Genomic DNA, 72,089 nt, shown 5'->3' on the forward strand with positions numbered 1-72,089 from the left:
TCTCTCTCTCTCTCTCTCTCTCTCTCTCATCACTTTTTTGATTTACATTAATCAAATCAATACAAATTCATTTCTGAACACGACAAAGATAACACTTTCTGACAACAATAAATTTAGCCGGTTTCTTGCCCAGGCGTTTTTTGTCTCCTTAGCTTCATGTACGCTTCTTGCTTGATTTTGTTATCCGAACAAATGATGGTTGCTAAGCCGACTTCATTCAATAAGGTGTTTGGTTGGCTCATTAATATTCATGAACACAATATTTTAGGCGACAAAACATCGAGACCAAATTTACAATTATTAAAGACTAGCCGAGAATAACTAGAGTGTTATACAAACAACCAAAAGTGGTCATAGATGAGAAGACATGTATATCAATTTTCTCATTTCATAACCAACTTCTTTGGTCGTCGGCGACATGGATATTATAAGAAATTAAAGGGGGTATGTACGTAGTAAACTAAGGTGACCATATGCGACTAGTGGATATCAATTGTGCTTTATAAAACGCAAACTTATGTTGCCATCGGCGACCAGGTGTAGAAATCGGCGGACTATTTTAATAGCCAACTAATGTATGACCAGGCGTGGTGAGTTTTTGTGCTAATTTAATAGCCAACTATTACTGTACCCATAGCCGAGCTTTCGTAAAGACTGCTCACAGTGCTTGTTACTGTGCTAATTTTCACCATTTGTGGATATCGACCATGCTATTTAATTTAAAAATAGCCATTCGCAAGCAGACGTAGAGGAAATTCGAAATATTAAAAACGCAAACTGCTGTGACCATAAGGGAACAGCCGTGTAGGGCAACATTTCAACGGCCAACTGCTGCGTTCATAGAAAACCAACGATGAAATTCAATGGTTTTGTTTAATACGCTCTCTACTGTGACAATAGGCTAGCAGTCGTGGAGCTCACTGGTTTATTACATAAAAAAATCAATCTACTTTAGTCATAGGGAAGCTGGTGTAGAGAAACTGGTGATATTTTAAATCACAGGTAGTGTGCTCATAGGCGGCCAGGCGTGTAGATCAATTACGCTATTTAATAAGTCAACTTATTTTGCCAGTAGCAACATAGCGCGGCGATCAATGTTACAATTTTAATAGCCGGGTACTGACTATATAGGATTTAGATTTAAAAACTATGCAGCTATTCAAAACGCGATCTTGTGTAGCCATGTGTTACCCACCATGAAAGCTACTGTGTTATTAAACAGCAAGTCGCTGTGGACAGGACATTTATAATTTGTTTGCTATAACCACAGGTATGTTTAAGACTTACTTAACAAAGGTTTATGTATTACATTTTTCAGTTTAAAATAAACGATCATTTTTGTTTGTGGTTTTAAATTTGATTGTTCGTTTTCCACAATCAACATCTGTAATTAAACTTTTGGTGGTTTAAGGCCTACTTTAATTCCTATTGAATACATAGACACCTGTTATGGCAATACTTTGGACAAAATAACTATATCGTCAATGGTTTGATAACGAGTGAAAAATGCTGCTTTGATGTGTTGATCGTTTTGTATTTAAACATATTTGTATAGTGTAAATACTTTACTTAATAAAAAAAACTTATTCAAGTGGTTGTTTGATACATTCGATCATGGGTTACCCGTGGATTATGCTTTACAGTGCGCGTGAAAGGAATCATAAGAAAAGTAGAATGATGACGAGTGGTCTTGGAATCTGTAAGTAAAATAAATTTATTTTATGTAACAGCTGTAATGTGATGCTCTGTGTTGCAGTTAATGTTACAACTGTGAGAAGAATTGAGGCTATGAGTTGTAATTAAGTACAATTTACACTTGTAGATTGTAATAAACGTGTAAACGTGAAAAGAAAGCAGATAACATTTTCGTTTAGGAGTAATAAATTATGGTAATTCTATTACGGTATAAGTGACAGAAGCTCAAACTTTGGATTGCATATATTTACAATTTTCAAGTGTGTTGGTCTTCAGTAGAATTTCTGTTTTAATTATATCTATACTATGGGAAATACGTTGTTACTTATTCGATAGAGGTTAGTGGATCAAATTATATGGTACATACCTTATTAATTAATATTTATTGAAGATATATGTTTATTATGTATTTTGATTTTTTTTTGTTTGGTAAAAATACTATATTGTATTTGCATTAAATAATTTCAATATCGCATTTACATTATCTCCTGATGGTTTGCTTTTCCTAAAAAAGTTGGCTTTTTGTCAAAAAGTTTTCTACAAACGTGATTTAGTACGAGATTAGTTCATGATATTATTTTTGTAGATAGGACACACAGTTTCCTTTAATTTATACTTAATAAATACAAAGATAGGTTAAACAATCAGTAACAGTTAAACGAGCAAGTTTTCCGAATGATGTTCTACAACAGGCATTCGATAATTATCCGCGGTCTATATCACATTTCTGGAATCCCAATGAGAGGTGTATTTAGATATATGACTAATGGCTGTTGGAAAACCACCTCTTACGAGAACGGCTAGCTTACTTGTTTGTGGAAAAGAAACAGATATCGATAGATATAAATTACAAAATTAAAGCTCCTGTAGTGTTCACTCATGTTATAACAAATGTGTATATTGTATGTGTTACTAAAATAATTAAACTAAACCATGTTAGCTTACGAACATGTGCGCTTAATTAATAGCAATTAGATCTCCGAATCCATGTTTAAATATGTTTACGTGTAATCCTTTTTCATATAAATTGAAATATTAAATACTGGTCAAAAGAATAGTTTGAAAAAACTACATTACACATAATCAATTTGCCAATAAAGCGCATTATACTACTATTTTTATTTGAATCGAAGTTAAGTGTAATTATTTTGTAAAAGACAGGTATTAAATGTTGAAAACATCTTTCGAATATTGAGAAAGGGTCTACCTTTTTACTTTGTAAAAAAAGGGACGTCTCCCAATCAATTGATTATCCAGAGAGGCAGATACTTCCGCATTATTATCGCTCGTAACGAACGTTATTACCTATAGTGTATCCTAAAAAGATATAGAGGATGAATCGATTGCATTTGCTTTTGTCCCTGATATCATGTACCACCACAGAAAATAAATCAACTCTGTTGTACTACATCAGACTATCATTTGTTAAATTTCGAAGTTTATTGACATCAACTTGTAAATATGAGATTGTTAAAAAAATATAAATAAGTAAAGGAAGCTTTTACTTTACACAATACTATCAAAATACCACTCAAAACTATAAAACAGTCATTGATACCTGTCTAAAAATCAAAGCTTTATGCAATTTAATATTTCTTAGTTTTAAGTTGACTTTCCGATAATGATTTGGAGATGAAAGTTTCTCTTGACGTATTCATTGTAAAAAACGATCAGTAAAATTACCTTTTTTCAACTGTGTACCTATTTAAGATAATGAACATATGTATTAGTCTAAACAAACTGTCTGTTGCGTTCTGTTCTGGTTATATTGTATCATATGTTTATGTTGCAGCTGCTGTATGTTTGATCTTATGTTTGGGGAGGATACAAGCTAACAACTACTCTGATCCATATATTTGCTATGGGGACGTTTGTAACTCGTAAGTACCTTGTCGTCTTGCTTGCTCTGTTATAGTATGTTTAATTTCCGTTTACAGTAGTAAAGGTTATAAGGCAGTGTACTCAATGATGCACAGACAGAAACTTGCAAACACATTTAGTCATACTCGTAAAATTGTAGATGTATTTACAACGTGCGTACAATAGATAACCTACAACGCGTATGTTATATCATATGCAAAATTATTAATTTTTTTATTCGTCACTTAGAAAATTGATCTTCATTTTGCGCAAATAGCATTTCGTAGTTGACTTTCGGTGATTTGCATTAGTGTTAGAACTTGTATTCAAATATGGAGTATGTCTGTGTTGTTTTGTTTTTGGAGCGGGTATGTCCATTTTACGGTGTCCCTATAAGGAGTGCACCATCGATGCTGTCATTGCTGCTGTGATGCTTTAAAACATGCATCACACCCAATGCCTAACTTAAAAGGAATGTAAACAGTTGTTATTTTAATGCAATCTATTATATCTGTTTTAGTGAAAGCCCTGCCCAGTTCTGCGATGTAGTGTACATGCACTGTCGGCGTTGTGACGATATCAGAGGCGACTGTTTCACCCGCCATCAAACGTTCAACTGCACAGAATATTGTTATGGTACTGCGATAAAAAAAATCACATATTCGGGTGTAAATGAATTTATTAACACATACAATTTCGAAAACGTTCAATCGAAAATATCACATGAAGGCAATGTCGTTTTGTTAATTAGTTACGCGTTTGTGTAAGACTTTTCCATGCATTATAAATGAAAGTGCCCGATCATTATTAGCATGTTCTGAGCTTTACCACACAGAAATCCTAAATTACGCTTTAAGCTAGCCTACTAATAGGGGTATTCATGTATCAATATTAAAAACTAATGCTAATAAAGGTATTCACTACTTATAATACTTGTTTGTTCAACGTGTAATGTATATAGTACTTAACATCACATTTGAGTATGTCATTCACATGAATAAACTAAATAAACCATTTAGCAAAAAGGTATAAGTAAAATGACAACACTGCATCGTTTATCGTTTGATGTCATATCAAACGCGTTATAAAATAAGCGTATTATTTTGATTTCAGAAATTCGATATAAGGAAGAGGTCGAAAAACTTCGAGGTAAAGTCATTTTTAAGAAACTATTAAATATGCAAAACAAATGATCACATCAAAGCAAATATTCACAAATGAGATATTCACAAAAACAATTTACTATATTAAATTCAGTATTTTATATCAGAACAAATTACTCTTATTTATTCCAATATTTACTTCCGAAAATTGAACCGAGGGAGCGAAATACAATTTATTTGTTATTCCATTTTTTGCATAGTAATTTAGAGCGAACATGAAACTTTAAGGTTATAAAAAATTGTGTATTTTTTTCTTCTAAAACAAATAGCTGGATAAAACGTTATACGGCCAAACACAGCCAGCATGTTCCATTCATTCACTAAAATATAAACAAATAGCTTTCAGGAGGACTAATATGTTAATACCGTCATTTTAGTGCAGACCGTGCTTTAAGCTCATCTCAACAGCTTGAGCGTTTGGGATCACATTTTTTCCCTTGCATCATCCGTAACACTTTTATAAAATAAAACTCTATTCAACCTCAAAGGAAGATTTTCATAAAACGTAACAGAAACGATCCACGGATGACCATTTCTTACAATTTAAAATCATTCCGGCTGCATATGTAGCTTACGGGAGGTCATCATAGATGTTTACAATCAACGATACGGAAATCGTCTGCTCTGATTTCGCAAAGATATTAGTTTGAATATTCGGTATGAAGTATCGTATAGCGGAACTATACACAGTTGTTTCAAACCATGCACTCAAGATCATATTCAGCCCCTACTGTGTATTCCAATTTAGCCCTGGGGTCACATGATTTATTTAGAAACAGCAGAGTAACTATACAAACATTCTGCTCTACTACCACAAGCCTTTATAGCTATGTAATTTAGTATATAACATCTCATAGTCGTCCCTTCAAAATTTGTGCTTACCATGCCTAAGCGTAAACAATATAACCATTTGTTAACAGTAGGCAGATCTTCAGTTGCAGGATGCGAACTTCTTCCTCCTCCAAACAATGGACACCTTAATGAAAACAGAACACATGTGCCATTTAATTATACGTTAACATTCACATGCAACGATGGTTATGTACCTCTGTACATATATCCCGTTCGATGTGGCGAATTCGCAATTTGGATTGGACCTCCACCGAAATGTGAAAGTAAGTTAAGTTTAAAATGAGCGGATGATAGTACTTGTTCAATAAAGAGTCCGTATTAAAGTAAGGTATGCCCTTTAATTGATACATTCCCTTATGTTGTCATTATCAATAATATGGTCTAACAGTTTACTAATTCGCTGCTTCCTCTGCATTGCTTTATTCATTATCGTTGATAATGTCTCTGCACTGAAAAGAGAACGGGGTGTCGGTGCAAAGGAATAGCATATAAGAGATTCAATTGTGGGACTAAATAAAAGAATGATCATATTATTTGCCTCGATTTAAAACGATCATGTTAATAAATAATGAAGTAACATTTAATTACTTTCGTAGGTATACATGCAATTTGTTATAAAAACTTGTATATCAAAACTTGGATTTTCCATTAATTTGTTTCAGGTTCAACGACTGAGGCACTTACTGCATTGACAATCACTTGCGGTGTTTGTTTAGTTCTGTCTTTACTTGTTAATATATTTCTTCTGCAAAGTCAAATTCGTCGTTGGCGAAGGAATTTGAAGAAGAAACAAAAATCGTCTAAGGAAACTAAAAGACTATTAAATTCAAACAAAGGTGGTATGCATTAGCTTTGAACACTGTTTTATTTTCTAATACTTTAATTGAGATTAAGTATGAGGTTTTTATTACGAAAGTATTCTGTTTGAATTATCATTGTATGTAATTACTCTTTTCCTGAGATAATATTAAAATGGTTATGTTCATAAATATCTAAAATGGGTGTGTGTTCACATATTGTAAAGATATGCCTTAGGATTGCATTACTACTTTGAAAACCTAGTTTTGCATAATAAACAAGATAAGAGTTGATGAATCCGTATCTATCAACATTTTTATTTATTTGTCCTGTTTTAAAAGAGTAATGTCCTCATTACATTATTTTACAACTCAAAGCATTTAATTAAATCACTTCTGGCAATTTAACAAGTTTTAAATGAAAAAAGAACTTGAAAAAAAACAGCTGCTAGTACATCGGGTTTTGTTTATTTGTTCATTTATATTTTTAACTTCCGCTTTGACGATATTCTTCGGAAATACATTTATTCCCGCATACCCTTACATTGTTTGGACTCAATCTACTATAACTGTATGGCGGTATCGCTCAAACTCACAGAACCTTCATGTGAACATGAGTATATATGAAGGAATTCCGAGTTTTTGCAATCTATAATGTATTGCCCTTTCAAACGTGTCCTCGTAAACTAACTTGTATGGGTCCGAACATATATCTTGGGAGCAAACATTACGAAATAGAACATTATTGAGACACAAGCATGACACAAGAGTTTTGTTAAATGCTTCCATTCATATATGTTTATTTTCGATTTGTATTTTTTCCAAAACAGATGGCAAAATGCGCAACGGAACCGGTCCATCTGCAGTATGGCCCGTTCCTGCAGCCACCGCTCCACAAGAACAAGAACTTGATGACGTTATTTTCTTCGATTCAGACAACACTAACTTGAGTCAACCTCCAGACACAATCCAAAATGGCAATGGCAGTAGGCCCGCAGGATGCGATCAAACACCTAAACCAGATGCACAAATACGTTCCTGTAATGGTCTCACTGGGCATGCGGAGGAGGGAGTTGCGCACGATGACTCTTCATCGCGTTCATCGAGTGATGAGGACATCAACAATCCTGTCGCAATCGGCGGAACTACTGTGGGGAACATAATTAATAATATTACCAGTAAGTACAATTTTTCAAAGCTATATAACATGCATATACTTTGGTTTTTATGACGGATTGAGTAGACAATCCCTTAAATTGATAACTCCCGGAATACCACCCCTGAATATTTCCTGAAGCCGCCATTACGGTACAGAAGAACCAACTAGGGAAGAGAAACGATTTTATCGAATAATTTAAAAATTAAATAGTTAAATATGTTCTGTTTTCGATCTGATCATCAAATAATAGTTCGTTTTCATCGATTTAAAGAAAAAATTCTGTTTAGAGCACTATAATTCAGCAGGAATTAGGTCTTGATTGTATCCTACGTGTTATTTAAAGGTTAAGCGTGATATCTTATCTTAATAACGGTATATACACATTTGCAGACAAGTAATGTCACGGGCATACTCATAAACTCTTTTATCTAAACTTGGAACATCGCTTCCAATTGAGCAATTGCGTTCGTCCCCACACCACAGATGTTTTGTCAAGACCATAATCTTACTTAAACGGATAATCCGTTATTAATGAACAGAATTATCATGTTTCGTGATCGTGTTAATCTTTTTTTGTGTCGTAAATTTAAACTTTATTACGAAAATCGTATGAAGACATGTGTTGGAAATGTAGAGAACATCATTGGATCTATTAAAGTTTATTTAGGCTCCAGTTTTTTTCTACTTGAACTTTTTTTATCATAACTTTAGATTTTATTAAGAAATCAATTTAGTTAATATTGAGAACACAAACAAAGTGTATTTCAGGCTATGGACTCTTGTATTACCTATAAAACGTAATTAAAATGATATTTTAAACATAAAAAATAGAGTTATGGGCAACTGTTCAAGAATAAAAAAGATTGACATCTTATCCTGTTTTGCTATTGAATAGATCCGGTATTTGTTCATTTAAAACCACAAACTTCGATTTCGGCTAGAGATTTTTGTACAAGCTTAACAAGCTTTTGTACAAGACATAATAAAAACACTAAAGTTTTAGACTTAACTAAAAAGAAACATATACTTTTAATAATAAGAGTTGTGCTCTTCATAAAATCTAACAGAGTTCCGCTTATATACATTTACGGACCAGTGTAAGTTTAAGTAAAAAACTTCACTTTGTCTATAGATTTCGATTTTACCTTAAAAATGAAACCTAAAAACAGACAAATTAATAACGAAATAGAACATGTTTAAACAAACAAAGATAAGCAGAAGAAATAATTCAGGTTTATACATACGCAGATATCTATTTTTCAATAATATGGTCTACCTCGGCCTTAAATCTTTCCAATACTCAAAATGTTGTTTTCGGCGCTATTTCGCTAACAGCACACAGTTTACTTTAAAATTAAGATATTGATATAACCTTAATTATTATTCTTGAATAATTACATTGCATAAAGAAAAAACATATGAGAAGGCAAAACTGAAATATGTGTTAAACAAAGCCAACTCAGCATTAAGTATAACGTGTTGTCACTGATTATTCTTGCAGAGATAAATATTTTATAAATCTACCGTGTGTATTTCTTATTTAACTTCGATTGATTAACGCTGTTATACATATCGCATTCCTCGTGCTGGGTTATATTTTATTGTGTAGGACGACAACCATAGCATTGGATAAAGACTTAATATACTAACTATATGTTGTCTGCAGATACCAATGTCCATCTTCATGTAATTTCAACGCCGACACCCACTCCAGTAGGTCCTTTGACAGCAGCATGTCAACCACAGGAGCCGGAAAGTCCACAAACGGACAAACGACCTGTTGAAGAGACTGATATTTTAGGATCACAGCCCGGTGCTCCATCACAAACAGTCTGGGCTATTCCTCCAGAAAATGACGATACTACCCTGAAAAGCACCGAATAAAAGCTATTGTGTTGTTTTTTTAATCATGTATAACCCGATTTATGACTGACAATGACATTCTGCAAATTTAATCGTACGGAATGCTAATAAAAGTAAAAACACGTTATATCAAATATTGAAGCATTGAATAGTGATAGCAATTCATATAGTATTGTAAAGTATAAATGTACACTCAAAACATGTTACAACGGACACAATCATGTAAAGGATTCAGCTAAAGCTGGAGTAGGACCTTTACATGTTATAGCACAAAGCATTTATCGTTATAATCAACTGCATGCTGTGCATCTAAAGCTGTATTTTTCATCAGTATTACGTTTTATGTACACCTGCTTAGTCATGCTTATATTATGTTTATTATGAGTGCAATTGTGCACAATTATTGTATATATATCACAGTCGCGTATGCTCAAATATGATACATGTAATATCTGTTATACAATAGTAATAGAAAAATAATTATACATTGAAAAGGAAGGTTTGTGAACGCATTGCGACACATAAGTTGTATGTGGTTGATTGTTCGCGTTGTTCGTGACTTAAGTTATGATATTGTTATAAAAGTTGTAGAAATAACCGCTTAATGGAAATATGATTCTATAGTTAGTTGTCGAATACATTATTCGAATGAATGATTTGAATTTTGCTAAGTAACAGTGGGAACTTTCACTTTTATGTTGGAATTGAAATCTCTAATGCCTACTAATAAAGGATTTTTGCGTACTTGTAGTCGGTGTCTCTAAAGGGCAACCCCAAGTCTTAGGCTAGTATTCCATCTATCCGCATCCGTATCAGCATCCGTATCCGCATCCGTATGCGCAAAATCATAATACGGACGCTATATTCCATTTATCAGCATTATACGTCGAACGTATCGTTTTATTTGGGAAAACAAAATACATGGATAAAACTGAAAATTATAATTGAGATAATTATTATGAAGGACAAGCATGATTTAAAGTAAATATAAGGTACAAATCATCATTCTGTCCGTAAAATAATACAAATGGTAAATACCTGAAACATCTTCTAGTGACTTGGCTATGCTTTTCGAAACATTTGAAGTTAAATTAGAGTCCCGATATGCAGAACTGCGTAGGTTGTATAATTTTTGATAATTTTTTACGAATTCGATTAGTTTTTCAGTTGATTTTTGAGATGACAGCTTCCCTCATCGTGCTAAATGCAATCCGTATCTTGTCCGCATCCGTATTAGAATGCTCACTTGAGCATTATTTTGTGAATGGGCGCGTGCGAATATGCGGATGCGGATGAATGGAATAAGTGCAGTGAATTTAAACTTGTTCAATTTTTTTTGCGGATGCGAATATGCGGATGCGGAAACGGACAGATGGCATACTAGCCCTAGTTATCACTTTGATTTAGTACAATTTAAAGCATTCGTAATTTAATTTAGAATCATTCTGATTCATACATTTTATTTCATCTTATTGTGCCTCAGCCTTTGTTGTGAGAATTGTAGAGACCATTGGGCTACCAGTGCACGATCTTAACACATAAAAGTATCGCTCTTTTTGTTTTTAAGATAATGTGGACAATGTTCTGTTTCATCACATTTCATTGTAATCAACATAATTCAATGATTAGTAAATCATTGAATACACAATACAAATAATGCTACCACCAACACTAACTGTATTAGATAAGGGGTTAATAGAAGACCGAAACGGCTGCTGCAAATTGTCGGTTGTTCCTTTACAGTTATTTTAAGATTCTTTACAATTTACTTGCAAAACATTCAGAGTTGTTTTGTGCATTCCTTTTATAAATAATGCGTTCATATTGTATTTACTGAGAATTTTACACGCTATTATTTTCATTAGTTTGTGTTCCAATATATAGCCATTTAAAGCATACTACTATGTGCTTTCAACACAAATATCCAAGTCATGACATGTCAATCTTAAGATTCCACAAGTGTGGCCAAGAAAACAATGGTAAATGTCTGCGTAACATGTTCGTGAGGATAAGTTTTACAAAAGATCATTAAAACGCTCCTTTAAAAGGAGTGGCGCCATGCATTGTATGTTTTGTAAGGTATTTATTATAATTTCGTTTAATTGTAATAGAATTTTCCCTCATCTTCAGTATTGTTGAAAAAGTTTTGAAAACACAAACTACTCATAGAAGATTGAATTTATAGCGCTACACCATTTTACGATTTAATAGTGATAATGCCCAAATGAAATAGCTTAGTTCCGAATACCCTTTGAATTAAACGTTGTTTTAATGGAAACAATTTTATATACTCGATGATGTCAGTAATCAACAAGTATAATTTTTAGTTAATTGCTTATAATTAAATACTGCAAATATGATATCATTTCTGTTATAAGTGTAATGTACACAATGAAACAACTCATGCTTTTATCACGCAGAGGCATTGCAATTCACTTTTGGATTTATATCATTCACGGGAACCCACTTCTATAAAATTAGACTTGAGTGAATATGATCAGGTGAATACAGGTGCAGTTAACCGGTTGGGATCCTCGGCATGAATCGTGCGTGTTGTTACAGTTATTTATTACTGCTATAGTTATTTATTAATAGGCCATTGGGAATACACCTGTGGCAAATAGTATTATACTTACTTTTGTTTGCTGGGTTTTCCTTAAGATTTCTATTTCTGTTTGGGAAATCCGTTAAGAGCACGGAAATACTTTCCTTGTTAATTCCGATTTGTATTGCGTAACCGGGGATACTTAACTTGGATTATGTTGTTTAAATGTATGTTTTTTGTCACAAAACCAGCCAATAAAAAATTTGCAAATATGTCTAAATTTAAATAGATGAATATTGGAACCTGTGATAAAAGCTCATTTGCATAACAAAATGTACAACTTGTAAAGTTTGAAATTAGTTTTATTCTATATTAAATCTGTGTATAATGTATTTGCATAAACTTGTAAAATCGCATAAAATAAATGAAAGAAATATGAAACGAATCACAATAAACCTTGTATTTGGAACGATCGAAACGAACTGTAAACAGTTAGGTTCCTTCGGTTTCTCAATTCCCAACAGCAATATCTAAATCATACATGAACATATTAGCACGAGCATAAACAATATGAAATTGTTGTAAAGTGATAATTTGCAAACACAGTCTATATTCTGTTGTTTTTTCCCTAACCGTGGATATGTGCTAATAATGAAACATCTTCGTACATTTACGGAGTTTCAGTTATGTTCCGTATAATAACGACGGTAACAGGTTTGATCATATGCGTCGCTTTCACGATCGATCAACCATCTGGCAATCAGTTTCCAAAACCCTACAGTTGCTATGGTGACGTGTGTAATTCGTGAGTAAACGTCTTTGGTGTTTCGTTATATCCAGGATATCAATACATTATTGTAAATGTTTCTATTTGCCTTATAATAAAAATTGTTTAATGATGCACATTAACAATAAGTTTAATACTGAGTATGATAGAATAAAGAAGTATCGGGAAACCCGTAAAAACTTAGTTGGCGGGTCGGTTAAAATTAATATCGACATAGCTATATAATTAAATAAATATTTATTTAAAAAATCAAGATATTGTAGGAATTCTTCGGCAGAGTTTTGTGACGTTGTATATCGACTATGCCGTCGATGTGAGGATGTCAAGAATGATTGCTTTTCCAGAATGATGACGTACAACTGTACAGAGTTTTGTTATGGTATGATCTTTTTTATGAAAAAACTTCACGTACAGAATTCACGTACATTTTATTATCTTTTTGATAAAACGGATCTTTTTGCTTATACTATTGTTGAAAAATATATTTGCATTTTGAAATTGTTGTTTTAATACAAAATCGTTTATTGTTTTGCTCTTAAGTTTAAAGAGATTTGTATTCCATTTTAGAACGGCGATATTTGCTTGACACAGAACAACTTCGGGGTAAGAATAATAGAAAATTAAATAGTTCATAAAATGGTTTAGAACACATTTCTTTATGTTAGAAGTAAATGAACACGTAATGAAATATCTAACAATAATTAATGGTAATATTAAAATCAAATTAAAAATGGTACAACACAAAGAAGGCGTTATACGTTTCTTTTTCATATAATATATTATTACTATTATTGTTCACAACGATCATCATATAGAGATTGCCTATTCTGTATCTTTCTATTCTAGTAGATAACATTTTATTTGATATAACTCAACTGCACGATACGAGTCATTTGACAAGTCACTTAATTTATTCAACATGCACACACATGTTCGATGTTATGGTCCAAACATGTAAGAAATAAATGAGCCGTGCTCTGTGAATAGGGGGTTTAATGCATGTGCGTAAAGTGTCGTCCTAAGTTTGCATGTGCAGTCCAAGCATGTAAGAAAAAAATTAGCCGTGCTCTGTGAAAAGGGGGTTAAATGTATGTGCATAAAGTGTCGTTCTAGATTTGCATGTGCAGTCCGCACATGCTTATCAGGGACGACACTTTTCTCCAACGTGAGTTTTGCTAGGAAGAAACTTTCATAAGGGGAAAATGTCGTCCCTGATTAGCCTGTTCGGCACTTCACACACGTGCATTAAATCCCCTTTTCACAGAGCACGGCCCAAATATAATCGTAAAGAAATAAAAAAGTATACGCCAAGTTTCAATTATCCAAAATAAAAAGGTTATAGTCGTTCTTGGAAAATGTTCAAACTATGTTAAAGTTTGAATTCCTGCTCGATCAATAACTCTCGTCAAAACTTACTACTATTCGATAATACCGATAGGCTATCTTATCTATATCTAAAACTGTCTTGGTTTTCGCAAATAGACTGCTACACTTAACATTGTATACTGCGCATAAATGGAGTTCATAAGTATACAATTCAAAATCCAAACCATAATATGCTACAGGCTATGTGGCAAATAATGATACCGTATTATAAAACAGTGTCAGGATGCATGGTTCCCTCAGCTCCTGAACATGGAAGTTATGATGTAGACACGACCCACGTAGCATACCAAGCACCGTTAAAAGTCACGTGTGATAAAGGATATAGTCTTAAAAATGAAGATCAGTACACATGCAGCAATTTCTCCGTGTGGACTGGTTGTTTTCCTGTATGCGAAGGTGAGCAGTATTATATGAATGTTAAAAACGTACAGAAGAATTTTCTTAAACTATACGGTTGTTTGTCTTCCCAAAGATTCAAACATTCAAATTATTTTCAAGCAACATCATTTAGTACATGTATAGTATATTTTCATATTTTATTTTATAAAAGCATGGACCTAACATATCCAATTTTGAACAGAAGGAGTATGTCTTAACAAGTTATTTTCTAAAAGTGTTAATCCATCGACTGCCTTTTTTAAGTGAGTTCGAGAATGTGTGTGTCCCACATAGCGGGACCTTCACATTATTGAAATATTTTACAAGTGAAATATAACGTGTTTGATTACGTGTATTAGTTAAACAATGCCCGAACATGAAATATTTACGTCATTCACTGCTACTTAATATGCTTTTATTTAAGCTTCCGATAATTCGGTAGTGATACACGTTGTGTTAACGGTTATCCTGCTGATCGTCGTTGTCATGTGCGGGGTCGCAGTAATAATGTTCAGAAGAAGATGTAGCAGAAAAGCGGAACTTACGGGTCAGCAACAGGAGCAAGCGCAGACATTTGTTTCAAACTGAATGAGTGTTAAGCTACTTATTATTACATACTATAAGGTTAATAAATAATACTTAACGATATTATATGTATTGTTTTCGCAGACAATGTGATATGACTCAAATCCGTATCGATTTTTAATAACAAAAGAATTCTTTATCATAATTGTGCTCTTGTTATAGTATTTCGAAAAATGCTGGCCCATAAAGTGTGTATACAAAATGGACCTTTAATTTTATTCAAATTGTTAAAATATCGGTCCTCTATTTTCATTTTTATATCGCGGTCGAAAGCAAAGGCAAAATTAGCACCACACGCCAGGAAGTGTAATTTAATCTACAATTACCAAAAAGCATATGGTTACTTTTGTCATTCTGAATATTTGAAAAACCAATCAGACTGGGCGATCATCATGCGGAAAAGATACAAACTCGAAAATAAGGAAGTTTATTTTCAGTACGGTAAATAATGTCAAGTTGTTAATTATTATGTAAGAGACTGCTTCGCTTAAGGAGCAAGTATGCGCTTGCCTTTGTGTATTGATCATAATAGAAAATGTCTAAACCGATTTTATATAAATAATTAGCATAACTGCGAAAATTGTTATATACTGCTGAAAGGACAGGTTAACATTCGTAGAATTATTTGGTTAGAGAGGTGAAACATAGATTACATCAGTTGGAATTAAAGTTATTTACTTGATATTTTGTGATCGAACTTCTTTTTTCAATATTTTAACGCACTAATCGATTGTACATTTGGACAGAATCTTAAAAAAAATATTCCTCTATCACATACAATGTTTTTCATTCAATGCATAATCTGGAAAAGAAGTTCGCCATTAATTTGACGGTTTTTGCAAGGAAAGCATTAGAAAGGTTTAGGCGCTCCAGTGATAAATTGCATTAAATAAATGGACGGCATACAGGGGTAGTAAGAGAAATACGTGTTTGCCAATGTTACTTCTTAGATCATACGATCAACATTGTTGAGGATATATCACTATGCATTTTGGTTTTTGCCAAAGGTTTAAGCGAGGGAGAAAGACTACTAAATGGCCTTTAAATTAATGCGTAAACTCTTTACTTTCCAACCGAGTTTTAGAATGTGGCCGCGTATAATGTTAAACCTCTATTTGGAAACGAGACGGAAGTCAACAAAGTCGTATATACATATCGCCAAAATATACCAAAATGTTTGACAACGAATAGCTCCGATTACGACTCAATCAATGCGTTTGAAAAAAAACGACCTTGATGATGCTGTGTGGAAAATATCATCTGAAAATGTCAACTATTTATCGCGATACGCATGGTCCTGAACATCAAAGTGATCCGCTATGGGTAATGACCCGCTAATGGTAACTTGACTGTACAGTCAGTCAACCAGTTTAGAATAACCTGGCAAAAAAAAGTTAATTCACAAGTCCAGTCCGCAATAATTACTTTCGGGATTTAGTGTCAATGTGAGATGATGTAAAAATAAAGGGTAAAATTTATTGTGTATGATAACAGGTTAGGCCAGACGGCATATGCAGTTTTTTGTCAAAAATAGCCAATTAAAGTTCACCTTTTCGGAAAATTATTTAAAATCATTCAACTTACAGAATTAGTATTTCAAAACATTATCATGGCATTTGTTTTCAATCAGCAATTTTTGTATTTGAAAATAATAAAGCCTTCTATTTCCATATGCGCATTTCAAAACATAACTCATTTAATCAGTTCTGGTTAACTTTTTGTTGCATTTATCCCCCTGTAAGCATAATACAAAAGCTTTCTTACTAAAACTTTGTTACTTTATTCCTTTACCTAAGGTATACATTATACACTTATCATTTTGTTTTTATTGGGGCATTATGGAAAATTAAATACAAAATAATCGGAACTGCTGATTTTCCAGAGCTGATTGACAAACTGTACACCAATCCGAATAGACTGTATTTCGGTTTGGGGTATTTCTATCAGATTTATACCATAAAAGTATCACAAAGAAAATATATAAATATAACCTTATTTGCTGCAATAACCTCACACTTTTGACGAAGTCTGCGTTGTCTGCAAAACAACTTTGAAGTTTTCTTTCTATATCTTGGAATGCTGTTTCAAACGTACGTAATAATTCACTAACTTCATCCGCCGCCATCTTGATAGAAATGCGCCAGGAACAAATCACATGACGAAACGACGGGCGTTAATTGGTTAATAATTAATGTGCAGAGACAACCAAACACCTAAAAGTCTTAACCTATTTTTCAAAGTCTTAAACTGCGGTTCAAAGTCTTAAAGTGGGGTTAAGACGCGCGGAATGCACATTAATTATTTAACAGTTAACTATAGAGTTAAGAGACTTTGAACCCGAGTTCAAAGTGCCGTTTGCACATTTAATCCTTAAACCCGAGTTCAAGAGTTTGAACCGAAGTTCAAAGCGTGTCAAAAAATAGATACAAATCTCTTATCTACATATTCAGAGACAACCAATCAGCGGAGCTTAAACCACAATTAGCTATATATAGAAGGTAAATGCCGCGATTTCATTGGTTCTCTCTTAACTATAGAGTTAAGAGACTTCGAACTGCAGTTCAAACTCTTGAACTCGGGTTTAAGGATTTAATGTGCAAACGGCACATTGAACCCGGGTTCAATGTCTCTTAACTATATAGTTAACTGTTAAACCGTGGTTTAAGGAATTAATGTGCATTTCGCTTGCCATACGTAACAGTGATAAGGCGTTTCTTATACATTGAAAATGTATGGTATATTGTTATTTTTATACACATTTTCAATTATTATTTACATTTCATTTTAAGTAATAATGCTAATATATAACGAATCGATGTGAAACATGTTTATAAATGACACGTTTTAATTATTTTTACTAAGCTATGATGATCTACAAAATACTAAGATTTAGATGGTCCGACCTAAGTCAAATAAATTCCAATCATTGTCAAGTCGGCCGGATAGTCATACAACAGTCAAGCAACATGGCAAACCACATATGTGACATATTTAACCCTATTCAAGAGCGATTAAATGTTTACATGCAAGCTTGTCGAATTGTTTTAACCACAGTCAGGCAAAGTTAAAATATCATGTAATAACACTAATTATTCATAGTCGAAATTGATTCAGGATTTACATCTTTTAAGGTGGAATAGGTTAATGTTAGAGGGAAAAATGCTAAGCTACGTTACTTAATCTTAAGCTTAAAAGGGGGAAACAAGGTCAGTGCTGGTCTAAATAACATTCACTTATTGCTTTAGTTATGTCAGATGCATAATGGCACGGATATGCTAAATATTGTACAAAGTGCACACACTCACGGTCATGATTGACAGAAAAAACCATGTTGTTGTGAGGTTAACGTACAGAAGCTTTTGTCTCCGAAGAACACACCACTATGGCATTATGTTCTCTGAATTGGTTGCGTTATTAGGAATAACATCATATGTATCTATTAATGTAATATGTTTTATGTTAAAACATAATTTCGGAAGGCATGTTTAAAAAATATCCAGAGCATTACATTAGTTGTGCTCGTAGCGGTTCAATTGCAGATTTCCGACTCAAGTATAGCGTGTACGCTTTTTGTAACATTATTACCCATGAATAAAACGAATACTTAATAGGCATAAAGTTTATTTTAATTTAAAATAGAGAATTAAATAATGACTAAATAATAAAATAATAAATAATTAAATTATTGCGCTTGATTCTAAGACAGCATTACTTGCAGAGAAACATAAACATTACATTGCATTATTTTAATCACTATATAACTTAACATATTAACCACTCACTTTTTCTGTTGACACGGATTGGTAATACCTATGTATACGTGTAACAATTAACCAAAAAGGGGGCTATTGTGAAGATTGATATACATTTTAAAACGAAATGGTGATGAAATGCAATAATTTCTCTACATCAACTAGCTTTTAACCATCTTGTGAACGCCAATCAACGCACTCACGTAACCAACGCACGCACGCAAGCACTTTTCAACGTAAACAATACTAACATTTACGATATACGATACATTTATATGTTTACGCTTTTCATAACATGTTCACATTGCCCGAAGATACAGAATGTCAAGGTTTGGACAACGATAGGTGTTACTTAAGATTAACACAAAGTTTAACTATATTAGTTCACATGTAGACCTAACATATGTACAATATAATAGTTTTTATATATGGTTGCAATACATAAGCTCATTCAGAATTTGAAGTAAGTACACATATCTAATTACATGTAAACTATAGAAAGTTGCAATATAATAACCTAGTATTTAATAATACATGTATGTATTGATGAAATTGACCATGAAAAAAGAAAAAGGTGTTTTTTTGTTCTTTTGCATACAAAGATTAAACTATTAAGATTAACTGATGTTACATTGTGAACTTTAAAATTAATTCAATAATATTGATTTCATATTAATAAAAATAAAACGTGTTCTTTCTTTAGATTAAACTTTTATACACATTCTTTCAATGTTTGAAATGCTTTCAGTGATAATAATACAACAAACCTACTCATCACAGGTGGTTAGCGTGAAAATAATTAGTAAAAACATCATTTTGAATGAAAAATAATCAAATTATAACGAGAAAATAACTTCTCTGAAATGAAATCACAATCAAATCGATAAATTTAACCAGATATTAAAGGGGCCTTTTCACAGATTTTGGCATATTTTTAAGTTTGTCAGTAAATGCTTTATATTGATAAATGTAAACATTGGATCTTAAAAGCTCCAGTAAAAAATCAAGAATAAAATTTAAAAAAGGAAAAATGTAGCCGGTACCAGGGCTCGAACCAGTGACCCCCGGAGTCCTGGAGTTAGTCTGAAGTAAAAACGCATTAGCACTTTCGGCTATTCCGCCGAGTATACACAGTTTAAGTATTTTATACCTTATATAAGCAATCTTCGTAGTTTCGTAAATTTAAATGACGTTAACAGAACTCTCCAAATTATTCAATCGTTTCGCGTTGCAACGCTTTATAATTTTTAGGTTTTCAAATCGTCAAAAGATACATATAATGGCTATATTAAACTGTGGTAAATGTTCAGTATAATTGTTTCCTCACAAATATCATAACTAAAACGAAAATTTGCGAATCTGAATCAACTTTTTTTAATGTTGTCAATTGACCAAACCGTGAAAAGATCCCTTTAAACTAAAAATGACCCGAATGATTGCTGCAAAATTGTTGAAGAAATGGCTGTTCAAAGATATGCACCGTATTTTCGGGTCATTGTGGGTAACAGTTGAATACCTTGTTATAAGTATATATATATCATAGCTACACGTTAACCACCTGTACTACTAATTATGTTTAAACATGTTACCTTCTATATGGCGCACATGGCATTTTGGCCAGGAAAATTATCAAGATAACCACCTACTCTTGATGAATTTATTGGTATTGTGTTAAGTCTTGATTAAGCGACATAAATATAAGTTTGCCATCAAATTGATATTTTTGAAAAGCACTGGAATGCGACTAAAAAAGGAAAAACCGAAAATGCGTGAAACGCATAACAGGTATACATTTTTACTAACCTCAATGAAGATAACTTAGAGGATATTGTTTATAAAGTTTTAATCACGCTCCAAAGTTTAAGATAATATCTGAGTTGGCAACTTTCCAGTAAATTGCAAAAAGAAAATATCTATAAATATCTCTACCGCACACTGGATACTCAACGCTATTTATAACTATTGAAGTACTTTCAGTTTCGAAAATAATGCTTTAGAGATGTGTGTGGATTACACATGAAAGATGTGTAAGATCTAATATATCTCTAAAGTATTCGATCAATTATCGATCGTTGTATGCTGATCAATTATCTTTTGCAATGTACCGCGCCTGCTAGAATTTACAAAATGTACGCACTAGTTTTGTTTTCGAGGGTTTTTACGGATTAGCTGTTTCTTTAAAAGGTACAAATATACTTTACAAAATGTACGCATCACTAGTTTTGTTTTAAAGATGTTTTTGGAATTTGCTGTTTCTTGTAAAAGGTGCATATGATATGGAGATAGCGCACATATAAGTTTGTAAAAGTCTATTTGGGAAACGTGTCTCTTAAACAATCCATGGCATGTAAGTTGATATTGTTGTATTTGTAAGTTAATCTTATGCGTATATTTAATGCCTCACATGTTGTTATCTGTCATAAAAATATATCATTTGTATAACAGCAATACACTTTAAGTTCACGTTAAACTTCTTAAGCGAAATTTCAAAACAGCGATGCATAGTTAAATATTTTGTTAAATATTTATTTGTCAAAGTTACGTTTTTTGTTCAATAATTGACTGCTTTTGTAATCTAGATGATACGAAACTATTTCTGGCTGCCGTTTGTGGAGCCGTCTACCTTACTACTTCGGAGCCTTATACTTGTTACGGCGATATATGCAATGTGTAGGTTATACATGTTTACTGTTTACACGATTGTATTCTTGATTTGAAAAACGCAACGTCTTTTGTGCAATCAATTTAAAACAACAATTTTGAACATTAAGATCATATATTGACTTTCGATGTGATATAATATTAAGAAACATGTGTATTATAAGTTAAGTTAGGCGTTGAATTGTTATGTGCTGCAATTAAACAGCTTAATATATAAACATGTCCTCGTGGTAATTTTATATGCACTTATCATTCGGAACATAATATCACTTTTAATTATGTACTAATGCATTGTTCTTCTCCTCATTTGATTGCAGTTCTGGAAAATATCAGTACTGTGATGTGACGTACAAACTCTGTCGATATTGTGCTGACGTGCAGGATGACTGCTTTACAAGACTTCAATCTTACAACTGCACAAGCTATTGCTATGGTAGCTACGTGTAACATTCTCTTATTTATATACCATTCTTAAAAGACAATCTTTATATATATCATATCGTAATTCAGTTAGTTTATCAAGTTATAAATTGCACGACATATGAGATGTTTTGTTCCATATTTTTTAAGCTAGTATTTTCAAATGTGTTATTGTATATTTATCGAAAGAGTTAATACGACTATTTGAAAATATTGCTCTAAATGTAGACAGAAGGAAAAAAAACACGACAATGTTGCCTTGTGTATCGTATCTATTAAATGGTAAACATTAAGTGCGTCTTTCCATTTTATGTATTTGCAGAGCGACGTAGAAACCAAGATCTTGAAAGATCACGTGGTATGTCTACACAAATAATGGTATCCTCAAAAACAAAAATTCTCCAGAGTGTTGTGTTTAAAATTATTGCAGTCATATACTTTTTAAAAAAGCCAGATGAAAACCGGGTTGTAAAATTTGTAGCTTTTGTGGCGACAACTTGCACAGCAGTCATAGAGTTGGTATCTAGCAAACTAGTTACTAAATTGTAATCCGGACACGGATGCGTTAATGGCTGTGATAAATAACACAGACAGATAGACGGACGGACGGAGGGACAGACAGACAGACACACAGACAGACAGACAGACAGACAAACAGACAGACAGACAGGCAGGAAGGCAGGCAGACAGACAGACAGACAGACAGACAGTTTATTCAGACTTATATACAAGTACATCGTATTCATACTCAAATAATTTTCTGTCACGTAATTAAGTATAACGACATAACATTACCTTACATAAAAATAAAATATAGTTATTTTAGAATACAAATATGAATACACACAATCAATTGCATGAATACGTAAATTGTATCGGGCGGTTATGTACAACAGCATTATTTAGAATCGAATTTCTTATAACAAAAGCTTCTTTCATATATTTACATACATTTGAAATAACTGATTTGTAACGTGAAGCTAATAACATGTGGAATTTATATAAAGTTGGGTTCATATAAAATATACGGCTATTTTTTTTCTTATATCATTGTAAGAACTGCATATACACATAAAGTGGTATTCGTTTTCTAAATCGAAGCCATTACTACATTAACAATAACGCTCAATTCGTGGTATTTTATTCTGAGCGTATCTGCCAGTTTGGATTCTCAACGGGTGTGCAGAGACTCTTAATCTAACAAAAAGTAGGCGTACACGTCTAGGAAGCAAGTCATCATATTCTTCATAATCCAGTGAAGTTTTAAAACTTTATACATATCCAATACATAACTTTTATTCATTGTTCATACCACTCTTGTTTATAATTGTCAACAAGCCTGCATTTGAAATCCCTAATAAAACTATTAACATGCACAACGTTCGGATTTTCAAATACATAACCAAATCCATAATTATTAAACATGTTCTTAACATTTGAGACCCAATTTGTATAACCTTTATTAAAAGCAATTAAAGATTGTTTTTAGACAATTTGCATTATAATATTTTAATTATTTAGAGTTTTTAACCATTACTTTAGAATTTTAACAACACAAGACAAAACAAATATTTATTCAGACTCTCACAGTGTGCATCATCTAAACACTAGATATTTCACATACAATTATGTCACAGAGATAAACATAGTAATAATATAAACATAAGCAGCATCGTATACGGTTTCGAAAATACTAGGTAAAGTACTTGTTATATATGAAGGATAACTATTTGAAGTTAAGTAACAACAGAAATTTGGCTAACGTAATAGTTAAAATTTATTCGTTTAATCAATTGTTGGTATTCATAAACAGAAGGCCTAGTATAATAACATTTCTTTAGGTAGTTTCTTCTAATATCAACGTAACAAACCTGTTAACATACAATGGATATCTACCTTACTCATATGATCATAAACAGCAGCATAGCATGTCTTTATTAAAACCTGTAACAATCGTTTGCAAAAATTTTAATGCATACGTTCAATATCATCACACAATTATCAATTATTGAACATTTTGAAACACATGAATCTAAACGCGATAAAATGTCATTAACAATATATTATAATGATTTATTATAATGTACTATGTGGTAATTGACCAGTGCTGTTTAATCCCATTGAAGAATTTTAATAAGATTTACATTAAACATATATTTACTCACAGTTTCGGACTGTACGGTTCCCCACGTACCAGAGAATGGACGCTATGATGTCAAATCATCCCAGGTGCCTTTTGGTTTCAAGTTAAATGTCATTTGTGACGATGGCTACACATTAAGTGTATCTGAGCCAATGAGATGTGGCAATTTCTCGACGTGGTTCGGACTCAAGCCTCTCTGTCAAGGTACTGTACTCGAATTGTATAAATCGTGTGTCGTTGAGTTACGTACTTTATTTACATAATATATTCATTGTTTTGTTTCACCTCTCATTATATGCTTCAGTCAGTAAAACTGTCTCTAGATTCAGGATAATCATTTTGAACCCACATTTTCGAAGCAGCAATAACGCAAAAATAAAAAATATATAAAAAATTGTTATGTGCATTCATGACCTATGATTTGTTTTATAAGTGTAATCGAACTTATTATGACTAATAGCACCATTGTTTATTTTGAATGAAGGTGCGTCGCAGGACATGTCAACAGTTTGGAAAAGTATGTTGATAGCGTTTGGCTTGTTGTTAGGCGTATCCGTGATGGTGAACATCATTGTTGGAGTTTGTCGCTTTCTCAAATAACTTGACTCGGACCACCATTTAACGGTATCGGGTGACCTTGACCAGCGTTGTCTGGTTTCAAACGATCAGGAACCTGACCGAGAGAGATGTAAAACTGTGCATATAACGGTCAACACGCCACTGTTGTAAGATAAAATGCATACAATGTCAATACGGAAAATTGAATATGGTCGCTTTTTACCCGATGAACCTCGTGCAAAAAGTAGAGTGTTGTGAAAGATATATGAAGGAATAGTGGATAATCATTTAAAACAAAAACTGAGGAGGAGAAAGTTAGTTAATTGTGATGACAAAAGAGGAAAATGACGTTCTCCTCCCTATAAAGACGGATGGTCGGTTCAAAGACCATTTTATTTCCACACGATGTCTGAAGAATGCTAAGACCCAACTTGGAAATCAAAACAGATGTCTAAGGATGTTGAGGTCAACAGTTCATAGGGCCTTGTAAAATGATATTTAATAGGAACAATAGTCATTTTCAATTTCGTAAAAAAAACTTACACATATCAAAAGAAGACGTTTAAGTCTGATAAAACACCATATACATCATTTATATATTATTCGATAGATAATGGTACTGACAGCACAACAAAATGAGTTCTACTATCTAAATGAAATTCTGTCAGACAGAGTACTTACAAACAAAACCTTACATACATTATTTACAGATGTCAGTTTGTATGTGAATTGAGATTGCGTACTATGATAACTAACTAGTACATGTAATTGGAACTTTGCCAGGTAGAAATAATCATATCTATGGAAAGAGGCAAAGTCATTCTGTGAATTATTATGGTGAAACAAATCTCGTAAAAGCGAATATGCTATCCAAATATATTTTAGTAAATGTGAATAGCTTTAAATGTGCATTTATAATACGTGTTTATGATTTTACATAAATATATGTTGTTATAGTGCATACTGTTATAGTTTGCTGCATGATGTGCGGACGTCTCAAGCCAGCCAATCAGGCCGGTATGCACAATCTCAAGCACGCGGACAGCATAAAAAATGTTATCTGCACTTTATTGAAACTTTAAATTACACATGTTGGCTTCTACTTAGGTGAACGAACTGTTAACATCCGTTTCAAATGCACAAACATCTATACCTTACGGAAATAATTATTAACGTGTTTATAATTGCTTATTTTAACTATGGAAATGTTGTGTATTAATGTTATATACATTGTAAAAGTTGTCAATCTATAACATGCTTCATCTGTGACCTCTTTAAGTGTCATGAACTGTTACTAATGAGTAATAGATCTACATTATTTCAGGAAACAAGATATGCATTAAAACGGAATTAAATTGAAAAAGTACGCACATACAGTGATTTTATTATGTTTGATTGAACTTTTACACTAACAAAAACACTATTGACAACTTTCTTTTTATACACATGGTTTGAATAATTTAAATTATTTATGGTGCTTCCATGATTACCAAGAGACTTGTAATAATGTGTTCTTATTCTTGTGAAGTATTAATATCTAAGCAAAAAACACATGTTATTGATTTATCCCTGTATTTGTATATTGATTTAAAAAAATCTTTACTTATTTTATCGCCATGAACATAAATAAAACAATGTTTATTTTTGTGTTTTGATATTCATTAATAAATCAGCCGTGTTCGCCTTAAATTGTGAAATATTGCATCTTTTATTTTCTATATGTTCAACATACATTAAGGTTTCTGAAAATGTCAAATAGATCTAACTCAATTTCGGCCATGAACTCCGTTTGGACTAAAAGTCTCCGAACAGGCCACATATATTGCCATACTAAAATTGTCAACACAAAATGCTTTCACCGCATATATACATAGAATATTTGATTTTATTATACCTCACTTTTATTGACAATGCTAAACTCCCATAGGCCATCGTGACACAGAAATACTTTCAGACCAGCGGGAAAAAATTTACTGTCCAAAAAATACTGTTGCCCGCTACCTTAGCAATCATATGCGGAATTGTAAAAAATTATACTGTCCCATTCGCGCATGCGCAGTACGCAGTTTTGCATTTCCGTTGTATTTGGATAATTAAAATATCGATTGCAGCTGAAACTGTGCTGTAGAGTAGATTAATGCCATTAGTTAAGCTTCGACAGGAGTCATAAAAAAATTCAATTTAGTATAAACGACACGCTTACCTCAATGGCAACTTTAATCCAATGCAAATAACAATAAGGTTACAACGATATACACTTCCAGTGTCTGTTCTTAAGGTGTAATGCATGACAAACACACACATCGAAATACGTTTACTTTTGGATTCGTTCGATGCTTCAAACAAATATTTTACTGTTAAAAAACCACCACGTTTATTAATGTCCCAAAATGTTTCGTCACCGAAATGACGTCACACGAGTACGTCATAAATTGCGATATCAAGTGATGAAAACAAAATACGGAAAGCTGGTTCGGTAATATATTTTTAAAGAAATAATTTACGACTAAGAAAATTGATGGGATGAATCGATTACTAGGTCGGTGCCGAATAAAGCGAAGTTCATTTTGATCGGCCCGAAAATCTTAACCACTCAACATATTAATGGTTGTTCAAGGCTGAAATTAAATACAATTATTGAATATTAACATTGTTCATGGTTCATATAAAGTGTTCCTGTTTGAATAGTTTGTTCAGTATAATACAATAAATTTATATTACATGTCTGACAGGGTGACAGTAAATTTGTCAACTTTCGGAAAAATACTGTCAACCGAGGCGAAGCCAAGGTTGACAGTATTTCCTCAAGTTGACAAATTTACTGTCACCCTGTCAGACATGTAATATTTATATACTTTCAGTATGGGACGCTTGAAATTACCTAAAAAGCAATTAAAAGCGTATAAGTTTTGCGTTGCTAAGGCGCGTCGCGCAATTTTAGGCGCCTTTTGCGCCTTATATACAGAGTCGCGACGAAAATTATTTAATCGGATATATTAAAATGCAAACAATACCACATTTTTGGATTCTCCGTAAAAAAAGTAGGATTAAAAACTCCGTTTTATAACAGTTATTAATTTAAAACGATATCAAAACCAACCTGCTTGCTATCACATCTGTCTAATTAATGAAAATCCAGTTTGATCACGGTATACTATCTGACCAATATCGTGATCTCACGTGATCTCACGTAACTAAACAGTATAATGATATGCAGAACGACACTACATACGTACACGAACAAAAAAGTATTTTTTTAAGTAATGGCTGTCGTCTACCACGATTTAAGTAGCATATGCAGGGATTCAGACGATTTAATTTTTGGTTAAGAAATTTAAATGTTATTGGCTATTTAAGGGAACTTTGTTATACGTGTATCTAGGTATAAGGATATATCCGAGCAAAGCCTCGTTAAATGGAAGAATTTTACCAGAGAAGTTTGTCTGTGCGTACTAGATAAATATAGCGAGCAAATAGGTAGCCCAGGTCGGCTCAAACATTAATTCCTTTAATAAAGAAATATATATAACCAGGTACGCATATTAGGGTTATTCTCATTTAAAAGTTAAAAACTCTTGAAAATTTTAGAACGAAGAAACCGGCGCCTGTACAAACCTTGAAATAACTCTTAGTCTGCATATATGCATCCAAATAATGGTGCTTCTTTCATTAAACTATTGTTCTAAACGATTATTTATCTAATTATACGTGTTACCTGATATGATTGACTGGACTTGAAAGAAGTTTGAGTACATTACATTACTACAAATATATTAAAAATATATGTCTAAATATCATTTGGTCAGTACGGGCCAATGAAAACCGACTATCATATATGTCATCAGTTTCGTCTATTTGGAGCACACAATATTGTAGCCAACATATGATACGGTTAAGTTTTGTCTGTGTGCACAGCACAATGCCAGTACACAGGATTACACTCCCAAGGAGTTTTTAGTTGAAAAGGACTAGGCTGTTAAAATGAACACTTTTTTTATTAAGTCAATCAAATAAAGATGTGTATGCATGTTTATTGTAGCACTATCAGTTTTTGCAGTTCATCACTATTTAACGTGGGGCATCATTATTGTATCAATCGCGTCGCTCAGTGCTGCGATTGTTCCAACCAAAAGTGTCATCTGTGTTAGAATTTCCTGAGTACTGTTTTCTTAATGTATACAACTGTTCATTTTTTTGTTATGTTAAAATATTTTGTATGTTTCATAATTGTTATAAAATCACTATGTAATACACATAAAATTAAAGCTAACATAGCGTCCGTTGCATTTGTGCCGAAGTGATTTAGAAATATAACATTTCAGAATATATCATTGACGTATATTGATTTGTGTTCATATTCATAATGAGTATTTGGCAAAGTAAATGTGTCAAAAATACTTAACGAAAATGATATGCCCTTTACATGTATTAGAGTTTGCATTGTTAAGACTATACTTTATCAATACTTTACTAGCCATCCGGGGAAATATATATGATTTTCTGGAAACAATGTGCTTTTATGTGTGTTTCAATGTTAAAATATTAAATACATTTTAATTAATATTTATTTATGTGTATGTAACAGGTCTATAAAATTAGTGTTTTGTAACCAATTTCTTGTATGTAAGGTGGTGTATCGGTTGTGACTAGTTAGACACGCAGAAGTTCCGGTTTATAATACTTGGTTTTACGTTTTGAGATTGACGGTTCAAATATCAATTGGAATCTTGCATGTTTTATGACATCTTTGTGCCAGGTATGGTGATCTTTGTTTAAAGGTATCTGTCCCTGTGTATTTCCTGCATTTATGGCCCAACTCGCTTCTATTTTCTTCTTTCCTTTTTGATAAAACTCTTGGGCTGTCAATAACTTTTACATTGGTTGTTGCACATCACTTTCACCTTGAAATATTAATATTACAGCAGTCACAGTGCTAACCTCCCCCAAGGCTGAGAGAGACCAGGTCGAGAGTAGCTTATACTCCGTAAGTAAGATGTGCAGTTTGTCAAAGTAACGATGTATAAACACTATTGTTATTGTCACTGTGTTGTTTTCAGGATACCTATGTTTTAAGATAATTAATGTTATCTTAATATGCCATTTGTATGTTAATATGTTGATTGGAACCACCACACAGCATACCATTATGTTTTAAAGATGAATATGAGTTTGATGTGTATGTATAATTATTGAGTACTATGGTTACCACGGTAACCATCTATAATTTGTAACCTTATTATTAAATATGCGTATTGATAATTTGTATATTTTCAGGACGGTCAGTTACAGATCAGTTTCAACGCTTGTATATTTATTATAAATCCACTCAATAAACTTGTAACTGTCAGTGCCTTTGTTGGGATTCTGCCCCCACATTTTGGAGCTGCCAGTGTTACATGTATCTCCTGTGCTTTGTTGTAGCACCACTGCAACCAAGTAAGCAAGTAATATTATTCTAGAAGTTTTGCTTTTGGCTTATGTTGTTATGAACGTATTTCTCGCGGTCAGAAATCACTTCAGGAAAAGTTAAACAACTAAAAATGAATGTTACGGGTAAGTGTGCTTCACTATTTGTAGTCCTTTTAGCTTTCCTTGACTTAAATTATATCCAAATTGAAACTTCGTTAACTATGATATTTGACATCCGGACCATGAAAAAAGTATGACAAGCATCAAGCAATATTAATGACATTTTCCATATATAAGAACTATTTAATTATCTGTGTTTGAAATATTGATTATTATTAAATAATCATACACATGTTCAAGTGAAGTAACAAAACAAAACAAAAAATAAATGGTATTATAATATTTGTATCGAAACCTAGTAGATGGCGTGAACTGATAAATATTTCTCTGTGAATTCCAATATATTCATATTTAAATTGCTGCCCAAATGCACATAATGATGTTTTGTAAATAACATTAATTTTATATAATGCTAAATGATGAAGAAGTACACATCTCTAGCATTTTCCATTGTTATCCCCACGCTTTTTGAAAAGCGTGGGGATATTGTGGTTATCTCCGCCGTCTGTCCGTCCGTCCTGGACACTATCTACTCATACACTATAAGCATTAGAACCTTGAAACCTACACACATGGTAGCTATGAGCATATGTGCGACCCTGCACTTTTTGGAATTTTGATCTGACCCCTGGGTCAAAAGTTATAGGGGTTGGGGTGGGGCCAGGTCAGAGATTTTCACTCATTGTTTTAGTTATTTTACATTAACTTCTTCATTTCTACACCGATTTACTTCAAATTGATACTGAACATCTCTTATGACAATACGGTCAATCTCAACTATGCATGGTCCCATTACCAACCCTGGGGCGCCCCGCCCACATAGACCACGCCCACCCAAAATTGCCTTTTACTATAACTTCTTCATTTCTACACAGATTTACTTCAAATTGATACTGATCATCTCTTATGACAATACGGTCAATCTCAACTATGTATGGCCCCATTACCAACCCTGGGGCGCCCCCGCCCACATAGACCACGCCCACCCAAAATTGTCTTTTACTATAACTTCTTCATTTCTACACCGATTTACTTTAAAATGATACTTAACATCTCTTATGACAATACGGTCAGTCTCAACTATGCATGGCCCCATTACCAACCCTAGGGCGCCCTCGCCCACATAGACCACGCTCACCCAAAATTGCCTTTCACTATAAATTCTTCATTTCTACACCGATTTACTTCAAATTGATACTGAACATATCTTATGACAATATGGTCAATCTCAACTATGCATGGCCCCATTATCAACCCTGGGGCGCCCCCTGGGTCAAACATGCGGCGTGGGGATACGCGTCAGCCTCTGCCGCGCCATTTCTAGTTTATGTTTTATGTTAAGATATATATACTGTCTTGTATGAAAAGGCAATAAGTCACTCGTGTGTAAGAAATAACTAGCGTTCTTTAATCAGAATTTCTCTCCAGATATTTTTTGGAGTTTCACTATTCTTTAAAACACAACCTTACTTGCACTTCAATTTATGTCATATAAACGCATGCTTTTTCTGACTTACAATAAATACAATTGATAACACGTCTAATCACTTACCGATAACTAAATTGATTTATTAGGTGCAATATATATATACATGGGTTATTTATATCGACTTTGTCATACTTTCTTACTAATCGTGGTTTCACCCCGTCTCTTGATACACATTTAAATAAGGATCATTAAAATAGCGATTGCAGTCTGGCTATATGCGTTGTACTTATTTTAACAATCGAATAATCACAATTCATATTTCAGGTAGTGCTTGTTAAGTACAAACACGCGTGTGCAAAAACAAACAAAACAACTCTTAATAGTGACGATAAACACCACTACGAGGCTAAACTAGCAGGAATGATTGCGAAGATTGGTATGTACTATATTGAATAATGTAATATTGTTTAACAATTATATTGTACAATGAAATGCATATGTACATTACGCTTGTATGAACTTTATATGTTCATTTTATTGGTAATAAATACATTTAGATTATGGAAGTGTAATGCTATCTAACAGTGATTGCGATTTATAAACTGTGTTTGACAACACTGATATTTGGAGAACTATATTTACCAGTGGTTTAGTATTGAGATGATTGGATAATCGATTTCTGATATACAATAACACATGCGTAGAAATTACTTCATATATTTATATAAGGAAAATCCAAATTGATACGAACTATCTACTTTAATTTTCCGTTATTCAACATTCACCTTTCGATTTCAAATGTATCATTTACGTAAATAAGCTTGTTTCTAGTTTTTAAAAACGATGGATTGACATTCTGTATTTTCAAAAAATTTAAACTAGTTCTATTTAAAGAGCCTACTTTCAGTTTCCGGTATTCAACTTTTGTTTTCGATTTCGTCATTTCCAAAATAAGCTTTCTTTATGAGTAACGCCTCAACGAAATAGTGTGTATATTTAGAGTGTGTATATCGTTATGTCACCTATTTTTGCAGTGTACTTTCGATTTCACATCGCGAAATTTATTACCGAATATACTGAAAATATGAAAACTAAACAACTTTTTTCAAGTAATGTAATATATCAGTCGCTATACTATAAACAATATAAACTAATAATTGTAAAAAAAACACGGTATTTAAGAATTGTCTTTTTTTCGTTAATCTTGTTGACGGTTCCTTTAAAATTGACTATGTACTAAATAGCTTTACATGTAAAATAAAGTACATACAACAGACGTATAGTACAGCAATGATCATTTCGCATATTTCTGCAATAGCTTTCTCGCGTGAAAGACGCGCGACCATGCAAAATGTGTATGGAATGGAAAATACATATTACGTTATTGTGTCCGTATTTGCGTCTTTGATTAATCGTTATGAAGTATTGAAGGACGCATCAATCGTAAAAAGCGTACTTGATATATGTATTTCCTGAATAAACACTTACAATTAGCGTTTTTAAGATATGTGCTTACTTTTTCAGGAACAACAATCTGTTTAACGGTCGCCGTATTGATGTCCATTTTGAAAGCATCTGAATACTCAGATCCGTTCTCGTGCTATGCTGACATTTGCAATGTGTGAGTAACATGCATTTACGAATGTTGAGTGATTTGCCATGTTATTATTATGCCTCCCCATCCCCTTTAAAAAACGGTTGGAGTCTAACTGCCTGTCTCTGTTCGTCTCTATTTTGTCCGCTGTTTATTAAGAATTATCCCCATCAATTACTTTTCCATAAATTGATGGAATCGAATATAGCTTTGCTCATATGGAGATCGTCATAATACGATAAATCGTGGGTAATACCTGCCTCTCTATCTCAAAGATCAAGATCACGTTTAGAATCAGCTTACATATTGATCTAAAAGCTTCGCAATATATTAATGAATTTTGCACCTATTTGGCACTAATGCAAATCATCACGAACAATCATGTCGCGTGAAAAATACGTCTCCCATTTGTTGCGTCACTTTAAGATCTTATAACAGGGATTGCACTGCAGAACAACTAATACTCTTGTCCATCTAGTGTTTTTGTTTAAGACTATTGCCTTTTTATGTTCTAACTTATTTTTGTCGGAACATATATTAAATACCAAAGGGGGTATACATTTTAAACGAATATTACAATCTCATTCAATGGAGCTACACTGCATAATATATAACTATTGCTTCGATATTGAATAGCAATTTCTATTTTTTCAATTACATTCATGGTATGTAGCATATCTTGAAATATCAATATTGGATTAAATAGGTTGCTAGTTCATGTTGCGTGGATAAGCCGTGCAAAAGAAATATAAATATTGTTTCGATATATTTAGAGTAATTGTTTTAATGTTCCATTTAAATTTTGCTTAGAAAATATATTGAAAACTATGTTGGGTATGAACATCAAACACATGTACGTATATCTAATTAAAGGGGTGTTTTCCGCAAGGGTATTATAGTTCTGGCTTCCACATTTTGAGATATATGTTTTTTTGTTAATGTATTGTACTTTTATTTCGAATAGATGCAAACTATGCAAGGCATGCGTTTGAAAGTTACGACTGAGGTTCACATAAACCAGAATTCTTGCTTTCATAATGTCACAGTAAAGCCAATCTGAATAACAATGATGAATATTTGTCCCTGGGATACATCGACTACATTGGTATCAAGGCGGGACTAAAGAATGATACGCGCATTGTTAGGGAAAATATAACCCCCTCTGAAATGAAGACTGTTGCATTCACGTCAGTGACATTTCTAGTTAATGTACCACCCCACACCCCTACCTAACGATAATTCACATTGTGGCAATATGGTTTATTATGTTACACGCCTTGCTATTTTTGATGTTATATTGGATTACAATTACATATTTGGATGTTTCTCTGACTGATACATATGTATATATGACACAACTTGAATTAAAATGTGAAGGCATTGTTACAATTTATACATACGTAAACTTAACATACAGAAATTAAGTAACATAGACGAACACATATTCCAGAAATATTGGTTATTGGATATTCCACTGAACACAAAAAAAAACGCATACAAATTAAATAAATGTACATAGACAATCCATCTGACCGTTCGTCTCTATCTGTCTTATGTTTCCGTTCATATTTCTTTATTTCTGTATTTATTAGTAAGGCCGAGGCGCAGTTTTGTGACGTTGTCGCTAGGAAATGTCGTCAGTGTAGCGATGTCAGAGACGACTGTTTTACTCGACTTCAGACATTAAACTGCACACAGTTCTGTTATGGTAATAGTATATCTCTAAACATGATGAATGAAGATTCAGAGGGGGGGGCGAAATAGAATATGACTATTTTTACGCGTCCGGCTGTTTTGTCCAGTCATACAGCCGTCCTATCAGAGCAACACCGTGTAAAACTTTATATTAAACTATTCAGCATTATGGTAACGTCTTTGAAAAAACATAGGTTTTCGTTATCGGTTTCAGTCTCGATAAGTCAAGACACTGTCTTGAAATAAATACGACAATAAGATGTTAATTTATATTATATCTAAAACCAAGCTTGTTATTAATAGTATGAACAGAAAAGTGTATGCAAATGTGTACTGAACGGATTGAATAATATTACTTATGTCTTCCCAGCAATTCAGGGCTCTTACTTTTCAATTTCAGATGTTAGATTTAACTCTGACAGAGAGAAGATTCGTGGTAATATTTTATATTATTTATTATACATAGAATTATTATTTGGTACCCAATTGTATCATTCAGATATTTTTACTTCTGTTCTCAATGAAAAAATTGTATAAAAGTATTTCTTGTATTTTAACGGGATTACATATTAAAATAAACACTTTTTTAATAAAACTAGCATTATGTTACGGAGAAAGTTATGAAATGCAATACAAACAATGTGTATCATGTATGTTGAAAAAGGACATGCCTTGAAAACCGAAGTAAATAAACATCAGTATAATATTTAGTGATTCACTTTTCCATGCATGAGTTATCAATCTCATTTATAAACGATTTTTACATTCTTGTATTTTCAATTTATTTCCATTTATGTTGTACAAACAACGAATTGAAATTCAGTTGCGGGATGTGATGTTCCATCGACGCCAAGAAACGGTCACTATCAAGTCAACACGGCACGGCGGGTAGCATACAATACAACGTTAGATGTTAACTGCGACATTGGGTATGCCCTTGTTCAAACTGAGGCTTTGAAATGCAGCAATTATTCAATGTGGAGTGGATCAAAACCTAAATGCGAAGGTAGAGCGGTAATCATTCCGTCAGTTGCAATCTAACTACGAGTAAATATTTTTGTTAAAGTTTGTTATATGCTTTAATGAATTGTAAACTCAACCTTCTATATTTGTTACTGATATATAATATGTTAGATTTCACTTTTTGTTTTCTAGTAGACATTTAAATAACATACTTTGATTCTGAAATGCAATTCATTATATGCATAGACACATCTCTATTATCTACATAAAATATTGAATGCGATACTAAGGCAATACGTACAACTTTTGGAAATGTTAATATACTTAATTTATTCGACCAACCATCAGTACAAACAGTAAATGCATTCAACAAAAGCATGCATATCAAACCGTTCAGTTGTAGGATGTCCTATTCCGAATCCACCAGAACACGGAAGATATACGGTCAACCTTAGTCATATACCTATAAATGGCACGCTAGAGTTCATCTGTGATTTGGACTATACACCCGGTAACAACATGCCATTACAATGTGGCCATAATTCGCAATGGAGTGCACAACAACCTGTGTGTATTAGTAAAGGTTCGTATAATGATCTTAGTTATGAATTTCTGCAATTAATTCTTACTTGAAAACCGTACTGCATGCTTACTTTTGTATTGTATGAATATACCATGAAAAAGTTGTTTTATATAGAACTTTAATAAGGGCAAAAATAATGTGCAGAAAGAATCGCAATATTTTAAACTTTAAACAACCCGAATACATCGAGATACAGCCCTCGAGTTAATAGTTAAGGTTACCAAACAATATCTTTTGACCGAACAGCTAGTGTGTAAAACATACAATTGTTTTTTGTCACAATGTTTCAGGTTCATTGAACACCTTAACACTGTCCTTAGTGATGGGTGTATTTTTAATTTTGTCTGTGGCTGTGAACATATTGTTGTTTATAAAGATCAAACGATATAAAGGAAGAACTGAAAAAAACCACGGTGTAAACAAAACTGTTGAAGGAAACCCGTGCATACAAAAAAGTAAGTCGGTGTAGTATACGATAATACATTTTGTTTAAGTACACGAATGAAAAGTCAACATGCGGTCTTCAGGAAACTGCCGTTTTTATTTCGATGACAGCTGATGTCGGCATTTATCGTAGAATGTATTCGAGTATATACGGCTAAATTCGGCACAGTTCGGGAAATTTTATTGTATTCTACAAGTATCGTTCTTGATTGAAGATTATATGTTTTTTTTAATGATTCTTTAAATAAGAAAATAAATTCGAAAATGATATATGACAAGAAAACCAAACTCAATAATTTAAAACATCTGAACTGCGTAACGTCTATAGTAAATACCATTATCACATAATACTGCTAATAAACGTATGGATGTGTATTTGTGCGATAACAAAACGCAGTTTTATTTCCTTCTACGAATGTTTATATTGTTATGACTTATGGAGTACTGATGATTCTTCATAGAGTAAACGATAATGTATTTTAACTATTGCAGTATATAGCTTCGAACATGTCGTTAATGTTGAGGAATATACTTTTATGTCAATTGTAACTAATTATGACATAACTAAGAAACGTTTTTGCTTACTCTACCTAATATATATATCTTATTCGAGTGCGTCCTTTTTGTGTCTGTGAGAAAAGCATATGTGCATATTTTCATTAGAGGCGTGGCTAATACTTATATTGTTCTTGTATTGTGTGATTGCAAGTGTTTATTAAGTTGTCAAACACCAAGGTCTAATTTTGCAATATTGAGATATTGCCATTACTTTAAATAACCCAGGGTTCAAAGAGTTTATTACCAAAAAGAGAGCCGGTAAAAGATTACTCAAAATTTAATAACTTTATTATACGATCAACGTTCATTACATATATTTCAATAATTTAAACGTTCAAGACATTGTTAATTAATAAATAATTTAGGTGTTTTTTATGGATAGATTACCTTATACTATGTTTTTCCACAAATTTTACTCATGCATGTTCGTATTGCCCGGTAAATGTTAAAAAAAATAATAAATGAACAAATTAATTAACAGCGTCACGAAATAATAAAAACTTTAAAATGCACACGTATAGCTAACCACCAGTATATTCATATGTTATATGATGTCGAGTACACTGTAGCACATCTAGTTTTTTCAGACGCGTTTACAAGATTAACCATACCTTGTAATCAACTGTCTAAGTCAAACTGATCAAAAGGATCAAAGTGAATAACGGTGAAAGGTGGATTACTTAAGACAGTATCCTTTTTAAAACGGTCTGAAACAATCCGCTGCTGCGATACCTTTGAATTTTCAATGAGAGCGAACGACAAAATCTGGATTACATACTAATATGATTGAGTTAAACCAAATTATTTTTTAATTTTAAGATGATTTACAATTGCTTCGAAAAGGCATACAGGAAAACTATCTTGTTTTTATGCGCTCATGTTTGACACTTTATTTTGCGTTGTTGAATATAATGATTAACGGTAAAATGATCAGTTTGCTTTTGCCTACAGAAAAATTCTTACTTCAAACTGTACCAATCACTTATCAAATTTTAGATCCACTAGACAACGGGAACACAGAACGTAAAATACTAGACCAGTCAAATGAACACACCGATAGCATCAACGATGTCTCTGAGTCCCTGATACCAGTCCATGCCTCGAGTTCGCGATTTGAATCGGACTATCCCTACCAATCTAAAGAGGACACACACGCTCGATCGGACAGCCCGATTGTGACTCAACCTGAGCTAGGAGACACAGGGGAAGATGTTAAGATTGCTCACAATCATGGGGAATTTCACCCTTTGGACATTGAGTTAAATAGGCGGTTGTTTTGAGATGGCAGATATTGACCTAAATCATGTATTTATTTGAAAGCAGTTGAAGATGATCGTGATGTACCTTTATAGCGATAATACACGTCTTCGAGGGCATGGTCATCTGCGCGCGCTCGAAAAATCCGTTCCTGCACGAGTGCGCAGAACGAGGGCAGGTACGGATTTTGAGAGCGCCCTCAGATGATCATGTCCGAGAAAATGTGTATTTTCGCTATTATTGCATAAACAAATCACACATACTCAAATAAATTAAAATAACATTGAAAACAATATGTCTTGTCATTCGACATCGACAACATAATTCGATTATTTCAATACAGTTCAAGGTTGTGTTTTACATATGCCTCACTCGGTCATCGTCCGAAATGACGATCCTTTACCTTCGGATAGGCAGTTTTCGATTTAAAATGTGTTTTAAACAGTGGATTAATGCAAAGTTAAAATGCAGCCGCGCAAAAAAAGAAATGAGGAATTATTTTGGAATTTACAGCAGGAGCGTTGAAGGTACATAAACACATTTACATCACAGTCTTTTGAAATTGTTGAGTAAATAACCTTAACTTCATTGAAATAAAGCTGTTGTCAAGAGAGTGCAGATGGTATAATTTGAAAAGTGGATTGAAATAGTCATTGCCATTATCCCTGCATGCATGAGGAAACTGGTGCTTATTCAGTTCCCCATTTATGCTTGGAAAGTCGTCGAAGGCTGGAGAAGGGAAGTAACTGCGCGTGCACCAGATTATGGACATGAAAAACAAATAACAGGACTTGAACGGCACGTGAATCGCCTTGTTAATAAACGATTTCTCCAGTTCAAGCCCTCCTTTGGTCAAGTTTCTGCACCCCGCCAGAGGGCATTATAGATAGAGTTTATGCAATATTATAGTTTGAAACCGTGTTTAAAATATGCATATACATCACACTAATGCAGTTTAACGTAATTTCTCAAAATGAACTACTAATCAATACAAATACAAACTGTTGACATAAATTGCATTCACGAGTTCATACTTTATTTGCGTTCCAAAAGAAATAGCAGCTTTTGTTTATTTAGGTTATACTGGCTGTGTGTTCACAAGTCGATTTCTAAAAAAAGTAGCAAGCGGCTAATAAACTTGAAAATATAAGTTATAAGTTAATAAAATAAGTTTGATACGTTCAACGATGTTTTGTCATTATTTAATAACAATACACAATTTAACATACAACTCTCAAAAACGGAAATATTATTTAACATATATTAAGTTTTAACTGCAAATAAGACATATGCAGTTTTCTCAAATAAAGTTATCTCTTTTGTGGGTTTTATTTATTACAACAGATACGTGTACTAATATATGTACAGCATAATGTTTTTATTCGGTGAAAAACATGCGTAATTAATAGACGTTTACATAAATCTGTTATGCCTCAAGAACTTTATTAAATTTCATATAAATACAATTTTTTCAAACCATAACTGCTCATTAGAAAACTAAAATGCAACACCAAATGGCAATTATAACGGATATTTTCATTAAATAATAATTTTACACTCATTTTTGAAGTCGGATAAGGGCAGGCTCTGTCAAATGACAACATGTACACGCAATGTTTTATAAATAGAGAGCTTGATGAAAACAAAATTTGATAGCAAGTGAAGAGATATCCATGCCATAATGAATTATACTTTATTTTTATTTTACGTTGTATTTATATTAAACGTTGTAGCATATTTATGACTTATAATTTGTGCGCACATTATCAATAGCATGTATGCTATTTACATGTGTTCTACAAATATCTACATATTGATTTGCACAATGTTGTAAATCATTTTATCCCATCATCAGACGTGCATTGTCGAAATAAACCACTGTGGAATAAATTTTCCTCTATTTCAGCAGTGCTGAAATATACCTTTCACGCGCGGCGAAGAATGTTCATATTACTCGGAATCAACTATAAAGTAATCATTTTTAGTAAAATCGAATCAGATTCAACAAAACAAACAATTTGATACCAAGATGTAATATATTTTTAACACATAATGCAACTCAAAAAGCAAATAACATTATTTACAAATATTAAGTGCGCGTACTCGTGACGTCATTTTTAACACGTCATACGACACAATGCATGTTGTTTCACGCTAAAGATGCAGTTGTGTTTAGTGTCTTTTTTTCCATTATTTCTTAAAAATCGGGGACGTAGAGGAACAGAAAAACAGGTTAGTTACTGATCTTTTTGTAATGTATGAGGCTCGACAAGATTTCAATTATGAAACAATGTTTGCTTAAAATATCTTTGGGATTTTCCGTCTAGTTCGATTTTCCTATTCTATTTTTAAAGAAATAATTTACGACTATGAAAATTGATGGGATAAATCGAATACTAGGTCGGTGCCGAATAAAGCAAAGTTTATCTTGCTCGGCACGAAAATCTGAACCACTCGCCAAGGCTCGTGGTTCAGATTACTAAGCCTCGCAAAATAAACTTTGCTTTATTCGGCACCGCCACCGACCTAGTATTCTCTATTTATCCCATCATCAGACGTGCATTGTCGAAATAAACCACTGTGGAATAAATTTACCTTTATTTCAGCAGTGCTGAAATATAGCTGTCACGCGCGGCGAAGAATGTTCATATTACTCGGAATCAACTATAAAGTAATCATTTTTAGTAAAATCGAATCAGATTCAACAAAACAAACAATTTGATACCAAGATGTAATATAGTTTTTACACATAATGCAACTCAAAAAGCAAATAAACATTATTTACAAATATTAAGTGCGCGTACTCGTGACGTCATTATTAATACGTCATACGACACAATGCATGTTGTTTCACGCTAAAGATGCAGTTGTTTAGTGTCTTTTTTTCTTCATTGTTTCTTAAAAATCGGGGACGTAGAGGTATGATAAACGAAAAACAGGTTGGTTACTGATCTTTTTGTAATGTATTAGGCTCGACACGATTAAAAAAATGAAACAATGTTTGCTTAAAATATCTTTGGGATTTTCCGTCTAGTTCGATTTTCCTATTCTATGTTTAAAGAAATAATTTACGACTAAGAAAATTGATGGGATAAATCGAATACTAGGTCGATGCCGAATAAAGCAAAGTTTATCTTGCTCGGCACGAAAATCTGAACCACTCGCCAAGGCTCGTGGTTCAGATTTTCTAAGCCTCGCAAAATAAACTTTGCTTTATTCGGCACCGACCTAGTATTCTCTATGTATCATACCATCGCTTTGATATCTGCCTGATATAACATTGCCTGATATAAAAAATATATCATGGTCAACAGCAAGTTCTTATATCAGTCAATGTTTGGAGTAACGTGCGATTTGTAATAAAGTCAACAATTTCTATTAACATGAATCAGGTTCAACACAACAAACAATTTGATACCAAGAACGTACATTTTTTAAAGTTTAAGTCACAAATCACAAAAACGTTTTTTTAATCATCACAGCCCGCACTACAGAAGTTAAATGACGTCATCCATTGGACAATAAATCTTAAATACCGAAATAGTCATTGGACTCGCGAGTGTTGCACAGAAAGTCAAGACAAATGATAACTTTAATAACTTTATGCTAATCTTCAACTTTTTAAACAAACGATTAAACACGCTTATGTAAATATTGACACCATCATCTAAATGTTTATTTCAATACACATCTCCAAAATGGCGTCTCTGTTCGGTGAACAGTGTTCTTTAATTAAATTTGTCACTACAGTCCATTCCTGATCTCCAATTCAAGACGTTTATAATTAAAGCGGCTGTACTCTTCCCATTCATAGTGCAAACAACTTGTTTTTGTTTATACGATGTTTAAAATAAGCGATTATTCGTGTCATCTTTTCGAACGCCGTTGCTACATGTATGCCAACGTGTAAAAGCCGGATCAGCAAAATAAGCGGGGACCCGTATATTGTTATAAAAATGGATTATTTTGCAGAATGGTAGGAAAATGTGGTATGATTAACAGAAAGACAGGTTACTCTCCCATCGTTTTGTAATATATCAGGCTCGGCACGCATAAAATAACGGCTCGGCTATTATATTATTCTAAGCCTCGTCTGATATATTACAAAACGAGTGGACAGTGGCCTGTTATTCTCTAAACATAATCATCACCTTACATTTAAACACGACAGTGCCAACCCTTAATGTCTGGTTATCCTAAGAACATGCACTATATGTAGGTTTTCATATAATAGTGGTACAAATTCGAACTCGTATAAATTTATTAATTTATATATAATCGCAACAATTAGAATCCAACAACTAAAGTGTTTCGTTGAGATTTTTATGTCTTACGATCTCAATAAAATTCTACAGTATGACCGTGGTAACTATATCATATATGGAAACACAGTGTGTATTCTTGAACGATGTTTAGCCAAAAATGACCCGAAATTTACATGCACACGAATAATGAAGTTTTCTGATATCATGCAACATAATCCATAAATATATTGAAAATAAAACAACAACCTACTTATCTCCAACACAGTTTCAGTCTGAGTATATATTTCGTTAGTTTCGTTACCAATATCCAGTTGCTATATTGCATTTGCAGTTAATAGCAAAGCGATTGACATAAAAAATAAGAGGTGTACTAAGATGATCGTAAATAACTGAAATGTGGTTAATGAGATTGAACTATAAGTCATTTGTTAAATAAGTCGAATCATTAAACAAAGTTTTACCGTATTGAAATACGTCAAATGCTCATTTTAAACTTAATTTGATAGAAATTACTATAGTCTATTTTTGTTAAATCATAACAACACTTTATAACATCATAATGGTCAATATTGCGCATCTTGTTAAAATCGAAGTTTGAAAGAAAGCATTTTAAGACAAAACTATATACTGGCAGTTCGTTAATAACGGTATGATGCGAAGGAGAACTTCAGATGCGTTACAAGGGCAAGTACTACGAACGTTCATAAGTCGAAATTGTGAATCAATTGTGATAAAGTATTCTTAATATTTAAGATGACATAACGTATCAAGCTCAACTTCATGTTCATAAATGTTTTGTGTTGTAAGGCTTTAGTCGGAATAAATCCTGAGTTTCAGCAGGAGCATATGAGTCTTCTAATAATTGAGATTGAGTTGCACCGTAGAATGAGCAACATTCGCACTGCTTAGTTGAGTAAAAACAGTGCTCAGCTGAGTAAACAAATCATCTTTTGAGTCGAGAAACAAACGATTGTTATAATAGGCTCAAATTTAAAGCTATAAAATTTCGCTCGACATAAGAAGTTTCAACTGTTTCAACTCTGATTAATAAATAAACAATACCTGAATGAACATGAATACATCTGAAAAAATATACTATTTTATTGATTTATAAATACTATTTGATGATTTAATATAATCATGTTTGTCTAAAGAGCATTGCGATTTTAAGCAACCCCCATACTTACTGCGAAATGTATTATTAGTTTTTAATGTCTATTTAACAACGAATACATAACATACTACACTTTTATTAACTGCATATATTAAATGGGCCTTTTCACAGATTTTGGCATGTATTAAAGTTTGTTAGTAAATGCTTTATATTGATAAATTTACACATTGGACCCAAAAAATTTCAGTAAAAAAAAGAATACAAATATAAAAAAAAAAGTAACCCTCAACTGGGCTCGAACCACTGACCCCTGGAATCCTGAAGTAAAAGTCTTCCGCCTTGACCACTCGACAATCCGTGCCTATGCTATGAGTGCATGTATATTTAACTTTATATAAGCAATCCTCGTAGTTTCAAAAAATATAACGACTTCAACAGAACTTTCCAAATTATTTAATTGTTTCGCGTTGCAACGCTTTATAATTTTCAGATTTTCAAATCGTCAAAAGATACATATAATGGATATTTTAGATCATGGTAAATGTTAAGTATTACTGTTTCCTCGCAAATAATCATAACAAAAACGAAAATATGCGAATCTGAAACATTTTTTTTTCAATGTTGTCAATTTACAAAAACGTGAAAAGGCCCCTTGAATATTATATTAACTATTTCCGTTTTATAAAACAAGAAAGTGCAATACATAAATACGCATACATTGTTTGGATGTATGATGTTCAAGATAGTGTAACTGCCCTTGAAAATGTTGAAAAAATAATGAAAATCCAAAATATTTAACCGAGATGTCTGAGTAGTGTTATAATTAACTCAAGAATCCTGCTAAAACAGGACTGATTCATCTAGAAACCGAAACCGAAACTATATTTAGAAATAAAACACATTATAATAGTCATTACTTGTTATGATTACATTTCTGAAAATGCTTAACAAGATAACCTGTCTTATTATATAACGATTATAAAAAATTAACGAATTCAATCGGAAATTCACTTGAGTAACCGAGATAAACTGGGTTTTAGTTTACTATATACTATATTTAGCTATGTAGTCCATCTAAAAATAGGACCGAAAAGTATGACACATGTCTATTTTTAACTTTTTGATGATTACGCATTCTAACAAGATAAACAAAAAAATCGGTACAGGATCTGTGTGTTTTTCTTTTGACCTTGCAGTCAATAATAACCCATGAAAGTGCAAGCACTTATTTCCAATTGGGTCCTTTGGTTTTTGCTGAAGAGACAGTATTGGGATACAAGGAATCCGGGTGCGATACCCTAGCTCTTTGCGAATAGTTGTTCTTTTACGTGCTCAGTGAAGAGCAACGATACACGCGAGAATTACCTGGGGTTCATACCAGTACATCTCTTGTGGGGTGGAAAACACTTGAAGCATGTCAGAAATTCCCAGTGCCCCGGCCGGGAATTGAACCGGGGACCTCTGGAATGGTAGACCAGAGTGTTACCACTCGACCACCGTACCACCCATTTGGTAATGAATGCCAAGATCACAGGTGGTTATCGTGTGGCTATGATATTTATTAGTGAAAACATAATTTCGAATGATAAATAATCAAATTATATCGAAAAATCAACTTTTTTGAAAAAAAAATCCCTATGAAATATATATTTTTAATATTGACCCCTTAAGTATAGTCTGAAAACTACAGAGACCGCGTTACTGGCACTATGTATATATATATATATATATATATATATATATATATATATATATATATATATATATATATATATATATATATATATATATATATATATTTATATATATATATATATATATATATATAACAAGGTATTCAACTGTTACCCAAAATGACCCGGAAATACGTGCATCTCTTTGAACAGCCATTTCTTCATCAATTTTGCAGCAATCATTCGGGTCATTTTTAGTTTAATACCTGGTTATATTTATCGATTTGATTGTGTGTTTTTTTCAGAGAAGTTATTTTTCTCGTTATAATTTAATTATTTTTCATTCAAAATGATGTTTTTATTAATTATTTTCACGCTTACCACCTGTGATAAGTAGGTTTGTTGTATTATTATCACTGAAAGCATTTCCAACATTGAAACAATGTGTATAAAAGTTTAATCTTAAGACAGAACACGTATTATTTTTATTAAGGACGTACGCGGCAGTTTTAATGCAAATTTTGCTACACTTAGAATTTGATAAGTTTTGTTATTTAGGTAGAACCATCTGTTGTGGATAGAAAAATAAAATAAAAATCATGGGTCACCGTTGTTGTTCATTTTTTATTCGCACTTGAACAACGAGCATATTTTAACACAAGAACATTTCAGCAATAAGGTAATAACATAAAAACTAGAGTAAATTAATGAGAAAAGTGTTGAAAACAACCTCTATTTATCACAAAATACGTGTTACTGATTTAATTAGACTGTAAATTTAAAAAAAAAACATGAATTTATTCATTTATGTTTTTTTTATCAATTTTTAAACATAAACAAAAACAACAGAATGTCACATATGAAAATGAATAAAATTCATCAAAGTCATTTTTTTTAAATGCCTTCCTGCACCTAGATTTTTTCCACATTTACCTAAATGTTAAATGAGTTATAACTTAATACAAATATAAAAAAAACAGTAGGTCACCGTTGTCGTTTGTTCACAAATGCTGTTTTACGGAAGGTATTAAAATGCAATTTAAAACACAGTGAAAACCATGTACATGGTACAGGTCAAAAAACATACTAGTACACGTATTGCTGTATGCCAATGAAAATGTAGATTTAAATGTAAATGAAAACACAAATTATGTGTAGCAAGATGAGTAAAAGAACAATAATACAGTAAATAACTGAAAACAAGATGTATACAATATATTAAAGGGTCCGTCCAACAGATTTAGGCATGTATTGAAGCTTGTCATTAAATACTTAAAATGCTTTATATTGATAATTTTAAACATTTGAACTAAAAATCTCCAGTAAAAAAAACAAGAATACTATTTTTAAAAAAGGAAAAAATATAACCCTCCACAGGGCTCGAACCACTGACCCCTGGATTCCTTGAGTAAAAAGCCTACTGCCTATACCACTCGACACTCAACGCTCATATTGCGAGCGGATGTATCTTTTACCTATACAACAATCCTCGTAGTTTCCCAAAATATCGTTTCGCGTCGATACGACGCTTTATCTGTTGGACGGCCCCTTTAAAGGGGCATATCAAAGGTATTTCATTTTCATGGACAAAAACTGTCCAGTTTTTGTACCTTGCGTTCATTTTAAGCATGTTTTGTTGTTCTTTCGTTCTTACATTGTTTACATTCTTTTTTATCCAAATATCCGAAATAGATTGCACTTATATCGCAACCGGTGTTTCAGTAAAAAAAATATTTGCGTGAAACTAAACTTCCGCGTACTTCCTTAATATGAAATCAATATTATTGAATTAAATTTAAAGTCCACAATGTAACATCAGTTAATCTTATAATTTAATCTTTGTATGCAACAGAACAACAAAACACCGGTTTTTCCTTTTTAATGGTAGAACGTTCTTGAACATCATGTTGAGAACGAAACTGAAGATGGTTGTCCATATTTAAATCATTTATACAACATAGCAAACATATACTATTAAATGTATCAGAACGTTTATTTTGTATTGAAACAATGTATAGTAAAATCAATAATGTTTGATACAGAAATAGAAAGAAGTATATATGTTGATTTCGTTGTGATATTTTAGTCCTATACGTAATTGCAAACTAAATGTTTAACATAAACAAATAAAATCGTTACCGGCTCTGTTTGTTGCGATCAAACATGTTTCTTCGACGCTTTGTGTAATGAACTTTTTGTATCAAGGAGTCCGTCGAAGCCAAACCTTAATGCACTTTATGAAAATAATTATTATACTAATAACTACATCGCCGAAAATGAATACATAAATAAGTTATTGTATACAGAAAAGCGCAATTCGTGTCGATAAGTATGCAAACATTTAAAATGTGTGTTCATTATTGATGTGTTGACATATGTAGCATTAGCACAATGAAATATTTACGAAGTTTAATACGCTTTTTAACAAGTTTTATAAGTTTATAACATGTTTATTATACAATTCATCAAGACGACCAAAAGCCCAAGTGGACATAGTAAGCATTCATTGTTTACAAAGTTGATATATTAAATAGTTTATGATTAAACAAAGTAATTATACATTTCGCAGCAACAATACATACGCTTATTATTATCCCCACGCTTTTTGAAAAGCGTCTGTCTTCTGTCCGTCCGTCCTGGCCACTATCTCCTCCTACACTATAAGCACTAGAACCTTGAAACTTGCACACATGGTAGCTATGAGCATATGTGCGACCCTGCACTATTTAGAATTTTGATCTGACCCCTGGGTCAAAAGTTATGGGGGTTGGGGTGGGGCCGGGTCAGAGATTTTCACTCATTTTTTAATGTTATTTTACATTAACTTCTTCATTTCTACACCGATCTACTTCAAATTGATACTGAACATCTCTTATGACAATACGGTCAATCTCAGCTATGCATGGCCCCATTACCAACCCTGGGGCGACCCCGCAAACATAGACCACGCCCACCCAAAATTGCCTTTTACTATAACTTCTTCATTTCTACACATATGTCTTCAAATTGATACTGAACAACTCTTATGACAATACGGTCAATCTCAACTATGCATGGCCCCATTACCAACCCCGGGGCATCCCCCCACATAGGCCACGCCCACCAAAAATTGCCTTTTACTATAACTTCTTCATTTCTACACCGATTTACTTCAAATTGATACTGAACATCTATTATGACAATGCGGTCAATCTCAACTATGCATGGCCCCATTACCAACCCTGGCACATGCCCGCCCACATAGACCACGCCCACCAAAAATTGCCTTTAACTATAACTTCTTCATTTATACACTGATTTACTTCAAATTGATAATGAACATCTCTTATGACAATACGGTCAATCGCAACTCTGCAAGGCCCAATTACCAACCCTGGGGCGCCCCCTGGGTCAAACATGCGGCGTGGGGATACGCGTCGGCCTCTGCCGCGCCATTTCTAGTTAAATACTAGGTTATTGTATTTGCAAATATTTATAGTTTATATGTAATTAGATATGTGTAATAACTTCAAATTGTAATCGAACTTATGTATTGCAACCATATATCAAATATATTTTATTGTACATATGTTAGATCTACATGTGAAATAATGTAGTTATACTTTGTACTAACCTCAAGTAACACCTTTCGTTATCCATATCTTAACATTTGGTAAATTCGGACACAGAGAAGATATTATGAAAAGCGTAGACATATAAATGTATTATATATCGTAATTGTTAGTATTGTTTACGTTTAAATGTGCTTGCGTGCGTGCGTTGGTTACATGAGAGCGTTGGTTGGCTTTCACACGATGGTGTAAAGCCAGTCCATGTTGCGAAATTATTGCATATCATCACCATATCGTTTCGTTTATATCAATTTTCACAATAACCGCCTTTTCTGGTTATTATATAATATATCTTTCGTGTTACGGGGAGGATGCACTTGACAGCTGACAATTGTTACACGAATACAAAGGTATTATCAATGCGTGTCATCAGAACAAGCGAGTGGTTTAAATGTTGCGTTATATAGTGATTAAACAAACTCAATGCGGTGTTTATGTTTCTCTGCGAGTAATGCTGTCTTAGAATCACACTGCGGGGGATCACGTGATTACAAAAGTACATCGTACGCACAAAATGGCGGAACAAGCTCTCTCTTAATGAGGAAAATCAAGGTATTCTCATATTTTTATTATATCAAAATAAATGATAATATGCGCAGAGTACCCGCTGAGTCGCCTTATGTACTCTGGTATTTGTCGTTTTTCTTAGATTGCTGTAGTTTTCTCAAACATTCAGGAACAATAAACAATGAAAATTGTACATCGTCTGAACATTACTTTAGTTTGACGCGTTTGCTATTCAAAATGACAAACAACGAAACATGACAAACAACGAAATAAATACGAAATAAATACAACATAATGTTATAAAGCAAAACATGTTGCATTTATTCCGTTGTTATGATAACATTCTTAGAATATTTCGAACAGGTTTTGCACGTTGTTTTAGCTTTTTAAGATCGGTGGCGAGGAATTTGGAAAATAGTACATCGTCTGAACGGTTTTCGTTTGAGTACAACGTCTGAACGGTTTTGAGAACATCATCTGAACTGCTTCTGTTTTTACTTTTAATGCGATGTTTATCATAATCAAATTGTAATAACATTTGTGATCAGCCAATCGATTTTTCGTCCAAATGACGTTCCGTTCTATGATCAGAAAACACAAAAATCCTGTTTTTCTTTTACATGTTTACATAGTGTTTAATTTTATTAAATTAAATTAATTAAATTAAATACAAGTCACGTTTGAACAAGATTGTTATATATATATATATATCATATATATCATAGCCGCCACACGTTAACCACCTGTACTACTAATTATGTTTAAACATGTTACCTTCTATATGGCGCACATGGCATTTTGGCCTGGAAAATTATCAAGATAACCGCCTACTCTTGATGAATTAATTGGTATTGAGTTAAGTCTTGATTAAACGACATAAATATAAGTTTTCCATCAAATTGATAATTTTGAAAAGCTCTGGAATGCAACTAAAAAAGGAAAAACCGAAAATGCGTGAAACGCATACACAGGTATAACATTTTTATTAAACTCAATGAAGATAAATTAGAGGATATTGTTTTATAAAGTTTTAATCACGCTCGAAAGTTGAAGATAATATCTGAGTTGGCAACTTGCCAGTAAATTGCAAAAAGAAAATATCTATAAATATCTCTACCGCACACCGCATAAGTCACCACTTACTCAACGCTATTTATAACTTATCGAAGTACTTTCAGTTTCGAAAATAATGCTTTAGAGATGTGTCTGGATCACACGTGCAAGATGTGTAAGATCTAATATATCTCTAAAGTATCCGATCAATTATCGATCGGTGTATGCTGATAAATTATCTTTTGCAATGTACCGCGCCTGTTAGAATTTAAAAAATGTACGCACCAGTTTTGTTTTCGAGATTTTTTTACGGCTTAGCTGTTTCTTTAAATGGTAAAAATATACTTTACAAAATGTACGCATCACTATTGTTGTTTTCGAGATTTTTTAGGAATTACCTGTTTCTTTTAAAAGGTGCATATGATTTGGAGATGGCGCACTTATGAGTTTGCAAAAGTCTATTTGGAAAACGTGGCTCTTAAACAAACCATGGCATGCAAGTTGATATTGTTGTATTTGTAAGTTAATCTTATGCGTAGATTTAATGACTCACGTGTTGTTATCTGTCATAAAAACTTTCCTAGTTTACAAACTTTATATAAAATGTGCATATTTAATCAAATCGTTATACACATTGATCCTTCTTAATGATTAATAATATTGTCAAAGAATGCAACGTGTATTGACTTATAATTATGTTTCACGTTTTGTAATGGTATAATAAAAGCAATGATTTGCAGTAGAGATATACAACACACTTTTAACAAGTGCACCTTTTTTCGAAAACGGTTTATGGAAATATTTCAAATTTCATAGCAATGTTTAATTACTGCAGGTCCCTTTCTAGGGCGGGGAACCTGTTTTTCGTATTCACGTGTTTATTGTGATTTTTATTGTGTCTGACTTCGGAAATGGCTTACGTTTCACTGTGTTTATATTAAAAAATAATATCTGCGTATTATTTTCAGTTTTGGAGTAGTAAATTTCTGAATGGAAAACGGGGGTCCCGGTGGCTGTGCAAACGGCCGAGGAGGACGCGGAGTCGGTGGTGATGCCGGAGGTGGGTTTATTTTTGGCGGAAATGGAGGTCAAGGAGGAAATGGGCGAGATGACGCTTTGAACAAGGATGGGAACATCGACATCAGCATAGCCAATAGACAGGTGGAACCCGAAAGCGACAGCGATGAAGGTGTGTGTTTTAAAGTCTACATTAGGAAATTAGTTCTGGCTGAACTGATTTGTTTCGATTCATGTGTTTATTTTATTTATCACGTGTTAATGATTGTGTTTTTTTCTTCAAATTTGTCAAAGTGTTTTCCCCTTGCATACATTGTTATTTTCCATGTCACCTCAGATAACATAATAGTTGATTATATTAAATAAAAAAGAACGTTGTTTTCTAAATTTGTTAACGCATTAGAAATAGATATCATAGAAGATGAACATAACAACTTACTTTCGATTTTTGAAAACTGTTACACAATGTTTACCCGATTTATTTTATTTAAAACACACTTTAACAGATACTATTAAACAACGGCATTAGATCTTAAATCATTTGTTTGGGAAATTACAACGCGCTAGTAACCTATACTTGTATCTAAAAAACATAATATAAAAAAACGTGTTATTTTTCATTAAGTAGAACCTATTCAACGATGCACCAGGTGTGGAAATCGCCCAATACAAGAAGAAGGCAACCGATCTCAAAACGCCGGGCGTTAAGAATGTTAGACCCCAACAAGAGAAGAGTATGAACATCGGGTGCATGTCAACACTTCAAACAAAAAACTTGATTTTGATTATTTTACTATGACAGTGTCATTTAGTGTGTATATTTCTTTTTAAGGACTCAACCATATGGCATACAAAACATATACATGTACATTAATTTAAAATCTTCGCACAATTTTTATCATTGGTTCTGATACATATCAATGAGTGAATGTGATTCTTTGTTCCAATCGTTTGACATGACTTGATTGACTTAACTATTGTACGATGCCATGTGGTATCGTGTCCATCTTTTGTTATATTTTACAGATACATGGAATATGTGTTATGATTGTGTGATTTCCTTGACAAAAATGTCTTTTAATATTGTACGTTTCCATGCCGTACTGTGCCAAGCAATATTGTATAAACCGTATTACTATCATAGGGTCTGAATATATGTTCGATTACAAAATATCTCTTTCAATCAATATGTAACATTGTCTAACCAGTATATGTGTTTTAGTTCTATAAACCGGCATACTTGTATCTGTATATTAATTGCCAATAACGGATTGTTTCTCTATAACATCGATAGCCCTATGTTCTAATTCGAAAATGTTTATTTCATCGCTTGCAAATCACCTCTTTTATAGACAATTTAACATTACAAAGAATCCAAAGATCGGTTTGCAGGTATGTCTGTTTGAGCTGCTATTTCTCAAATCGTTCCAGGATTATATTTCTGTATTTTAAAAAAATGCTGAGACATTTATTGCGGAAGGATAATTTATTAGTCAATTAAAAAAAAACAATGACGTTCGCAAAACCATGAAATATTCCGACACAAACGCGACCAGACGATCTGCATCTTTAAAAAAAACATTTAAGAAAATGTCTTCAAACATGTATAGTAATATATAAAGTAATGCGATTGGTCTGTTTTGCTTAGGAGAATAATGTATAGTTGTTTTCTTGTTATAGAGCATTAACACAGTGTGTAATATTTACTTGGTTTTACCAAGAAATGTTGCGAATAGACGTTATTCTAGTTGGGAGAGTGATGCATAGTTGTTTTATTGTTGTAAGCAAAAAGTCATTTATTATTTTGTGCTGATTTTATCCAAGAATGTCCCATATACAAGTTGTTTTACAATATGCGTTTGCCGCACCGCGACTGGAAAAATATATCGAAGGTGTAACATGTCAAATGTGTTGACGGTTGCAATACGTAAATCTCTTAATATTTATTGGTTTATGCGTATTTCTTCTTTTGTGCTGTTTTTCTATTGTGTTTGTTTTATGTCAAACTTTTTGTAATTAGTTACTTCCCGTTAAATAAACATGATATCTTTCCTGCTTGTATCACTCTTTTACTTGTACAGGGACCTTTTAATGTTTTGATAAATTTACAAAGTTGAAATCAATTGTTTCAGATATGCAAACTTTCGCTGTGGTCATGATATTTGCAAGCAAACAGTTATACTGAAAACATATCAATTATACGTATTGTTGAAGATTTAAAAACCTGAACATTATAAAGAGTTACACACGCGAAACGACGCGAAACGATCGAACAATTTTGACCGTTCTGTTGGTATCGTTTTATTTTGTGACTTTACAAGGATTGCTTATTTTATGTATAAAATACACCACTCACGGAGCACGAACGGCCGAGTGGTTTCAGTGCTAGACGTTTACTCCAAGGGTCATTGGTTCAAGCCCAGTTGCGGATTACTTGTTTTCTTTAATTTTATTCTTATTTTGCACTGGATATATTTAGTTCCCATGTTAACAATTATCAAAATGAAAGCATTTAATGACAAACATCAATACATGCCAAAATCTGTGAAAACGTCCCTGTAAATTATTTTGGTAAATACTTCATTATTGAATAACGTGTAAAGGAAAGTTGACATTCTTACAATCGCTCAAAGAAATCCAGATTAACAAAACATATTTGTGCATTGTTATATAGCAAACCTGTTTAATATTTTTGCAACAAGGTGTGCATTAAACATTAAAGACATTTTAATTATAAGCAATGAACAGTTAAACTGTTGCCATAACGATACGTTTAAACGACATTTAGTGTCAAATGTTATATCAAGAAATAATTGAATTCCGTTTTGTTGAAAATATTTATAAAAGGACACGTGATACATAAATATTGAATGACTTGCTTAATAAAATTTCTGAAATTATTCCTTAACGTGCACTTTGACTTCAATCTAACACTTAATTTAAACTATCCTTTAAAGTAATATATTAATGATCCCTTGTGTATGTATTGCCTTGTGTATTTTTAATGTAAAATTAATAGATTAAAAGTATTGTGTGATTGTAATTTGTTGTGTTAAAGTGAAAATTGAAATGACTAAAGTTGAAGGCATACAATCATCCTTCAAGAAACTGCTACAGTGTTAATACAACTGAAGTACATGTTGCTTGTTCGATATGACAAAGACAAATATTAGAGTCTGAAATGATTTAGACTGTATTTTTAAAACTGAACAATTGTGAAATAAAATGTGTCTCGAGTTAACTTAACGAATAGAACGTAATTATTATTTGTAGACGTGTATCTTAACTGATACCTTCATTCAAAATCAAACAACTAATCACAAATGCCGATGAGAAACACATTGTTATTTAGCCATGTGGCTGATTCCGTGGTCAGGCCAACAGCATCCGATTTGTGTCCAGTAATGATCTTTTGAACACCACCACCTCCTCAACCGCACCCGGTTCCTTTTAGTCGACCGTGACCCATTCCTTTCGATTCCACCGTTTTCATCTTTTCTACCGCTTCCCATTCCACATTTGCAGAAACATATTATGTATGGTTTGAGTTTGTTTTTTTACATACACACATCTCTGCTGAAAATATTACATGCAATACGAAGCAAAGTATAGAACACTTTGGTAATATTAGCATATAAAATAACTTAACCAACCAAGAGTAAATACTTTCAACATAATCAAACATACTAACCCAAATCAGCTGCAGGGTGTCCTATTCCAAGTCCACCAGAGCATGGAACACTATAAACCTTACACATATACCTATAAATGGCACGCTAGAGTTCATTTGTGAGTCGGGGTATACACCCAATGACCAAAGACAATTGCGATGTGGCAATAATTCACAATGGAGTGGACCGCAATCCGTGTGCATTACTTATGGTTCGTATACATGAACTGCGTTATGAATTTATGACAAACATGTAATTACTTACAAGGAAACTGTGAGTCATGCCTAATTTTTGTGTTACGGATATAAAATGAAACAGTTCTTTGACATGTATCCTAAGTACGCAATCATTATGTGCAGAAACACAAGAAAACGTTTGAACTGTCAACAACCCGAAAACATCGGGACACAGCACTTGAGTTAAAATTTTAAGTTACCGAACAAGGTCGGTTAAAGACCTCTTCCCACTCAAATATGGTGTTTTTTTCTTGACCATACAGCCAGGATGTAAACATATAATGTTTTTCTTTTCAAAATGTTCCAGGTCCATTGAAAATCTTCTCAACACTGAGCTTAGTGCTGTGTGTGCTTTTACTTTTGTCTCTGGCTAGGAACTTATTCTTAATTATGAAGATCAAACGATATCAAGCAGGAACTGACAACAACCACGGTGCAACAACAGATGTTGAAGGCGACCCGTTTATAAAAAATAGTAAGTCGGTGTAGTTCACGGTTATAAATGTATTTATTTACAGGAATGAACGGTCAACGAGCGCTTTTTAGGAAGAGGACTCGTATAAAACTACCTCTTGTTTCGATCTCGGCTGATGTCGGAATTATTCGTATAACGTATTGGAGTGTATACGGCTACATTTGGCACAATTTCATTCCCGATTGTATGCATATCTTTTTCTGTATTGATTTAAGCAGTTTTAAAAGTTAATTAATGCGAAAATGAAATTAAACAAGAAAGCCGAACGTCTTAATTATTGGCCGTTGAATTGCGTAACGTTCTGTATTTAATACCATTAACACATAAAACTAACAATATGTACGAACTTGTATTTACGCGATACAGATTTGCGGGTTCATTTCCTCGTACTTATGTTTTTATTTTGTTATGTTTATTGAGAATTGATGACTCTTTCGCTAGTAAACGAAAACGTAATTTAATACGGAATGATGACAATATATACTGTCGATCGTTCGTAAATTAGTATTTTATGAAAAAAAAACAACAGGGCAAACCAACCTCTGAGTAATTTATATAATATGCTCGTCACTTTTATCATTGCGATGAGCTTTTCTAAAACACCGGCATGAACGTTGAAAATTTGATAGACTTTTTGTATGTTATAAACATTTTTATTATCCATTTAGTCAACAGATATCGACATACAATTCTAATATTTGAACACATAACTGCACTGTATAAGTTTTATATAAAAGCCACAACGCAAACTTTGGAACACTATTGTCAAGATAAATGAACTGCAAATATTTTATACCTCCAAAATATTTTAAACATTTATTTGCACACTGAATGGGGCAAGTTGTTATTATTTGTATGCCCCCAGATCGCATGATCAGGAGATATATTGTTTTTTGAGTGTCTGTTTGGCTGTCTGTCTGTCATTGTATGCGTGTGTCTGTCCCAAAACTTTAAACATGCTCATAAAATGAAAACTCTTGGGTCTATGTTTTTTAAACTTCCCATGTGCATGTATCTTATTGAGATCTACAATCAAACATGGTTTGTGGTCACTAGGTCAACGGTCAAGGTCACTGTAACCTTAATTTAGGAAGAAACGGGCCTTGGGCTTAACATTTTACTCTCAAATAGCTGCTGTGCAGCTTCAAATCGCAGTAGGGGGCATTGTGTTTCACAAACATAGCTCTCGTTTTATAAGTAATAATATGTAGCAAATAAAATGGTGTTTTCTTTTATTGCTCCTGTATGATTAGATTCTCACCCTTAATTTTTTGCCCACGTCATAAATTCGCAATAGGGAGAGATTTTCGTGAATTATAATAACCTAGGGGTCCAATAGTTTATTTCCAAATAGCAAACCGGTTAAAGGATTACTTACAATTTTATGACTTTATTTGACGATACAAGTTTAAAAGTACAGATATTTCAAAAGTTTAGACGTTCCAGACGACGGAAATGGTAAAATAATTAAGGTTTGAACAATTTGTTTTATGGATACTTTACCTTAAGTTAGGTTTTTCCTAAAATATACTCACGAATGTTAGAATTCCACTGTAAAATTTCATACAGATAAAAAAAACAATTCACAAAAAAATTAACAGCGTTACTTCAATAATATTGACTATAAAATGCACACGTATGGCCTACAGTCAAAATCGTCGTAAACTATAACACATCTAGTCTGTTCAAACACGATTACTAGCTTCAGCATACCTAGTAATCAACTGCCAAAGTCAAACTGATAAATAGGATCAATGTATAAACAGGTGATGGGTAGATTACTTTAGACAATATCCATGGTAAACGGTCTAAAACGATTCGCTGTTGTGATACGTATGAATCATTCAATGAGAGCGTTTCTGTTACTCATTAAAACGACAAAATGTGGTTTACAGACCAAAATTCAGTTATACCAAATTACATTAATTATAACATGTTTACAATTGATTCGTAATGGCATACTGGGAAACTATCTTGTTTTTATGCGCTCAGGTTTGACATTTCCGTTTGCGTTGTTACATGGAATGATTAACGGTTAAATAATCAGTCTGCTTTGTGCCTACAACAAGTTTCTTACTTTATACTGTACCAAACGCTTATGAAATTTTAGATCCTACGACAGTAACACGCAGTCCACTACAGAACGGGAACACATAACGTTGAATACCAGATCAGCCAAATGAACACACTGATAGCATCAACTACGTCTGTGAGTCCCCAATACCAGTGCATCGAGTTCGCGATTGGAATCGGACTATCCTTACCAATCTCAAGAGAACACACAAGCTCGATCGGATAGCCCGATTGTAACTCAACCTGAGCTAGGTGACCCGGGGGAGGATGTTAAGATTGCTTACAATCATGGGGCATTTCACCATTTGGACATTGAGTTGAATAGGCGGTTGTTTTGAGTTGGCTGACATTGACACAAAACATGTATTTATCTAAAAACAGCTGGATATAGTCGTGATGTACCTTTATAGTTTATACCGTGTTTAAAATATGCATATACTTCACGTCAATGCAGTTAAAGGTTTTTTTCATAAAATGAACTATTAATCAATAAAATTGTTAACTGTTGACATAAGTTAATTTCACGAGTTAATACTTTAATTGCGTTCCAAAAGAAATAGCAGCTTTTGTTTATTTAGGTCATACTGATTGTGTGTTCACAAGTTTATTTCAAAATAAAGTAGCAAGCGACTAACAAACTTGGAAATATAAGTTATGAATTATTGAAATTAGTTTGATACGTTCAAAAATGTTTTGTCAGTATTTAATAACAATACACAATTTAACATACAAATCTCAAAAAGGGAAATATTATTTAACATACAATAAGTTTTAACTGCAAATTAGACAGATATAGTATTGTTAAATTAATTTATATCTTTTGTGTGTTTTATTAATTACAACAGATACGTTTAATATTATATGTACAACATAATGTTTTTTCGGTGAAAAGCATTCGTTATGAAAAGACGATTAACTAAATCTGTTATATCCATGCCATTATGAATTTATTTTATTTTATTATTTCGTTTTATTTACATTAAACGTTGTAGCATATATATGACTTATAATTTGTACGTACATTATCAGTAGCATGTATGCTATATACATGGGTTCTACAAATATCTACTTATTGAGATGAACAATGTTGTAAATCATTATATTATCATAACCTAACATTTAAACACGACAGTGCTAACTCCTACTGTCTGGTTTACCTAAGAACATGCACTATATGTAGGTTTTCATATAATAGTGGTTAAAAATGCTAACTTATATAAATGTATTAATTTTATATCTTATCACGACAATAAGGATCAAAACACGAAAAAGTTTCGTTGAGATTCGTATGTACTACGGTTTCTATAGAATTCTACAGTATGACCGTGGTAAGTATATCATATATGGAAAAAGAGTTTGTATTTTCAAACGATGTTAAGCAAAAACTAACTATTCACATTAACACGAATTAAAATCATTAAGTTTTCTGACACCATGCAACTCAATCTATAAATATATTGAAAAACAAAACAACAACCTGCTAATCGCAAGTTTCAGTCTGAGTATATATTTCGTTAGTTTCGTAACCAATATCCAGTTTCCATTTTGCATGTGCAGTTAACAGCATAGCGATTAACATAAAAAATAAGAGGTGTTCTAAGATGCTCGTAAATGACGGAAATGTGGTTATCGGAGATTGTACTATAACTAATATGTTAAATAAAAAGTATCATTAAAAACAGATTTACAGTATTAAAATACGTTAAATGCACATTTTAAACTAAATTGAATAGAAATTACGATATCCTTTTGGTTAAATCATAAGAACAATTTTAAACATCTTTATGGTCAATAGAACACATTCTGTTTAACTTCAGGTTTGAATGAATGCATTCTAAGACAAAACTGTTTACTGAGATTTCGTTAATAGCGGTATGTTGCGAAGAAGACCTTCAGATGAGTGTCGACGGCAAGTATACCGAGCGTCCTTAAAGCTACACAACTTATTTGGCATAGTAAATTTAAGTATAAATAAGATACATATTTTATCTATGCTGATTAGAATATATCTGGTGGTTACAAGGTAGAAATGCGTCTTTTTGCGCTTTAAAACTTAAAAATAATCGCGTTTGTCGTAATGGACGTATTCGTCTAGAAATCCTACTTTCGGTTTTGAAAGCGATACCGTTTGAAAATAATAAATTACTTGTTAACAAGGCTATAAATTTAATTTTATCTATGCCAATTAAAATATATCTGGTCGTTACAAGGTAGAAATCCGCCTTTTAGCGCTTTAAAACTTTAAAACAATCGCGTTTGTCGAAATGAACGTATACGGTACCGTTTGACAAATAATAAATAACTTACTAAATAGGCTATAGATTACATGACAATTTAGCACACTTTCAAATTGCATCTATATGTATTGATTTACATGTATTTTATTTCAAGGTCTATGGCTTAATCAATTGAATTGATTTTGATTCAATATTCTTAATATTTAAAGTGAGATTAAGTATCAAGCTCAACGTTATGTTTATAAATGTTTTGTGATGTGAGGCTAAAGTGGGAATAAATACTGAGTTTCAGCAAGAACATTTGAGTCTTCTAATAATTGAGATTAAGTTGCATCGCGGAATTAGGGACATTCTCAGTGCTCAGCTGAGTAAATAAATCATATTCTGAGTTGAGAAACAAACGAGTGTTATAATAGGCCAACATTTAAAGTAATACCCCTCGACATACGACGTTTTAAGTGTTTTACTCTGATTAATAAATAAACAATATCTGAATGAACATGAATAAACATGAATAAGTATATTTTATTGAGTTATAATTTTTAGCTGATGATTTTATATTATCATGTTTGTCTTAAAAGTATTGTGATTTAAAGAAACCCCAATACTAACTGCCAAATGTATTTTTAGTTTTATCATGTTTGTTGAACAACGAATAAATACACATAATACAATGTATATACTGCATATATTACTATTATATTCAGTATTTCCGTTTTAGAAAACAAGAAGTGCAATCCATAAATACTTATAAAGTGTTTAGATGTATGATGTTCATGATAATTTGACAGCACTTTGAACATGTTGGAAAAAATGGAAACATCCAAAATATTTAACCGAGATGTTTGAGTAATGTTATAATTAACTCAAGAAATCTCCTAAAATAGGACCGAATCATCTGGAAACCGAAACTGTAATAATTACGTCTATATTTAGAACTGAAACACAGGCAAATGCAATTAATCAATTAAACCTGCTTATAATGATAATAAATTGTTATGATTATAATTATGCTGAACATGCTTAACATGATAACCTACTATTATTTATGCAACGACATGTGCACCATTATCACAAATTATTAAGAATACAGTCGAGATCCCGATTACGTAATCGAGATAAACTGAGTATTAGTTTACGATCTACGATATGAAGCTGTAATCCATCTAATAACAAGACCGAAACAACTGGAAATCGAAAACGTATGAAACATTTCTATTTTTAACTTTTTGATGAATACGCATTTTAGCAAGAGAAACAAAAAATGCGGTACCGGAATTGTCAATGATAGCCAAGATGAACTAGTTTTAACTTCTTAATAATAAAAAAAGGAATCAATATGTTTGCGTACAACCGATAAACGGCTTTCAACTAATAAATTGTCATGCTAAGCAAATACAAACTGAAATGTTTAGTTTAACTTCTAACTGCGTGGGTAAACATGAAATACTGTAACCTCGACATTAAAATGTTTGATTATGGCTCATGGAATGGGTAAAGATATACATTTTAAGAATACTTTCATGTTTTGATAAGAATAATTTTTTTGTATTGCACCAAATGCTCCACCATCAAGCCGTATCATTTTGATCAATGATTTATTATGTGAATTGTCATTTTTTGTTTTTTGGTTTCTAAATTTTTAAGACACTGTATATACACCTGTAAATTGGAAGACGATGAAAGCCTTGTTAATTCGAACACAAACTTTAATATTATTAAATGAGCTTTGTTTAACGAATACAAGGCAACGGCATCAGTTTTACCGCAGTTATGATGCACTGAACAAGAAATACGTATATGTATCAAGCCTGTGATAGTGGAACTGGGTTACGGAACAACAGTCGAAGCTATGATTTTACTGTCAAAGTTGCACGACTTTGTTAGAGAACTGGGCGGTGGAATCTACAAATAGGAAAACATAGCAATAAATCAAAATCTCTGAAAAACAATTTTCTTTTGCTGTCATCAAACAATGAGCATTAAAAGATTCTTAGTAGGCGTAGCCCTCGCAGAAACATGACTAAGTAAAATCACTTTTGGTCAATAGTACTAATATTATCATTCTTAAAAATGATGTTTTATGTGATCAACAAAAATATTAACAAGAAAGAGCAAATTACTTCTTTGTGAGGCACGAAGAAAGAAATTAGTATATTGCTGCTTGTTGAAACAATTTAAGAACTTAGCGCAGTGAAGTAATCAATCCAGGTCGTCGTAAATCATCTCAGGAAGAACCCGCAAATAAAGGTGTAAAGTACTTTGGATGTTTATGAACAATATTAATCACAAACATTATATGTAATAAAAAGAAATGACAATAACACACGTAATTTGTTCATCCATGTATGATTTTTTGCACAAAAAAAAGTTATTAGTTCCCATGAAGATTAAAAAATAATATAGGGTGTGAGGTCTACATATAGTTTTTCCGTTTACTTTTTTTATGATTCCTTACTTAAAAGAGAATGCAATGACACACCGAAATATTTCCAATCTATATTTAACATCCGGGTTCATTAAGTTTTCGTTTATGTACAACTTATGTAGCAATGTTCAACGAATTCAGCAAAAATATCGCTAACAGAAGAGCAAATTAAATGACTTTTATCAATTAAGCACACCACTTTGGTACGCCTTAGTAGCATTATTATTAATCTTCTTCATAAACAATTAAAGTGTTGGAGTGGCCCAGTAGTAAGGGTACTACATTTTAAAATAAAATAACGCATTAAACGCGTTAAAGATACGTTTAACCGTAATTCCAATTGACTTAAGCAGTTTTCGTAGAAAAACAACAATCTTTAATTTGTTTGAAAATCTGACCATTTTATTAGTGTAAACTTTTGTCAAAATGGACATGTAGAGTAGAAAATAAATTTGATTCGTCAGGAAACTGTAGTATCATTAAAAGCTAAGAACATGTTTCTCGTGCAAATATTTTTTTATCATAGGCGTAACACGTTTATATTTTATTGGGATGTGCGACAGCGTGATGTATAATATTAGACAAACTTTTGTTTAAAAGTGTTATGCTATGCGAATATTCGTTATAACTTTCACTTGCGGAAGAACTTCACTAAGATACTTCATTGACTGCAATAGGATTAGATTACGTTTTTCATGAACAACATTTAATTAAAATATTATGTAGTTTTAAAAAGACTCAGTACGGATTTTAGATAACTTAAGATTTGCTGAGCAATAAATGACGCATTATAAGAATGAAAACTGGTCTAAGATGGATTTTTAGACACAAATTAGGTAGTCACTAACAACAGGTGATGAAATGACTGTAAATGATTTCAACAAAACAGTCAAAATTTATCATACATTTTCCAAGATGATTCTAAACTTTGAAAAGTGCTACAAATCTTTGTAAGTTATTAAGAAACAAATAGAATAATTATTATATTATTTCTTTGATATTTTAGTTGATAACGCAAACAACTAGGAAAACAATGCATACTATAGAAAATAGTGCAATAATCCAAGACAATTTATCAAATTTCAAAATAAAAAGTCGTTTAAGTTATAAGTCATACATTGCATATCTATTTAAAACATCCGATGTTCTAAAAAAAAAATTTCTTTTATTTCAATTTAATAAAAATAAAGAATAATTTGTGGTTTTATTTTTTATTCAAATTTCCCAAAGATAAATTAATTTCAGGAAATTCATATTTAAACTTAACATGAAAGTTAAAGATCATTTCTAAAGGTGAATTATTAGAATGATTAAGAACACCGTCAAGGATTGCAAGGACAAACAACTACTGAATGACCGGGTCGTTTGATTTGTTAGAAGAAGCTGTCCGAACAGGGAGAGGCTGTACTTAATATCACACATTCCATTCTTGCCGCCGGACCCGACGAGTAACGGACAGAAGGAAAAGAAGAATAACAACAGGAAAAGGAAAGGCATTCAGTATAATTGCATGTATTTTAATTCTAAGTGATGAAATATTGAACAATTTTTAGATATAATTCTCAATAATTCCTTCACTAGATTACGAGGGGCCATTGTGTGTATATTTTGATGTCATTATAATTGCATGTATAGTAAGCTTTTATCGTAGAAAATCATCAAAAAAGTAACGATATATAGCAACATATTAAATTAGTACCGTTAATGCAAAAAAATAACTATATCTAAGTTTAATTGCATCTAAGTCGTATGCAGCCAAAGTAAAACGTTAACAATGTATATTATGTATTGATTGAACCCACCAGGAAAATAATAAAGTCTTTTTTGTACACACGTCATTTTAGAGTATTTTAAATCCGAATAAGTTCTTGCCCGAGTCCGACATTGTGTTTTTGATTCCACCTCTCTGATTCAATTATGATGACATTTTCAAATAAATGGAGAAGAAAACAATTAATACCAATCTTTATAACTGTTCAAAACTCTCTTAACACGTTTACATTTTAAGAGCATATTTCATAATATTCATATTGTATGCGTTTCTATATTGCGATCTTGACTATTTGTTGTAAACACTTTACATAACTCTTGTTTGTCCGAAAGGGGCACTTAAAGGGGCATACCCGCTCGCTGGAAAATGACGTAAATAGTTTTCTAAATAGGCTGTATATTTAATTGTATTTAATATTTTTGCTAATTAGTCTAAATTTTCTGAATATAATTTATAAACTACTGAATATGATGGGGTTTTTTTAATCTTTTTAATAAACTGACTAAATAAGCTAAATAGGCTGGTGAATAGGCTTAAAGGGGCCTTTTCACAGATTTCGGCATGTTTTGAAGTTTGTCATTAAATGCTTTATATTGATACATTTAAACATTTGATCTAAAAAGCTCCATTAAAAAATCAAGAATAAAATTCAACAAAGAAAAACAATAACCCTCAACAGGGCTCGAACCGCTGACCTCTGGAGTCCTGGAGTAAAAGTCAACCATTTAGACCACTCGGCCATCCGTGTTCATTAAATGAAGAATGTATTTTATACTTAATATAAGTAATCCTCGTAGTTTCACAAAATATAACGACAACAACAGAACTCTCCAAATTATTTAATCGTTTCGCGTTGCAACGCTTTATAATTTTCAGTTTTTGTTTATCGTCAAAAGATGCATATAATGGCTATTTTAGAGCATGGTAAATGTTCCTTATTACTGTTTCCTCACAAATATCATAACTAAACCGAAAATTTGTGACTTTTTTTAATTTTGTCAATTTAAAAGGGAAAATAGGGTTCATGTTTCAACCTATTAAATAAACTTGTTAAGTAGGCTTATAATATTGAATAGGCTACTTAATAGGCTAAATGTGATGATTGTTTCATGTTTCATTTAATATGCTTGCTAATTAGGCAAACTAAGCTAAACTGGCTGCTAAATAGGCTACATAAGCTAAAGTGGACGTATATTTCAGCTTACCGTTATTTCATATATAAATAATATTGTCTAATAAGGTTCAAATGGCTGCTAAATAGGCTAAACAGGCTAAACATGATGTATTGTTTAACCTATGTGCTAAACTTGCTAAATAGGCTAATTTCACACACGTCTATAACGCACTGTAAATGTCAAGGTTTGCCTGGTTTCATCTCGGATCAAGTAGATCCAAACACATATTTGTTTTCTCATTTACTGAAAAAACATTAATGCCCAGAAGGCAGCAACAATTGCTTTATAAAAAATACTCATTGGTTTCATGTTCACCAGAGTAAATGAATTAATAATACAAATGTGGGCATACTGCTTTCTTTCTTGTTTTATTAACTAATCCTGTCGTCATTCGCTAAGTTAAAATAATGAAGCTGACCTCCTTATAAGTAATGATTTAGTGGATTCACCGTGTACTATCTAAAGAGTTTTAGTATGTCGATATGTTCTCACACAGCCAATTGTAAAAGTGTATATATTGCTTGTGTACACCACTCTAAAAAGAATTGAATTCCCGCTATATTTATATTTTCTTATATCTTACTTTGAATTATTTGACAACAAGTCAAGGGTAAGATATATTATATTTATTAAACTGATACTTCATGGAAAAGGAAAAATAAAATGCAACGCCCCTCTTAGGCAAATTACTGGATGACAGTATGTTCTCTGAAAATGTTATTTCTTTTTAAAATGTTAAATCTTAATTAAGGTTGAACGTCATGTCTTTATTGTTTGCTTAACCTTTTATTTACGTTATTCGGATTATTGTTTGACGCGATTAAGCCTACTATTATGCAGAGAGAGGACAAAAAATGAAACACTTAAAACTAACCATTGTACTTTCAGTTATATCAGGAACTTGTCAACATGCCAAAATAAGACGTACCACGATGATTATTTTGGGAATCATATTGCAGAAGAAATTGCAGAATAAATTGCAAAAACAATCGTTAAACTATTGTGTACGCAATAAGTATTGTAAATTTGTTAATACACAATTTGAGTAATGATGAAAACCATTGTTATCATTGAAGCACGAGACATCTGATTTGATCAGGTTCACGTTAACACAATTCAATTTAAAATTCGAATATTGGAAGGTTGTTTGGTGAATGGGATAGGTTTACAATTGTCCACATTAATCAGTCTTGTAAAAAAGTGATGTCATTCTTAATAAATTGAGGTGTCGGGATTTTATTTTTAATTCATATCTTCTTCAACGATCATTGAACTGTTTTATTTGTCAAAGTTGTTTACATTGTATTACTGCAAATTATTAAAGGATTGCAATTTGAGAGCCTTACCTATCGATGCCAAATTAGTTATAATAATGATATTGTCGCAATCAATGGTTTTAATTTATTCGACTCGTCAAGTGCTGAATTAAAAATGATATATTTAAAGAAACAATACAGTATAAAAAATATATTAAATTTAGCAATATGTGTTTGTTATACACTTATGTATAACGATTTTACATACAAAGACGCGTTTTTAATAATATCCGTTGCATTAACCCCATACTGTTCAATCTCTGGTCAAAGTGTTCCAATTTGTAATATGCTATATTAATAATGATGATTTAATTTTGCAAAAGTTTTTATTTAATTAAAAAACTTACACATTATAAGCTTCTATTTACATCCTTAGGCGATTTGAGTTGTCAATTATGGTTACTTTCGTTTGAAATGTTTTTACTAAAAATAGGGGAATTCTCACTGCTTTACGAAAAGTTCAGTTTCGTTATGTAATAAATACCTTATCATTTGCGCCTAACAAGTGGAATGTGGAGGTCGTATAATTTAGGTAAAGAGTTTTCAATTTTATAAAATAAATTCATAATATAATTTAATTTAATTTGTTCGATATATAATGTTTAAAAACAATGGTATTCATGTTCGCACATGTAGATATGCATTTTAAATTATAATAATTTTATTCTTAAATAAATTATAGTTATAGGTCGGCATAATCGATTGAAATGAAAAAACATGTGGTGATAGTAAACAATATATATACAAAATTGGCGTATTCTTACATGTAGGTATTATTAAGCCGTATACATTTTCCAAGAATATCAAATATTCTTAGCTTCTTAATTGACCTTTAAAGCAATACGGTTTTCATGTATTTATCATATAAATATGCGGTTGATAGTCTCTGGCTTCCATTTCTTTTCCTAACTAACTGCATGACTTTTTGGCGAATCGACAACGTTAAATTGCATCACATCAGTATATAACTAGCATGAACCAATGATTTTTTCAAACATAAATAATTGATGTAAAATGCTTGCATCAATGAATAATATTTAAGGTTTAAGAGGACATTTTCTTATTGTTTTAATGGATTTATTTGAAAATTATATTTTTTATGAATTTTTTGGCAACAAGGGGTTACGCATTTTAAAATAATGTAATTAATTTTCTGTCAAAAAAATGGTACCATGAGTAGCATGAAACAATAATTTCTTAAAACATAAGTAATTGATGACAACTGAGTGCAGCGATAATATATAGGGTCTTATTAAGCATTTTATGTTTGTTTTAATAGGTAACTAAGAAAATTTTATTTTTCATGATTTTTTTAGCAACAAGGGGTTATGAACTTTAAAGAATGTTGTATTTTTTAGACCAAAACTGGTGCTATGATAAAACTGGATGACATGCACTTCACCAAAACATTTATAATTATATTGTTTATTCTTGAAAATGTATCTCCCCTATTCACCAAAAATACCACTTATAATCAGAAAATTCAAATATAATGATGTTTACATTTTTTTCAACAAGCATATAGCCGTTTTGAGTTTTATTCAGCCACAAGTTCTTCACAGCCACTTAAGGGTTTTGTTGCCTTTCTTTAAAAAAAAACTAAATGAAAAACAAAATCTACACTTTGAGACATTTCCTTAATTATGTCATGTCTTTACAACACCCAAAGGCTAATAAATTTAGATATCAAGTACTTCCATACTAACATGACCATTTCAGGCGGGCAACCTAGCAAACTTGGTGTGTTCATATCTTCCTATCAATCTGTTATATGTGTCGTGAATCATTTGATCGGAAAACATTTTTATGTTTGTTATAACTTTTAAATAATTCAATGAAGTGATATTGTTATTTTCAGATAAACCAACATACTGATTTAAAGGGAATATTTAATAAATTATTTGCATTTCATTTTTAATGCGTGATCTTTTCCAAAATGTATTTCAAACTATAAAGAAATCAATATAAAATTTACGACTTTTATAAAAAGACAAAACATTTATGTTATAGAAGTTTCAACATAAGAATAAATAATACAAGTTTTATCAGATATTGGTAATAATTTCCAATATAATTGAGTGACTGAGCTATAGGAATTGATGAAACTATCGGATGGAACGAAAAACTGAAATATTATTTATTTTTCAATAATTTATGCACTTTAGTTGAGCCTTAATGGGTATTTATAAGCATTTATAGACAGTGTTCCTCACCAAAATCAAGGAAATATTACTTGTTATTCATTTGTGTGATGGTATACAATAATTTCGTGGTAGAATATTTGAGAAAAACATTAGAAACAAAAACTTGTCAGCTGAAATTTTCAATATGGTTACGGAAATTACCGATCATCGGTTTCCGGCAAACAATGTGTCGCGGTTTCCGCAAAATACGAAGGTTGCACCCAAAGATATTGGTGTTTCTTACTGGTTTATAAATTAATGATTTTGATTCTCATTTGATACATTTGTGATTTCAAGGCTGATTAACTTGACATATGCAAGCTGCTCTGTCGTTTGGCATATGTCTGTCGATACATGTGTACAATCGGTAATTTCCGTAAACACTCGTTAAATTGTAGCAGACACAAGTTTAAATCAAAATTCTTATATTTAACACAAATATTCTACCACTTTCTTGCTAGAAACTAATACATGAATGATTTAAAAGTAATATTGCATTGTTTTCTGCCAGGAACACTGTCTATGACCGCGAAAAAAAACAACAAACTTTTTGGTTTACGATTTTTACTTTCTTAAAAGCTTGCATGCGGCATGGCATTGAATGTTCCGCAAGATAAATATCTTGACGTTATGTATTGTATGATTTCGGACTGTTTCATCCAATCAGAAAAGAGCTTTTAAACGTAATTTAGACCCATGTTAAGCTAGATAATAAAGTACCACTTTTTGTACACTGCCAATTTGTGACATCACGAGTTGCCTCCCCTGCCCTGGTGGTTCATGCTAATATAACAGTATTGCGTCAAACATATTTCATATTTATCTATCAGAGTTTAACATGATATTTTCGAAGATTTCCGGTCAATTTCAAACGTAACCTTAATAAAACATCGACTTAAAGGGGCCGTCCAACAGATTTTTGCATGTATTGAAGCTTGTCATTAAATGCTTTATATTGATAAATTTAAACATTTGAACTAAAAATCTCCAGTAAAAAACAATAACACAATTTAAAAAAGGAAAAAAAGTAAGCCTCAACATGGCTCGAACCACTGACCCCTGGTGTCCTGGAGTAAAAAGACTACCGCCTAGACCTCTCGACCATCCATGCTCATGCTTACCTATATAAGCAATCCTCGTAGTATCCCAAAATAAAACGACAACAACAGAACTTTCCAAATTATTCAATCGTTTCGCGTCGCACGACGCTTTATAATTTTCAGGTTTTCAAATCATCAAAAGATTCATATAAAAGATATTTAAGAGCATGGTAAATGGTCAGTATTACTCTTTCCTCAAAAATATCATAACTAAAACGAAAATTTGCGAATCTGAAACAACTTTTTTAATTTTGTGAATTTACCAAAACGTGAAATCTGTTGGACGACCCCTTTAATTGTGCATCTTGTTCAAACAATACCTATTGCAGTTCATGTAAAACGAAATTAAATAAAACCAAGCGAGCAATTTAAACGGATTTAAAACAAAATCTCTTTGAAATTTTTGCTCAAGAAAAACAACTTATATCTCATGTAGTCATTCTTGACGTTGTTGTTCAATTTTGACGCGTATTATTTTCTATTTTATTGGAACAGCGGCTTCAATACAAAACTTTTGCATAATTACTGGGCATGATATCCGGGAAAATCATTCTGTATTTTACACTGAACATATTAAACGGTATAGACTGCATTTCATTACATACAAATGGTCGATTATTTAATTTCAAACGCGCATTTTTCATCATTTATTTAACCGAGTATACAATGGTCCACATTGGGCAATACTAGAAAGCGCCTGGACAAAACACTACTTCAATTTTCCTTGACCTATTTGATTATCATAGATCACTTACACTTTCTCTGTTCATAAGCCACGATATTGAACATGAATGGTTTAAATAATTGACGTATTATAATTCTTATGTTACACAGAAGGTTATGTAACAGAAATTTGTTTATAAATAAGAGTTAATTTACTCACACTGGACTTCCCTAACGGCTTGTCAAATATGGTATGCTGGCTGCGTACTTATCAAACTATATCCCCGTATTGAACTCAGCGCTGTTAAATATTCTAATTGTATTATGTACCTATTTATATCATCCAATCAGCTGTGCTCGCGACCATAAATAGTCCAGCATACTGGGCATTTGTGCGTCTAATATATTCGCATTCTAATGTTCGAGTTTAAGCGATAGTCTTTAAGTCAACTTCTAACGACACCTTCGCAAAAACTCTATAATATAGACCCTACGTGTAACTAGACCTTTTGCAGATCTGCAAGAAAGTGCGGAATTAAAACGTTGCATACATAAAGGGTAAATGTTTACCTTTCTGGATAATTATCTGATGGCTTTGAAAACACAACGTACTTTTTTGATTAAAATAGTGTGTATTGAATTATGCTCTCAGGACTTTGAAACGTTTGTCAGCTACTTCCCAAAATAATCACTGATGCACTTAATAAATGTATAGCATAATGATATTATTTTAATGCTCTTTGTTACAGAATTGGTCATTTTGTTTGGATACTGTTTTTGCAATCTATATGCAGTGCCGTACAGTTGCTACGCTGATGTATGTAACGCGTGAGTATACTTGTACGAGGTTGAATGTGTTCCAGCA

At 32.4% G+C, this 72,089-nt stretch overlaps 4 protein-coding genes and 1 long non-coding RNA gene across 25 annotated transcripts in view; all 5 read left to right on the forward strand.

The window, feature by feature from the left end:
- The first annotated feature begins 1,464 nt into the window (after positions 1-1,464).
- On the forward strand, positions 1,465-15,133 carry LOC127856215 (uncharacterized). 6 transcript variants are annotated; one of them, XR_008037901.1, is made up of 13 exons: positions 1,465-1,699; positions 3,488-3,575; positions 4,076-4,191; positions 4,669-4,704; positions 5,654-5,833; positions 6,233-6,409; positions 7,198-7,545; positions 9,193-12,161; positions 12,613-12,739; positions 12,985-13,100; positions 13,289-13,324; positions 14,324-14,503; positions 14,910-15,133. XR_008037901.1 is itself a non-coding variant. In XM_052392292.1 (8 exons), the coding sequence occupies exons 1-8, from the start codon at positions 1,615-1,617 to the stop codon at positions 9,408-9,410; spliced, it is 1,248 nt and encodes a 415-aa protein (XP_052248252.1). In that variant the 5' UTR covers positions 1,465-1,614; the 3' UTR covers positions 9,411-12,206. The 6 variants fall into 6 exon arrangements, 1 of the variants encoding a protein (XP_052248252.1); XR_008037900.1 differs by having other exon boundaries at positions 12,619-12,739; XR_008037902.1 differs by having other exon boundaries at positions 12,619-12,739; positions 13,066-13,100.
- Positions 15,134-20,791: 5,658 nt separating this feature from the next.
- On the forward strand, positions 20,792-26,234 carry LOC127856483 (uncharacterized). Of its 3 annotated transcripts, none has more exons than XR_008038062.1 (6): positions 20,792-21,006; positions 21,402-21,492; positions 21,801-21,916; positions 22,226-22,261; positions 24,071-24,250; positions 24,531-26,232. XR_008038062.1 is itself a non-coding variant. In XM_052392699.1 (6 exons), exons 1-6 carry the CDS (start codon positions 21,163-21,165, stop codon positions 24,644-24,646), a joined length of 546 nt encoding a protein of 181 aa, XP_052248659.1. In that variant the 5' UTR covers positions 21,018-21,162; the 3' UTR covers positions 24,647-26,232. The 3 variants fall into 3 exon arrangements, 2 of the variants coding, with proteins under 2 accessions (XP_052248659.1, XP_052248660.1); XM_052392699.1 differs by lacking the exon at positions 20,792-21,006 and adding an exon at positions 21,018-21,169; XM_052392700.1 differs by lacking the exons at positions 20,792-21,006; positions 22,226-22,261 and adding an exon at positions 21,018-21,169 and having other exon boundaries at positions 24,531-26,234.
- Positions 26,235-29,186: 2,952 nt separating this feature from the next.
- On the forward strand, positions 29,187-39,841 carry LOC127856110 (E-selectin-like). Of its 3 annotated transcripts, XM_052392099.1 has the most exons (11): positions 29,187-29,360; positions 29,527-29,588; positions 29,879-30,040; positions 31,887-31,998; positions 33,087-33,183; positions 34,749-34,864; positions 35,252-35,287; positions 35,675-35,857; positions 36,212-36,397; positions 36,688-36,852; positions 38,396-39,841. In XM_052392099.1, the coding sequence occupies exons 4-11, from the start codon at positions 31,983-31,985 to the stop codon at positions 38,677-38,679; spliced, it is 1,083 nt and encodes a 360-aa protein (XP_052248059.1). In that variant the 5' UTR covers positions 29,187-29,360; positions 29,527-29,588; positions 29,879-30,040; positions 31,887-31,982; the 3' UTR covers positions 38,680-39,841. The 3 variants fall into 3 exon arrangements, with proteins under 3 accessions (XP_052248059.1, XP_052248060.1, XP_052248061.1); XM_052392100.1 differs by lacking the exon at positions 36,688-36,852; XM_052392101.1 differs by lacking the exons at positions 29,187-29,360; positions 29,527-29,588; positions 29,879-30,040; positions 31,887-31,998; positions 34,749-34,864.
- Positions 39,842-40,785: 944 nt separating this feature from the next.
- LOC127856461 (uncharacterized) lies at positions 40,786-53,948 on the forward strand. 11 transcript variants are annotated; one of them, XR_008038045.1, is made up of 3 exons: positions 40,786-40,888; positions 51,848-52,068; positions 52,525-53,948. It is a non-coding gene; the product is annotated as an uncharacterized LOC127856461 (long non-coding RNA). The 11 variants fall into 11 exon arrangements; XR_008038049.1 differs by lacking the exon at positions 40,786-40,888 and adding an exon at positions 41,201-41,595; XR_008038047.1 differs by lacking the exon at positions 40,786-40,888 and adding an exon at positions 41,201-41,575.
- A 13,827-nt stretch (positions 53,949-67,775) lies between these two features.
- LOC127855855 (uncharacterized) overlaps positions 67,776-72,089 on the forward strand; it is an 8,028-nt gene continuing 3,714 nt past the window's right edge. For both annotated transcript variants that reach the window (XM_052391739.1, XM_052391738.1), the window contains exons 1-2: positions 67,776-67,810; positions 71,974-72,052. In XM_052391739.1, the coding sequence (XP_052247699.1) occupies positions 67,789-67,810; positions 71,974-72,052 (101 nt within the window). In that variant the 5' untranslated portion in view covers positions 67,776-67,788. The remainder of the gene's footprint in view (positions 67,811-71,973; positions 72,053-72,089) is intronic.

This window comes from Dreissena polymorpha, chromosome 13 (assembly GCF_020536995.1).
Source record: "Dreissena polymorpha isolate Duluth1 chromosome 13, UMN_Dpol_1.0, whole genome shotgun sequence".
In the NCBI taxonomy this organism is placed as follows: domain Eukaryota; kingdom Metazoa; phylum Mollusca; class Bivalvia; order Myida; family Dreissenidae; genus Dreissena; species Dreissena polymorpha.

Bases quoted from the DNA above. Each gene is read 5' to 3' on its own strand.
- LOC127856110 (XM_052392099.1), top strand. The intron at 33,184-34,748 runs GTGAGTAACATG...TGTATTTATTAG, and splicing joins TATGCTGACATTTGCAATGT to TAAGGCCGAGGCGCAGTTTT. The intron at 35,288-35,674 runs GTAATATTTTAT...ATTGAAATTCAG, and splicing joins TGACAGAGAGAAGATTCGTG to TTGCGGGATGTGATGTTCCA.
- LOC127856483 (XM_052392699.1), top strand. The intron at 22,262-24,070 runs GTATGTCTACAC...ATTTACTCACAG, and splicing joins AGATCTTGAAAGATCACGTG to TTTCGGACTGTACGGTTCCC. The intron at 24,251-24,530 runs GTACTGTACTCG...TTTTGAATGAAG, and splicing joins ACTCAAGCCTCTCTGTCAAG to GTGCGTCGCAGGACATGTCA.
- LOC127856215 (XM_052392292.1), top strand. From the start codon at position 1,615: ATGGGTTACCCGTGGATTATGCTTTACAGTGCGCGTGAAAGGAATCAT. The intron at 3,576-4,075 runs GTAAGTACCTTG...TATCTGTTTTAG, and splicing joins TATGGGGACGTTTGTAACTC to TGAAAGCCCTGCCCAGTTCT. The intron at 4,705-5,653 runs GTAAAGTCATTT...GCAGATCTTCAG, and splicing joins AGAGGTCGAAAAACTTCGAG to TTGCAGGATGCGAACTTCTT.